This window comes from Sitophilus oryzae, unplaced genomic scaffold, assembly GCF_002938485.1.
Source record: "Sitophilus oryzae breed Bouriz unplaced genomic scaffold, Soryzae_2.0 scaffold_111_pilon_pilon, whole genome shotgun sequence".
NCBI classification, from domain to species: Eukaryota; Metazoa; Arthropoda; class Insecta; order Coleoptera; family Curculionidae; genus Sitophilus; species Sitophilus oryzae.
Window position 1 is genome coordinate 4,107,652 of NW_022145749.1, and position 72,089 is coordinate 4,179,740.

The following is a 72,089-nucleotide window of genomic DNA, read 5'->3' on the forward strand; positions in this document are numbered from 1 at the left end:
ACAGAAATCTATATCCAAAAAATATTTTTTTCTGATAATTTGAACTATACCAGTTCTAATTAATAAAAAATCTATATTAGGTAAATCCTGTAAATCGTAATTAATACAGAATGAGTCTTTAAAAGTAACGAAGAGAAAGTCCCAGTCCCAGGCATTTTGATAAGTATACATAGAGTTAACAAAAATTGGATTATTCTACTGTTAAAATGTATGGATTATCCTTTTGTAATTGTCTAATACAGACTAGGCCCTTCAGATTTACTAATACTGTAGCTGTAAACCAATATGTGTGTTCAATTACTAGTAATAACCCGTTAATTCATGGAAGAAGTATCGTGTTTATCAACAAAGTTAATTGTAGGCCTTTAAATTTTGCTTAATATGGTCATATTTTGTAATATTCAACTCATAATTGTTGATACTTCTGGTGGATGATGTTCAATTTTATACATGTATAAAATAGAAACACACTAAATTGAAGTAGTACTAGAAACGGTAAGGTGATATATTTTTAAGAATCTGTATTATTACTTATACATTACTTTTTTACTTATAGAATATCTACCCCTGTGTATAACCTCTAAGAAACAAATTAAATGAACAAAACGATGTCAAAGAAATAGTCTATTGTATAGAGGATTTAAAGAAAACCAAATAGGTGATGCTGTAATCAAAGCTTTTCGATATTGACTTACCGAAATGTATAGTCATACGTTATGTTTGTACAATTTGTTTTTGAATTCCTTCTAGGTTTCTGCATCTTCAGTCAGTAAAAGTAGTTCATCATCAGCAGTTTTCTCAGTCCATAAGATTCAACATTTAAAAATACAGGGATACTTAATCATTAATTAATCTAATTTTTTTTTTGAGATATAGGCACTATAAGCAGCAAAATATTAGCCTTATAATCCCGGAAGATGTGGGCAATAAATTAAATGATAAAGAATTGCAAATTGTTTATACATATATGTATAAATCACTAGTTTTAAAATAAAAAAAATTGGCATTTTAAATTTTATATTGTATTTATTTATTAAATGATAAAATTAAAATACTTATATACTACATGATCTAACACTGTAAGTCTTAATAGATTCTATTCTTATGATTGACATATGCATATTAATTGTTTTCTTAAGTTATGTTACAATGAAACTCACTTTATAAACAGTATAATATAGGTCTGTATTTTCTTTCGAATGGTATTACAAAATATTTTTTACTGTGGACCCTACTAATCAATATACTATGCCTGGTTCAAGAGTCTAAATCTGTACATATTACATTTAATTTAATAACAAACCTAAATTATTTGTCTAAGTTCTGCGACTTACTAAAAAAACAATTATGATTTTCGAAAGTGATTAACACACACTTTTTCCAAAATTATATATTACTTCTTGATGTATGTATTATATTAATTCATTTATTTACTTCAATTGTTCCAAAGTGTATATTATTTCCTACAATCTACCAGTAGTTACATTAAAAGTTAGGTATGTACATAAATGACTTACCAGCCTAAAATTATTGAGATTAAATAATGTAATATATAAGTAAATAAAATTGACAATACACCAATAACATATTTTAGCAATAACCATTGATTCCTGCATGGAACTTTGTGATTACAGCATCACCAATTTTGTTTTCATTAAATCCTCTATGCAATAGATTATTTCTTGGACACAGTTTTGTTCATTTAATTAATATGCTTCTTGGAAAACAGAAACTTGGGCATACACAGGAACAGATACTCTATAAGTAAAGAAGTAATAATACAGGGATTTCGTAAAAATTACTATCTCACCTTATTGTCTCTCACCTTATTGTTTCAATTTGGTTTGTTTATAATTTATATATGTATAAATTGAACATCGTCCACCAGAAGTATCAACAATTATGAGTTGAATATTGTAAAATATGACCATATTAAGCAAAATTTAAAAGCCTACAATTAATTTTGTCGATAAACACGATACTTCTTTCATCAACTAACGGATTATTTACTGGTATTAAACACACATTTTTATTTACGGCTACAATCAATGCAATATTAGTAAATCTGAACGGTCTAGTGTGTATGAAACAATAATAAAAGGCTAATCCGTACATTTTAACAGCACAATAATCAAAAATTTTGACGAAACGTCTCTGTTGGAGGGGTCGAGTTTGTCGGACGACGAGATTTAGTTAGTTATCTTACTGGCCTCATTTCTCTTTATTTTGAAAAAGCATTGCATTAAGAATGATTTAATATCGATTTTTTATTGAGTAGAACTGGCAGATCAAAACATTTGAAAAACAATTTTTGGGAATAGATATGTGTATCTGGAAACTTTCTATTCTTTTCTGGTTTTTCTATATAAGGTATTAATTTTTGACAAATTTTATGTCAATTCTCAGTAACCGACGTCTAGAGTTCTATCTCGTCAAAAATAGCATCGATAGTCATTCCTAAGCCGCCTTTGACGCCGTTTTTTCTCGATCATACGGTATATGTCGCTTAATAAAAAATCGTATTTTAAATTTCAATCTAGAGTACCATGGTTATGTTAAAACACTAATTTTGGTTAAAGAGGCCTTGGAAAAACAGATTTGATCGTCTAATGTTTTTAGTGTCTTGTTCTGACCAGTTAAAAGATACCCAAATCGTATTTTTAATCATATCTCAATTTTTTCAAATGGAACGAACAATGGAACGAATTTTTTCAAATGAAACGGAATATTTAGAAAAAGCATTTTTCACAAATAATTTGATAACACATACTTGGTATTTCGAGTCAAATTTTCGTTATGAACCGCAATGTTATTTTCTGTCGAATAAAGCAAAAAATACCGAGGGTGCCATTTAAAAACCAAAAGTTGTAGTAATTTCCGGTGAAACAGGAAGTGGCAGAAAACAATTGAATACGTCAATCAAACCTAATTTAAGTCATATACTAACATACCAAATCTTGTTTTTTAACAGAAAAAAAAATAAAAAGTTATAGAAGTGAGCCACTTTTGAGACGCACCCGGTATAGGATGTGCTATTTAAAAAATCCCAGATTTTTTAATCTGAAATAGTCAAAATTCATAAATTTATTTTGAAATATTAACGTAGTAGACGACGCCCCGGAAGTTTTCGTGATAGAAGTAGAAAAGGTTCTTCAAGATATGAAAAATGGAAAAGCAGCAGCGAATGACAGAATACCAGCTGAAATACTTAAGTATGCCAGTAGGAGAACTTGGAAAATCCTAGCAAATATATACACTAGCCGACACAATCCTAATTTAAAGAAAGGCAGCAAAGAAGACATAATCTTTCTTCTTCTTCTTCTTTTAGAAGGCGTATCGCCTGTTTAGTTCCGGTTTCCTCCTCGTCTAAGCAACTCTTGCGAGGTTGACTGCCAACTGTCTTGCCAACGTTTAGGTGGTCGTCCAGTAGGTCTTCTGCCATGGGGTACGTTGTTGCGAATTATTATGGCCATTCTGTCGGGGCCCATTCTATTGACATGCTGGTTCCATTCTCTTCTTTTCTGCCTTATCCATCTGACAACGTCGTTTGTTTGGCACTTTTCTCTTATGTCTACATTTCTCTGTCTGTCCCTCAATGTGTATCCAGTTATCATTCTTAAGGTCTTCATTGCAGTAGTTCGTAGGATTCTTTTTATTACTGATGTTTCAGCTCTGGTTTCCGCACCATATGTCATCACTGATCGTATGCAGGTTTTGTATATTCTTGACTTACATTCTGTACTCAAATGTTTGTTTTTCCAATCTAGATGGAATTTAAGATGTCCTGATATTGCGGCAGCTTTATTGGCTTGTTTCCTTACTTCTTCTTCCAGGAATCCTGAGCTTGTAATTTTGCATCCGAGGTATTCGAATTACATTATCTGATCAATAGTTTTGTTTTTTATTACCAATTTGCACCGTAGAATAGGCTCCTTTGTAATGGTCATGCATTTGGTCTTATTTGTGGAAATTTGCATGTTAAGTTTTTCTGCCTGTCTGTTAAAAGCTTGTAGCATTCTTTGGAGGTCGTCCTCTGACTCTGCAATAAGTACTGCGTCATCGGCATAGCATAATATGTTAACTTTATGCATTCCAATTCGATATCCTAGTCCAGTATTCTTGACGGTTTTTATTACTTGATCCATGATTGTGTTGAATAACAGAGGGCTGAGGCAAATTTTTGAACTCTCGCCTTGGCGAATACCAGTTGTATTTCGAAGATGCTGCGTTAAGGTAAAGTTTGTTCTTATTTGGGTTGTTGTGTTTGTGTTTAAGTCCTTGATAAGTTCTGTGAGTTTTTTTCGAGACATTACTGCTTTCCAAGATGGTGATGATGTCTTTTAGTTGGACTCTATCAAAGGCCTTTGTTAAATCTATAAAACATAGATAGGCTGGAGAGTTATATTCTAAGGATTTTTCAACTAGTTGCTGAGTATGAATAATGCATCGGTAGTTGATCTGTTTCTTCGGAATCCTTGTTGTTCCTCGCTTATTGGCACTATTGAGGAGATTTTGTCCGCAATGATCTTAGAAGTTTTAGCGAGGTGCTCGGTAATGTTATTCCTCTATAGTTTGTTAAGTTCCTCTAAGTTGGGTCTGTTTTATCTCCTTTTTTAAAAATGGGTATTGTTATACTTTGTTTCCATTCTTCTGGTATTTTCTTATGTTGTAATATAATGTTAAACAGTTTTGTGTATTCCTCTATGATAGGCCGTGCCTGCGTTTTTTATTAGCTCGTTTGGTATTTTATCTTGATCAGGAGATTTTCTATTTTTAAGTTTCCTTATTGTCTCTTCTACTTTGCGCAAGATCTTCTGTATTTTCTCTTTGGCTTGTCTCTTTGCTTCCATTGGTTCATCTGTTTCTGCGTATAAGTCTCTGAAATATTTTTCCCACGTATCTTCTGCAATTGATCTTAGTTGTATTGTTTCATTTGTTTCTCGTTTCAAACCCCTCAACATCTTCCAAATACGTTTATGTGCTCCGTACATATCCGCCTCCATTTCGCTACTAAATCGCTGCCAATATTCTTCTTTAATTTCTCGTACTCTATTATTAGTCCTGTTCCTTATTTCGGTATAGATATTTCGGTTCTCCGGTGTTGGAGATTTCTTGTAAGTATTTTTCCCTCTGTAATTTTCTTGACTTCTAATGTAAACCAAGGTTTAATGTTCGGTCTTCTATTGTGTGATACAGTACGTGTCCCTAAAGCTTCTTTAGCACCTTTGCAGATGTTATCTTTCAGTTTGTTCCAAGCTGTGTTAGGAGTATCAAACTGTGCAATGGGGTTAAGAGCTACATATGTGTTTGGCATCTGTTTGAATAAAGTTGTTTAGTGCTTTCGTGGTTGAGGGATTCTATATTGAATTTTTCAGTTTTTATCGATGGTCTTTTTTGGATAGCGGCGCACCTATTCGTATCTTTCCTAGCACAAGTTTGTGATCTGTTCCAATATTGGCTGAGGATAAGACTCTTGTCTATTATTTGTTGAGGTAAGAAACTTCGATTGGTGATGATATAATCGACTATTGATTTATTGCTTCTATTGTCATAGAAGGTGTATTTGTGTTGTTCTTTATGGGGAAAATATGTGTTGTTTATTCTCAGTTCGTTCTGTCCACAGAAATCGGTCAAAATTTCGCCATTTCTATTAGTTATATTCTCGTTATATTTTTGTTTTATTCCATCCACTACCTCGTTTCCAATTCTTGCGTTTAAATCCCCTAACAGAATTATCTTTTCATGTCTTGGTATTTTGTTTATCGCTGACTGTAGATTTTCATAGAAGTCCATTGACATTTCTTCAGGTTTATTAATGTCGGGTGCGTACACTGATATAATGTGAATGGGTTGGTCAAACATAATCTTTACTCTCAGGATTCTGTCGGACACGTATTCTATGCTTTCCATATTCTGTTCATATTTATCATTTATAGCTACTCCAACGCCTGATGTTGCTCTTTGGTCTTTTGGTACGCCTGAGTATATTAAAATGTAATTATTTAGTTTTGTTGTCCCTTTGCCTTTCTTTTTTGTTTCGGAAAGTGCACATATGTCTATTTTATGTTCGTTGAGAAACACGTTCGTTCACAAAAATAATAAACAACAAAATTGCAGTCTTTAGAAGGGCAGTCGCACAACTCTGAATGGAATGAATACACCATAATTGGGAATGATTGAATAAGCTGAAAATGATGACAATAATGGTGATGATTTGTGACTCTATCTTTGACTAATATTGTTAATAATTCATTCATATTTTTAATATAGACAATTCCCTTTAATATACCTTCAATTTATGAACCAAAAAGTATTGCTTTTTAGTATAATTCCATTATATTACTTACATTTATGTGTGGTGCTGTAGCCAATGCGTAAATAACTGCTTCGGCCACATCTGAACCATTAAGGGAAGGTATTTCTCCTACACCTGCTGCACTTTGTAATTCTGTTTTCACATAGCCAGGACTGATACTCTGAAATTATGAATATTCCATCAAAAACATTAAATGGAAATAACCAAAAAATCGCCAAAAACAACTACCCATGCCCATTGCCTGAAAACTTATATGGTGAAATTTTGATAAAATATATACTTTACCTTTAATAAATATATTACTTTTAGGTACAATTTGGGCCCAATACATTTCAAAATGTAGAATATTATTTTATATTAAATGGGGTATTGTACCAACAATCAATTTATATTAATACTGGAGATTAAAAAATAACAGAATAAATGTGTAAAAGTTCCCCTTTTTTTATACTACAAAAATAAACTATAGAAAACAACAGTATTTAAAAAATTAAATAAAAAAGTTATGTCCCGGCCGAGATTCGAAATCCGGTCTATCGCTTCCTAGCCTGACTCTTTACGCACTGCTCGACAGTAACTTGCTTAGCGACAGTTCAATGACAGTATATAAACAAAAAAACAGCTTCATTACAATATCTTGATGATTTGAATTGGCGCGCGGAGCGTGCTGACCAATAGCGCTTTTTATCACCTGTGACGTAGCGACCAACCTGCGCAATATCATACCTTGTTTTCTTTGTACCATGGTATAATCCCATGGTACAAAGAATACAAGGTATGATCGATAGCGGCTCCAATTTCGTTCAGTTCGCGCATACCACCTGTGACGTCACTAGGAAAATAATGAATAAATAAAAAATAAAGAAAGTTGACAGGATGTTGAAAGGAGATCTGCATTTTTGGGGTTATGGTTAAGAATTGTTTATTTTTAAGACTTTTTAGTTCGTTTAATTTAATAATTACTAAAACCAGCAGTTCCAAAAATATATTTAAAAATAATAATTATCTATTAACATGGATTTGGACGATAATAGGTAAAAATACTAAATTTATTTCTATATTCGCTATAAAATTGTTTATTAGGTTTTTAGTTTGCGATGTTTATGGTAAATAATTTTCATTTTTATTGCCTCTGAATTCACATGAGGACAGAGATGAGGATATCTATGGAAAAGTAACCATAAGAGGAATTGTTACATCATCTAAAAAATGTTGGGAAGTTTATTGTTTCCCATCGAAAAGTAGAAAATGCCAAAGCAGATGAACGTATTGTAATTGTGATAGAAGTAATTCCAAGGGTGAAGTTTATTATAATTAGTGGAAGTAATACCAAGGGTGAAGTTTATTATAATTAGTGACCTGTGCTTCTTTTTATATGTAGATGTTTCTGATTTTGAGAATAAATCGGTTGAACGACACCCAAAATTTAAAGGAAGTCTTTGCATACCCAGAATATACCCATCAAGGATTATATAGCTCAAATTTCCTTTAATGGTAGAAAATTATTCAATGCCAATTAACTTTTTAAGTGACTGAAATATTAAATAGTTTACAATATGGTATATCACTAAAAATATATTACTTTTAGGTACAATTAGGGCCCGATACATTTCAAAAAGTAGAATATTATTTTATATTAAATGAGGTATTGTACTAACAATCAATTTATATTAATAACGGAGATTAAGAAATAACAGAATAAATAGTTCTTTTTTTATACTACAAAAATAAACTATAGAATACAACAGTATTTAAAAAAATAAATAAAAAGTGATGTTCCGGCCGAGATTCGAACTCCGGTCTCTCACTTCCTAGCCCAACTCCTTATGCACTGCTCCACAGTAACTTGCTTAGCGATAATTCAATGACGGCATATAAACAAACAAAACAGGTTTATAACAATATCTTGACGATTTGAATTGGCGCGCGGAGCGTGCTGACCAATAGCGCATGTTATCACCTGTGACGTAGCGACCAACCTGCGCAATATCATACCTTGTATTCTTTGTACCATGGTATAATCCCTTATCTTTACTTTCCTTCTTCGTTTGTGTAAAAATACCTAGACAGTTTTACATAAAACGTTAAATGCCGAACGCTTATTTTGCTACTTACTAGTAAAATGAACTCTTTAAGACAAGCTTAAATCAGGCGAGACGGGACACAAGTTAGACGACCTTGGCTTGCTTCGGACTGTTTTTGCCATGTGTAGTGGGTGTTTTACGATTTCTTATAAAACATAAAATTGTTAGCTAGAGGAAGCTAGTGAGACTGGATCATTAAAAATCCAACCCTTCTAAAAAGTACTGTTGTACTTACCGTGACCTTAATGTTCAAGTTTTCTCTCTTTAAGTCCAATCTTAGCGTCTCTGCCAATGCTGTAATAGCATGCTGAGTGGCAGGATAGACGTTCAGATTAGGAAGGTCCGATACAGCATGTCCCAGGATGCTGTTGATATGTACAATGTGTCCTTCTGTGTTGTTTTCCTTCATGTTTTGCACTACCTCCCTTGTAGCGATCAAGTTTCCCAACATATTTGTTTCTATCGAGTTAAGAATAAATAGATTAGTTCATTATGATGATTAGTATTGTTAATAAATTTACATTTTGAGAAATACAATAAATTTAGTTTTTGTGTCATTTTGGCAATAATGAATTGAAAAATCGCGCCATCAATAATATAGGTAGGATATGGGTAATTCATTATTCTTACCAATAGTTGTTTTCCATTTTTCTGTATCTCCATTAATCAAATCTGTAGCCTGGAACACACCGGCGTTGTTGACAAGAATATGAATATTTCCCAATTTCTTAATGACTTCTCGAATTGTTGACTTGATTTCAACTTCTTTTTTCATATCGCATTTGAATACGTGTAATTGACCTTTTTCCTTACTCAGTGCGAGAGCAACTTCTGGCAAACGCTCTGGTCTGATATCCAAACCAGCTACCTTTAAATAAAACTAATACTGTAGTTAATTAGTAATACAACAATAAAAAATGTTGTTAACATATAACAATATTACCATAACAGACAAAAACAAAATGATAATTCTTTCAAAAATTTTATATAAATATAAAGATAGTATGAACAGAGACAACGGTCCAATTCCTTCAAGTTCTTTGTTCCTACTACTCTAGTGGCGGAAATCTAACTGTTACGCTCAGTGGGTTCTGACTCGGTTGGCTTGATTTTGCCACGCCTACTCGGTGCCCACTGGGCGAGTATATAAACGCTCAACTTGTAGATTGTACTTTAGTTTATAATCATCTGCTGATGATGCTAACATGGTTAGCGAAACGCGCGTCCAGTGTAAAAGTAAAAGTGTTTTGGTGTATTGTGGTGATTTAATGTTTTTATTTTGCTACAAAGAAAGTATCTAAATATGGGAGGGAGACTACACCATAATTGGAAACGGCTGAATAAGCTGAAAATGATGATGATTAGTATCATCAGTGTATAAAATACCTGAATTCTACTTACGATAATCCCTTTCTTGACCAATTCTTCCACTATGGCCTTGCCTATTCCGGCAGCTGCTCCAGTAACTACCGCGACTTCGCCTTGAAATCTTTCTAGTGAAAGGACCATGATGGGACCAGTGATTTGTATAATAACCCAATAGGGTAAAAGAAAAAAGTCAAAATAATGACTATGGCATCTGTCAGTTACAAAAATATAAGTTACGTTAATTAAATAACAAATACATATTATATTACCTCATGATACAAAGAATACAAGGTATGATATTGCGCAGGTTGGTCACTACATCACAGGTGATAAACGGCACCATTGGTCGGCAAGCTCTGCGCGCCAATATCAAATTGTCAAACAGATTGTGTCATCTGTGAAATTTGATTGTGTCAAAATGTGAAAATAATTTTTCAAATGTCAAGCTCGATGTCAAAACATAACTTTTGGGGTTATGTCCTAATTCTTCCCTATTTTAGGTCTTTTTCTATTAGTGGCAATTGAACAATATGGATATTTGTTTGTATGGCGTATTTTGTACGTCACAGGTGGTATACGCAAACTTAACGAAATTGGAGTCGCTATCGATCATACCTTGTTTACCTCTTTACCAATACAGACAAGTCTGGATAGCAAAGAAACAGCAATTTGTGCCTTCTTGGATATTGCGGGGGCGTTTGACAATATACCACATAAGGTGGTCAGGCGATCTCTAGAAACAAGAGGGGTGAACAGAACTATTATTCGCTGGTTTTGGGAAATGCTGTAACACGAACAGCAGAGGCTCAGATGGGCACCAAAACTGTAGCTGTTAAAACAACGCAAGGAACTCCACAAGGTGGAGTAACCTCCCCTTTGCTGTGGAGCTTGGTAGTGGATGAACTACTAGACGAATTAACTCTAGCGGGAATACACTGCATTGGGTATGCAGATGACATAGTCATCATCGCTCGGGGGAAAAGGCACCCTGTGTAATATTATCCAAAGACGACTCCGTATCACTGAGAGATGGTGTAGGACTGTCGTGCTGAGTATCAACTCAGACAAAACCGCGATAGTGCCATTCACCAGAAAGCGAAGTCTGAAAAACTTGAAAAGAATTCAACTAGATGGAAAGGTAATACTGCCAACACAGGAAGTTAAATATCTGGGAATAACCCTGGACAGTAAACTCCTGTGGAACAGGCATATTAAGAACACTACCAGCAAAGCCATAAAGGCTCTCATGATATGCAGAAGACTGGCCGGAAATAGATGGGGCTGCTCCCCTAACACTTTGCGCTGGATGTATACCATGATAGTAAGACCCATGATTACTTATGGAGCAGTTGCCTGGTTCACAAAACTAGAGCAACGGACGGCAAGGCTAAACTTGTGCAAAGTCCAGAGACTAGCATGCGTTTGTATCACAGGAGCCATGAAAACCTGTCCAACAGCAGCAATGGAGGTCATTCTAGATCTAACACCACTGCACATTGTCATTGGTAGAGATGCCCATGCGACAATGATTAGAATGGTCACTAACGGAATTAGAACTGGGAGAATTGTCAGATCAGGGGCTTGGAACACCCTCAAAAAGGAAATACCACTCCTGAAACTCCCAGTGGACGATATGCCAAGAACGTACAACTTTGAGAAAATCTCAATGTAGTATTGAACAATAAAAATGATTGAAGAGCGAAACGCTTGCCCAGCAGTTAAAAGACCATACCATAACTTGGTATACTGATGCTTCCAAAACCAATACGGGAACAGGGATCGGAGTGTTTGGACCGAGAGCTAAATACTCCGAACCAATGGGCACTTACCCTAGTATCCTACAGGCAGAAATCTACGCTATCGAAAGATGCGTACAACTTATCTTAGATAGCAACTATCGGAAACAAGAAACAGCCATCTTGTCTGATAGTCAAGCAGCGTTAAAAGCGATCAACTCAGTATCGATCAATTCGAAATTGGTCAAAGAATGCATAGAGAAGCTGAATAAATTAGGCAAAGAAAACAAAGTCCTCCTACTCTGGGTGCCTGCTCACCAAGGGATAGAAGGCAATGAAAAAGCAAATAATCTAGCTAGGAAAGGAGCAAACACTCCACTAACTGGACCAGAACCGTTCTGCTTTCCAAGTGGTAACCAACTCAAGGCGGAACTCAAGAACTTGGAAGATTCCATCCGCAACCTGGAATGGAAATCTTGCAATGGTCTAAGATACTCGAAGAAGTTTCTGAGGGCTTATGATCAAGAAAAATCACAGATCTTCCTGGGTCTGAGTAAGAACAATCTTCGGATTGTCACGGGGTTTTTAACAGGACACTGTCTCCTCAATGAACACCTCAGTAGATTGAAACTAAAAAGAAACGGCGAATGCAGATTCTGTGGGGAAGATGGGGAAACACCAGTACACCTCATCTCTGAGTGCGCCGAGACGACAACCATTCGTGCCATGAATTTTGGTACGACTGATATTGGAGATGGAGAACTACCCTCTATAAAACCGTCCCAGATACAGATATTTACCACCTTGTATCTGAAAAGTTAAGATGTTTAGGAAATATATTCATATAAAGTTTTTTTCTTATAATAGGTTCAAGAATCGCCTTCTCAAATGTTAGCATGTCATTAAGGAACACCCTGTATAAATTTTGAATAAGAATATAATCTTAATGTACTGATAATAATAATAAAATTGACAGATGAATTATTTTATTTACAACATACAAAAAATAAGTATTTTTTATTAAAATAGTTATACAAAATGAAAAATGATGAAAATCTTGCCCACATATTTTAGAAATCACATCCCTGGACCATCATAGTCAATTCTTTGATCTGAAAGGAAAGAATAAGATAAATTTCGATGATAACAAATCAAAAAAACATAGGTAATATAAAGTTTTCTTACATTAACATGCTCTGGAGTTGATAGAACGTAAACAATGGTACCAGCTACGTCTTCGACCTCTAGTCCTCCTCTGGTTTCGAAGTACGTCGTAGGTTCGTCGGAAGAAAACCTGCTTATTATCTCCGTTTTGACATATCCCGGACTGATACTCTAATTAGAAGAAATTATAAGTTATTAATTGAAAAGCAAACTCAATAAGGTAAGTTTTTATGGGTACTTTAGCCATTTTTTAATATTCTTATGAAAACGCAGAGTCACAGCTTAAGTAAAAACCAGCTCGGACAGTGTAGCCTGCCGCTTTGATCTTTTTACGCTCGGATTTGCGATTCGAAAGAGGGGGAACACTAGAGCGGCGAGCTCTCTCCCCAAAACCAATAGCCGCGTAAGCGCCAGTCAGCCCAGAGATGTATTCAAAAAAATTTTACACGTGACGTAAAAAATTATTCGACTGTGCTAGAACATAATTTAGATACACGTTTTTTAAATTGTTGACTTTAAATAAATATGCATTCTCAAAGAAAAACATTTAAAAAACAAATTAATTAATTTATTTCTAGAAATAACAGCAAAATGAAATAAGTACATTGATTACTTATAGTTATTTACGAATGTTTCTAAATTAGGAGCTTTCGGTTTTTGTTTGCTACATTTAAGTTCTTAGTAATATTCTTTAAGGTATAATAATTTCTAACTTTTGCGTATAAATTTAACAAAAAATACATTATAGGAAAATTTTGATTGATGGTTGAATTTAATTGTCTGAAATAATTTAACGAATTTACATAATATATTTTCATTTAAGAAAAGTTCTTCAAAATTGTTCTGAAAAATTTTATAAAAAAACTTTTTTAAAAACAAGTTTTTATTTAAATACACTAAAAAGAATAAAATAAACTTTTTCTTTAGAACTTTTATTATGAACTTATAACGTCATTACACAATTTTAATATTATATAAAAGCTTGTCGCGAGATTTGAGTGTACATTTGCACTCATAAAAATCTGGTACGACAACTTTATCTTGTAATTCCTGGTCTAGTGGTCTATCATAACAGAAACTTTGAGAATGAGACAGGGTAGACACAGGTTTTAGTTAATTTACTTGTTTATCGATGTAGAGAAATCTCGCGACAAGCTTTTATATATCTAATATTAAAATTGTGTAATGACGTTCTAAGTTTATAATAAAAGTTTTAAAGAAAAAGAGTTTATTTTATTCTTTTTAGTGTATTTAAATAAAAGCTTGTTTTTAAAAAAGGTTTTTTTATAAAATTTATCATCTACTTTTTAGTTATGCTTGTTTCTCAGTGCCACACACTTAAACTCAATTTTTTTTTCTTAAATAACTTTCTATGGGTATCCTAATAATATGTATATTGATTTTCATTAAAAAAGGAGAACTTAAAAAAAACGACAGCTGTCAAATTTGACAGTTCAAATGTGAGACAAATAAAATGAAAACCGACTATGGGGTAGGGGGCATCCAATATATCGATTTTTATCAAAATCGGACAAATTTGAAATTATTTAACAGCTGTCAAATTTGACAGCTCAACATTTTTTTTTCATTTTCGCCCATGGCCGTCCTATATATCAACTTTTACCAAAATCGGACAACTTTGAAATTTTTTTGACATCTGTCAAATTTGACAGCTCAAATTTTTTTTCTTTCATTTTAGCCCATGGCCATCCTATATATCAATTTTTATGAAAATCGGTTGACTTTAAAATTATGACATGTCATTAAACTGTCATTTTTTCAAGATGGCCGTCCATATATTTTTTTTCATATGTATATACCGACAATATACCTATACAGGTTGTTGCATACGTTCTCAATAGGCAGTGTTGCCATTCTGTTTCCCTATAAGTAACTGTCGAGTTAACAACCTGTATATATATATAATTTCAGCCCGATCCATTCATAAATATAATTTTAAAAAATCAAAAACTTCAAAAATGCCGCCATTTTGACAGCTGTCAAAAATTCGGGTCATGCCTTGCAAAAAAATGTATTGTCATCGGGACTGAACCTACATGCCAAATTTCAATTTCCTACAATAAAAGGAAGTGGTTTTAATTTAGCTTACAAGATTTGCCCCGGAGAAACATACATACATACATAGATAGTTACATACAAAGCAAGTTAAATAAAAGCTTATAAAAATAACCTCCAATGAGGAAACTAAATAAAAAAATGGTCACTTGGTATTAGCAAGCCTCCAAATAAGTAGTCTTCATCGTTTTGAAAAGCTCTAAAGTATGAATATACTTTTAAATTGAACATTAATTTTGAATTGAAAATTAAACAGACTATATTTTGAATTATTTCCATAATTATTTGTGTAACCAGCAGCCGCACATCCCGGAAAACCTTTTCCCATTCCATCAATAAAAATAAAATTGAAATAAAAGCACAAATACCTATGGTTAAATATAAGAAAAAAAATCGAATTAAAATCTTCCGTAATACGGCCCTACGTGCCACCGGTGGAGGCTATGCATCGACTGAATGAGGCTGACTGTCGGTCGCTTAATTCAGTTAGCGCATCGTCGGAGTGGGGCGTTTTAAATTCGAGCGTGGGAAAAATTGGCGAGTGTCAAAGCTATGTTATTCTGTAAGCTGTGGCAGAGTCAACTGTATAATATCCAAGTTGTGTGTGCATACGTACTGTTTTATTTGTGTCTTTTTTATTGAAAAAGTGTGTCTTACTGTTATTTTTATAGGAAGCCCGTTCCTGTTAACCTCTTTTCTCAAAGTTTCGGTTAGGGCAGTAACTGCGTGTTTCGATGCAGGATAGAGGGATAGTCCTGCAAAATCCATAGGCACGTGTCCTGCAACGCTGTTTATCTGAACGATGTGTCCTTTGATGTTGTTGGCTTTCATGCTGATTATTGCTTCCCTTGTGGCTATTGATAGTCCCAAAACATTTGTGTCTAAAAGAATTAAAAAAAAATAATTATCGTATTTCTCGAAATTGTGTTAGGTATTTAGCTATACCACAGACTAACCTAAACAGATGCGACAAACAATGCAAATGTGAAAATTACATTTTGGCGAATGCGCCAGGCAAATTTTTCCGTTAGATTTGTCATATAGGCGAATTTTACAGCGGACCAGCAAAGTAACCTCCATTCGTTTACTAAGAAGCCACGCCTCCTTTGTGTAGAAAATAGAGAGGGAATTTTGTAGTTCGGAATCAAATAGATGATTTTAATTTCATTAGTTTTTTTCAATTTTTGATACATCACAATCTATACCTACTAATATATAAAATTCTTAAGTGACTGACTCACTGATTAATCACGATCCTGCTCAAACCACTCAACGTAAGAAGCTCAATTTTGGCATACAGGTTGATTCTAGGGTTCGAAAGAAGAAATTTTTCGAAATTCCAGTTCCAAGAGGGTGAAACCATCCCTCAAATATTACAATATTTTTTATTTAAAAAACGGTCAAGTTTCCGAAAAACGCTTAAACACGTATATGTTATTTTGTTTGTTTACATAATTTAAGATTTTTTAAAAATGTATACAGGGTGTTTCGAAAAATCTGGTCATTGATTAATCACGATCCTGCTTAAAGCGCTTGACGTAAAAAGCTGATTTTTGGAAAACGGATTGACTTTAGGGTGTAGAGGTTCGATAAGAAGGGATTTTTCGAAACTCGAATTCTAAGGGGGTGAAACCACCCCTCAAATATTAGAATATTTTTTATTTAAAAACCGATGAGTTTTTCGGAAAAGCTCTTAAAAACGTATATTTTATTTTGTTGTTTTACATATTTTAAGATTTTTTAAAAAATTATACAGGGTGTTTCATAAAATATGACCATTGAGTAATCACGATTCTGCTTAAACTGCTTGACGTTTAAAGCTGATGATTTTTGACAAACGGATTGACTGTGGGGTGTAGAGATTCCATAAGGAGGGGTTTCTCGATTCCAAGAGGGTGAAAATGCCCCTCAAATATTACAATATTTGTTATTTAAAAAACGGTTAGTCTTTCGGGAAAACGGTTGGACACGCATAATTTATTTTGTTTTTTTACATATTTTGATTTTTTTTTAAAAATCATACTGGGTGTTCCAAAAAGTTGGGTAATTGATTAACTACGATTCTGCTTAACTGCTTGACGTAAAAAAAATTATTTTTGACAAACAGATTTTTCGAAAGTCAAATTCCAATGAGATGAAACTACCCGTCAAATATTACCAAGTTATATAATAATATCGCCATATTGTTTTTTCTCAGGCTCAAGACATAAATGTGAGAACATTTTATCCAGTTTGTATGTTAATGGAAATTTTTGAAAATTCCTCATCTCGGGGATGATATAGGGGTGAAAGTTGGTATGAAAATTTATTACTACCTGGCATAGAAGTATAATATTTTTACAAAGTTTATGTAGTTAATAAGTCGATTATTTGATCGAACTGTATGTCTATTCGCTTTTTTCGTATTAGAAAATCTAGGTATTTTCGGAAAAAAACACCCACAGTTTTTGATATAATTTAGTCCTAGAAAATCTAAAAAATGTATCTTCTTGTATTTTTTTAAAAGCATTTTAAATAAAATCAAAACAAGAAACTTAAACTGAATAGCTGAATTAACTAAAACAATACTAAGAACACCGTGAACTAACTAAATGTAAACCAACAAAACCCAACAGAAAATTAAAATCGGAAACAGCTAATAATAATGATGTATGTAATATCCATGTGAAACAACTGAAGAAACTGACTTAAAAATCCTCTGAAAACCTTCAATATTCCCATCTTAGATTCCCATATCCTTTTTCTAGGACACTGTTGCCAATTCTACTTACCAATTTGTATAAACTATATCGGTATCACGGCACATGCAAACAATATGCCGTGTCTGTATCATAAAAGTACCTATTTGCTATATAAAAGATCAGCTGCTAAATTTTAAATCAATTTAAAATATCAAATAAAATTATAGTAGTGCATAAAACTATTAACAAGCAGGATATAAAAATAATTAAAGATAATTTAAGCTGGCTAATAGTAGATAGACTTTAGATTAATATTTGAAATTAACAGCTGGAAGTACAGCTAAATACAAACGGCAAGCTGACAACAAAGATCCTATTCTTTAAGAATTGTATATTTCTGATATTTTATATAATTTTTAATTTTAAAGAAATCGTCATTTTCTTTATACATATGTATTGATCTTAACCGATTGTTAAAATTTGTAAATTTCTCATACTTTACAAATAAATATTAGCTGATATTTCCTAACATCATGTAATTATAGTTATTTATTATTATCCAGGAGAAAGCGCTAATACAAGTACATATAATATTTAATTCTCACATAAAAAAAATTCAAGCTGGCAATCTCGCTTTAACTTTATAATCGTACATCGGCTGCGACGGGCAGACGAGGCGGCGCGGTGTATCAAAGGCAAGGTTAAATGCGAGAAAGAACGAAAGAAATGGAAGCTTAGAGAAGGGGGTGTGCGGGAACGATTTGAAGTCACCACGGCTGTTTGTTTGGCCGAATATTTTGCCTTCATCGACAGTATCGCCGCTCTGTCGTCGCACTTCCGAACATAGGTCTTTTTGAACACAAAATTTCCCATAAAGTGTCGCATCTGTTTAAGTTAGTTTGTGGCTATACCTAATCTGTCCAATGGGTGGTTTCCTGATAGTGTACAATTTTACTTAATGACAAATGACAACGAATGAAGAAGGAAATTAAAGATAAAGGATCATACTATATCCGTATTGTAGCACATTTTTAGACAAATTAATTTTTAGGATTTTGATGGTCAAACTTCAACAAAATATTCCTTATGTCTGGACCAAATTTTCTCGAAAATAAAGACATCATTCAAAATTCGGTTACAATACGGAAATAGACTGAAGTTTTCTGATTACAGTGGTATATAATTTATAGGGTTTTGTAACAAATTGATCGCTATTTTATGACAAACGCTGAAGCTCTGCAAAATAAAAAGAGACTGGCAAATTAAATGGCAGAGAGAGGGACAACGTTCCCGTAGCGCAACTCAGAACGCGAAATTTCGTTCTATTTCTGTTGATCTGCGCATTGCGTCTATTGGGCCCACTATCTCATTCTAATATAACAAGAGAGAAAGAATAAGCAACCATATAAAACGTAATATCTAAATAGAAATTAGAACAATCGCCCCTTTCGTTTTCGTTATCATGACAACCAAGATGACAACATCATGACAATTCCTCATGTTTGTTAATTTTTCTTTTGGTGATTTACCTTTTTTTCTAAATTCTCTATTTTATTGACTTATGGATATGGATAGGAAACAAATTCCTTTGTTCCATATAGGTATTTATATTTTATTACTTATAATTTTCGGTTATACTATTTGTAATTTTATTTGCTGCAGGACCCAGTATCATCTATTTTTTATATGTATTGGTGCCCCCTTTCTCTGATAGATATGTTAAAGACACCCGGTAAAATAAAAGTAAGTAGTTATATTTATCATCTTATTAAGAAAAAAGTAGAAGTAGTAGTGTCAAAAATATTTCGAACCACTCTTAACATAACAAATTAATACAATTAATTTTTTTTATTTTTTGGGTAGGTAATTTATAGCTGGTTTATAGTAACCAGAAACTTTATTAATATACCTATTTTAGTTTTGTTTTAGGATTAAAACTGGACTTGAAAATGGTTCAGGATCATGATTCTCGTTAAGTCTTATTTGCTTGGATATTCACTTTGTTATTGCAATTAGGCAGTTTTTTCGAAAATGAGATTTTTTATGCCTTTTAAAAAAATTGGCCGATCGTTTCCTGCAACAGTCAGTTCTTCTGCAGTTAAAATTGGTAGGTGGGTGGAATAAACACTGTTGTTTTTTGTTATTATATTATAAAAAGTTTATTTATTTTTATTTATAAAACAGTATATAATAGTAGTATTCTTTCGTTCTGAAAGAAACTACAAATTTTCACTTAAACTGATTTATTCCCTACACCACGTTCCCTTTACGTGGTATAGGGAATAAATCAGTTTAAGTGAATATTTTCAGTTTCAGAATGAAAGAATACTACTAATAATGGCTAATTTAACTTTTCCGCCAGCCAGAATATGCGATAATGTCTTACGGTACGTTTTATACCTATCTCTTTCTTTTTCATATAAAGCATACGGGAACCCGGTCCCACTCATTACCATGAGATTTGTCAGTCTCTTTTTATTTGTTTGTCTATGACTATAACTCAACGTTCTCTTTGGATGGACTATACTTTAAAAGCTTACCAAGTATTTGTCTCCACTTCTTAATATCACCATCGATGAGATCTGTACTGGGTACCACGCCGGCATTATTGATTAGGACATGAATGGGTCCTAAGATGTCTGTAATTTTCTTAAAGGTAGCAATGACTTGGTCTTCGTCAGATATATCACATTTGAAGGGATAAAATTTGCCTTTTTCATTTTTTAATTGTTGTTTTATTTGTTCTAAACGGTCTAATCTTCTAGCTAATCCGGCAACCTATTAAAAAATTATTTAAATTTGAATTCTCTTCTGTGATTTTGACTATTATTTACTATTTATTTACATACATTGACAGGATTGACGCTTAAAACGCCCCATAAGCCATTCCACTTGAGTTTATGATTGTAACGCTCGCAAGCAAGTGGAACGGGAAAAATCGCGATCTTGAGCGTGAACGTTATGAGTGCTTAGTGGAACGTACTCTAAGAGTGCGTTCCACTAAGCGCTCATAATGCTCAAAATATGCCTTCGGTCGTTCCACATGACGATCGCGGACGTTGTGGTCGCGGCGAAAACGTCACTAATTACGTCATTATTTTCGCTCACGCCGAGCTCACAACGACCCATCTGAATATTAGGATCGAAGTGGACGTTGTGGAATTTTGGCGCAATTTTTAAAACTTAGACAAAAGACTTAACATAAAAATTTTCATAGATTCTCATAGCCAATAATACGTGGCCTAAGTTTTCGCTTTTTACGATCGCGATTTTGTAAAATTGCATTCCACTATTTGTCTGAACTAGATGAAGAAGTTTCAGACACATTCCGATGCACCAAATATCCAACTGTCGCCAAAGACATTTTGATTTCTTTTTTTTGAGACAGATTTTTTGAATTTTCTTCTGTGATTTTGACTATTATTGACTATTTACATCTTATTTACATACATTGACAGGATTGACGCTTAAAAGGCCCCATAACCCATTCCACTTGAGTTTATGATTGTAACGCTCGCAAGCAAGTGGAACGGAAAAAATCGCGATCTTGAGCGTGAACGTTATGAGTGCTCAGTGGAACATACTCTAAAAGGAGTCGTTCACACTGAGTCGTTCAATTGAACGATGACGCTCCAACAAACGGCTGCCGTGCCGTGCAGTCGTAGACGGATTAAATAAAAGATGTACGTGTATGTTTAGTTTAATATAAAAATAATAACACATGACGTACCGTATGATCAAAATAAATGGCGTCCACTTGGCTTGGAAATGACGATCGATGACATTTCCAACATAATTTTACATATAAAATGACAGCGATCTTCATTTCGTAGCCATCGTTGACGCCGTTTTTATTCGATCATATGGTATTTTTAAGTCATATAGTTAATTTCAAGATAATTAATTAACGCAAAAATGTTACACAAATGGCTGCCGTGACGTCATCACTTACGCGGTCCATTTAAAAAGAACACCTGCATCAAAATGAGACGGCGGACCGGACGGCTCGGCTCCTCGGCTCTCGGCTCCCTGTTTACATGCTGCTTGGTACCGATTTTGTCTCTGACACTGACCGATAGAGGTGGGTTGTGAAATCGCAGTCCGCTACTTTGTCACAGCTCCACCAACGTCGCAGTATGTGACTGCTCCAGTTCCAAGAAAATCGCAGTGACATTTCGGAGCAGTTTACAAGTTTAGGACATCTGCGCCATATCTGCGCTCGTGAGTAGCAATAGGAGCAATAGCAGGCAATAGTGTAAATTCTGAAAATGCTCCTAGCCCCGTCGCCCGGTCAGACTGTTCCAGTCACAGTCGTCGCAGGTCGCAGTCGACTGGAGCATAGTATATTGAGTATATTCTGTGTACTGGAGCTGTTGGGAGTTTGGGAACGGGAAACGTAGCAGCGTTCGCTTTTTCTTTCATGAATCTAAATAAGATATTTATGTATTATATATTAATCACAAACAGATGTTTTTGACAAAGGTAATTTTTAACTTGTTAGTATGTTTATTTGTTAGTTAATTTTGTATCTGTGTTTTGTTGTATATCCTAAATCTTTTATTTGATCTTATACATTCATATAAGTTTTATTATTTATATCTATTTTTAAGGTCTGATGATGGCTAAATAGCCGAAACCGGTCACTAATAAAGATTTTTTTGACAGTTTCGACTTTGAATTGAATATAACATTAAGTTTTTACCATGGGCCACCACTCTGTGAAAATGAACAGACTCTTTAAGATATTTATAGCAAAGTGCTTGGTACTTAGAAACACTCAAATTCTTCTGAATAGACTAAAAAAATATAGCAACATCTATCAAACTAAGACATCAGTATAGTACCGTACAGCCGCGATTTTAAGAGCTCTAGGGGCCCGTAGTTCGGAAAAGTTCGAATCTTGTTCGCAAGGGCCCGGGAGGCTTGGGGCCCGTCGGTGACTTACCCCGATTGCACAGACGTTAAAATCGCCACTACTGATCGAAATAAAAAACGGCGTCCAGTTGGCTTGGAAATGACAATCGATAACATTCCCCATAAATTTTACATATAAAATGCCAGCAATCTTCATTTCATAGCTATCGCTGACGCCGTTTTTTTCGATCATACGATATAAATAAATAAAAAACTAGACGATGATGTTGCCTATCATAATCACACCTATAGTCCTGTACTTTTTTAGTAAATGCAACGAACGGTGCCGAACATTGAGGTGCGATTTTGGAGCAATTAACCTATAAAACTACATTTTTAATTTATAGGTTAATTGCTCCGAAAAATCGCTGCTACTTGTCACAGTGCTTTTATTGGAGCAGTCGCAGAGCGTAGCAGCTCCACAAAAATCGCAGACTGGCCCACCTCTTCTACTGACCGAACGCCGCGCCGCCATGTAAATGCATTCGGAACCCGGCTGCGGCGACACGCGTCTGTGTCAGTTTCAGCTCGCTCTTTTGTTTGTTATCTGTAGCTCGCTCTGCGGCGATTGAACGATGAACGAGCCAGGCCTTCTATTAAAAGATCAGCCTACGGGCGAGATATATGACGTCACGCTAGTTAGATATAACGGATTAATAAATATGTTGTAGAATAGATGGAAAACATAATTATTCCTCAGATTTTTGGTTTGTATTTTAAAAATGATATAGTTTACATGAAATATACATAATATACAGTTAATAACTACAACATATATACCTATTTATAGTAATAAATACTTTGGCAAATAAACTATGAACCATACAAATGCAGCAAATGTTTTACGATGTACAAATAGTGTATAGGTACATAACATAATGGGTAAAATGTAAATATATTTTAAATTTTGGGGTTTGAAAATCGATCTAATTTAACAAAAAACATTCAATATCTAATAATAGTGATGTATTATTATTTGCATTCACAAAATTTATATGTATATCTTGCAAGTATCAATCTTCGAAAAATTATATTTACAAATAATACAATATTATCTAAAAAAGGCGTCAGCGATGGCTATGAAATGAAGATCGCTGGCATTTTATATGTAAAATTATTCTAAAATTTTTGATTTTCTTGGGATTTTTAGGTTCGGGAAAAACGCTGATTTAAGTTTTCATTTGGGTTTTCATTATTTTTATTTGGTTTAAAAAAACGTTTCGGCTAACTATAGCCTTCATCAGTGTTGTGTCATATGAGAAAAATAGTGTCGAATATAATCCAAAAAATTACATATACAATATAATTCACACCTCATAATATTTACTGCAATTAATAAACTAATATAAACTAATCAAAACATGACCACATATTTTTTAAAATTATTATTCTTAACACTAAAATTATCTACATTGACTATGGAGTACGCAGTACGCAGTAAACATTATGTGCGTGGTATGAATATTTTATATGTAATTTTTTGGATTATATTCGACACTATTTTTTTCATATGACACAACACTGATGAAGGCTATAATGTTAGCCGAACCGTTTTTTTTTTAAACCAAATAAAAATAATGAAAAACCAAATGAAAACTTAATCAGCGTTTTTCCCGAACCTAAATCCCAAGAAAATCAAAAAATTTAGTATATTTAGAAACAAGATTCAAGAATATCAAATTTTCCAAGATTGTAAAATTCTAGTTAATTATTTTATGTGTACAGTTATTTAGGGAATGTCATCGATGTTCATTTCCAAGCCAACTAGACGCCGATTTTTTTCGATGATACGGTATAATTCTTACGTAAAATGTAAATAACATTAGACCAATTAAAACAAAGAAATATGAATTTCTTAGTATTTTTAGTAACACGGTAACACCTTTATTCTTAAAACTTAATTTTGTATTATGCAAATATACCAATTTTATTGTTATTTTATTCAGCCATCACTTACATATTTGATATTAATTTGGTATTATAAATAATCAACACTATTCATTAAAAATTACTGAACAAATATATCATGGTACAAAGAATACAAGGTATGATATTGCGCAGGTTGGTCGCTACGTCACAGGTGATAACGGGCGCTATTGGTCAGCACGCTCCGCGCGCCAGTTCAAATCGTCAAGATATTGTTATAAACCTGTTTTTTTTGTTTATATACCGTCATTGAATTATCGCTAAGCAAGTTACTGTGGAGCAGTGCATAAGGAGTCGGGCTAGGAAGCGAGAGACCGGAGTTCGAATCTCGGCCGGGACATAACTTTTTATTTATTTTTTTAAATACTGTTGTATTCTATAGGTTATATTTTTGTAGTATAAAAAAAAAGAACTATTTATTCTGTTATTTTTTAATCTCCGGTATTAATATAAATTGATTGTTGGTACAATACCTCATTTAATATAAAATAATATTCTACTTTTTGAAATGTATCGGGCCCTAATTGTACCTAAAAGTAATATATTTTTAGTGATATACCATATTGTAAACTATTTAATATTTCAGTCACTTAAAAAGTTAATTTGCATTGAATAATTGCCTACCATTAAAGGAAATTTGAGCTATATAATCCTTGATGGGCATATTCTGGGTATGCAAATACTTCCTTTAAATTTTGGGTGTCGTTCAACCGATTTATTCTCAAAACCAGAAACTTCTACATATAAAAAGAAGCAGAGGTCACTAATTATAATAAACTTCACCCTTGGTATTACTTCCACTAATTATAATAAACTTCACCCTTAGAATTACTTCTATCACAATTACAATACGTTCATCTGCATTGGCATTTTCTACTTTTCGATGGGAAACAATAAACTTCCCAATATTTTTTAAATGATGTAACAATTCCTCTTGTGGTTACTTTTCCATAGATATCCTCAACTCTGTCCTCATGTGAATTCAGAGGCAATGAAAATGAAAATTATTTACCATAAACATCGCAAACTAAAAACCTAATAAACAATTTTATACCGAATATAGAAATAAATTCAGTATTCTTACCTATCGTCCAAATCCATGTTAATAGATAATTATTATTTTTAAATATATTTTTGGAACTGCTGGTTTTAGTAATTATTAAATTAAACGAACTAAAATGTCTTAAAAATAAACAATTCTTAACCATAACCCCAAAAATGCAGATCTCCTGTCAACTTTCTTTATTTTTTATTTATTCATTATTTTCCTAGTGACGTCACAGGTGGTATGCGCGAACTGAACAAAATTGGAGCCGCTATCGATCATACCTTTTATTCTTTGTACCATGCAAATATATGTTAAGCTTGACAACTTGACATATATTATATTATATTATCAAACAAAAACACATTCTTCTTTTAAAATATATCAGTCTTGTCTTTACAAAAATCTTTTTTAAAATTTGAACTCAAAATAATAATCTTTTTCATGATCTTTAATACACATATTCTTTATTTTTCCCTAGATCATAATACCTAGGTACTTACGTGTTTGAATCTATCGAAGCTGGACCAACAACACTTGGAGTGGAGATTCCACAATATGAATAAAATAAACATAATTGTCCAGTTTTCATTAATACCATCATGGGAGAATATTATTTTTAAATTTATTAAAGATATTTTCAATAGAATTCTCTTGATTTATAACTCGTACCCACTTTTCTTGCTCTTCCGGACACTTTAGGCTGCTTAGTATAACTATCCTTTCCACCAGGAACACAACAAAGATGAGGCATAGCACCAAAAACACACTCCACTTAAGCTTTATTGATGAATTGTTAAAGTCTTAAAAAACACATCGTTGTATCACGATGAGTAAAAAATGTATGGGCACTTTTAGGTTAAATCACTTACACAACGTGTACTTTTTCAATTTTTCCATTTTTTTATGCGTAACCGAGAGTGACCATAAATCTGGTAGTAGTTTATGTCACTTAAACACCAAAATAATTAGTTTTTTGCACTACAATAATAAATAATACCAAAAATCATAGAGTTAAAACCAAAAATCAACCGACAAAATATGAAACGGAATCTAACCCAATATCTAAGTATGTACAGCTGATGAAGTAAACAAAAGTCCGCCCCCCAGGCTGATCTTTTAAAAGACACGGAATATTGCCTGGAATATTGTAAATACATGTTATACATGTTTTTCTTAACTTTTACGCTTACAAAGAGGTTTTCTTGATTTTTTGTGCTTAAACTAGGTCAATCCACATCTATATAATGTAGTAAAGTGCTAATATTTGTTGTTTCTACCTAATCTGTATGGAAAATTTAACGTTTTTAGTGTCCGTAATATCGATTGGAACCCAAAGTAGCCCCGTCGATAGCCCTGGTGCGTTAACTTTTGACTCTGCTTAGTGCTTTTGACTTTTTTATTTTACGGATTTTACTTCTTGTGTATGTGTTTTGTGGATTTTACTTTACTAAAATGTCGTCTGATTTAATTTCCTGGTAATATGTGGTTCTTTCAGATAAAATTAATGATCAACTATTTATATTTTATTTTAGGAAAACTTTAAATGTTAATACTAAAATTAAAACGTCTTTTTCGGAGGCGGTACAAGAACATCCCCTTAAAAATATTGTGGTAAATATTAAATAGTTCAAAATTTATCGAGCTCTCACTGAAAATTAACTTTTCTAGGTCACTGAAAGAATTCCAAGACGGATTCTAGGTTCAACACCAAGTACTGGAAGGACTACACCTGTCTCGACTCCTTCCAACATATCAGAGCCTCTTGCTAATGCTTTAAAACAATTGGATCCTTTAACTGAATTTGCTATGCATGAAGAAATGGATCCATTGTCAAAAATAGCTGCAGAAATGGTAAAAACCATTTTTTCAAAAGTAAAATATTTTGATTTTATGAAATGTTTATTTTTTATTTAAAGGATTTGACAGATAGTTGCATCAGAACTGTTAATGAAGGGAATAAAAAGAAAGATGAAAAACTTTTTAACAAAACTGATTTGTGGTCTTATAGAAGGGCTGCTATATTACAAAAATACACAACTTCTGAAAAATTGACAATGGTCATAAGCTACTTGATAGAAGGGGAAAAAGGTAAATATTAATGCTATTGAAAATATTATATTTTATGCTATAGTTTGCTTATAGTTGTTGTAAAAGCCCAAAGTACAGCAGTGGACAAGGTACAACATCGCTTAGAACAGTTAGATAGCTTCGAAGAAGGTTCCCAAAGAAAATTAAATTTGTCTCAGACAGAATATATATCTCAAATTGAGGAACTAAATAAGTAAGGGTTGATATTTGGTTCAAAATTAAAACAAATAGGTATATAATATGTGCTGTAGGGAGCTTATAATGGTGTGGAATAATGAACAGAGAGTCAAGGCATTAAAAATAGCTATACAGTGTGCCAAAATGCTGACAGATACAGATGTATTAATATTCTATCCGAGCAAATTTGTTCTTGTGACAGACATACTAGATTGCTTTGGGAAATTAGTTTATGACAGGCTCAGGATCAAGGCTGAATATTACAAGTAAAGAATTACTATTTATTAAAACATTAAAAACATCTTAAAATATTTTCTACATATAGACCTGGTTCTAAAGTTCCTACAGCACTTCCAGAGGACTTCACACCTGATATGGTACCCAGTACTGCAAAAGAGACTTGTTTGAACTGGTTCTATAAAATAGCCTCCATCAGAGAGCTAGTTCCCCGATTGTACATTGAAATGGCCTTGTTGAGGTCCTATTATTTTATATCTTCCAGGTAGGAGGTCAAATTTATTTTTGTTATTAGTAGATTAGAAATGTTAATTATATTTTAGCGATTGCACTGAGGCACTATTTAGACTTACTAAAATGATTCAAGGAATAGGCAACCCTGTTGTGGCTGTTTATGCCAGATGCTACTTGTGTAGAGTTGGTCTAAATGTGACGATAAAAGATTCTAATTTGACATATTTGAGAGAAAATTTTGATAGTTTTTTAGAATCATATCAACATGTAACTATTTAATTAGAAATGGTCTATTGCTAACAAACTGTCATAGATTTTCAGGAGTGTTAAAGGTCAATTACATAAAGAAAAAATGTCTCTTTCTACATATATGACTTTATATGCACCAGCTTTGGATTTTATCATGGAAACAGTTACTTTACACTCTCCAGAGAGTACATTGAATGAAATTTTAGCAAATTGTAAACGGTATAGCAACAGTTCTTTGATTCTAAACACCATAATGTCTGGATTTAAGCCTGCTTACGTATCAGAAAGATGTTTGCAGTTTCTTAGTATGATTGGACAGTGTACAGATGATGGTAACTACTATTTTTTTTTGTTATTTTCTACAATTGTTTTATACTTTCCATAGGAATACCATTATCTGCTTTATTAAGAACTTTGGGTTTATGTGTAAGCGTTTCTCCTCCACTGAAGGAACATAGAGCCCAAATTTTAAATTCAGTATATCTCAATATGAATTTATTAAAAAACCCATCTGAGTATATTACTTGTTTCGAAGTTTGGATTCAATTTGTTGCCAAGTATTTTTCAGTAAGTACAAGAAAATAAATAAATCTCATTGAAATATTTGTTTGATTATGCAATTTACCAGACTAAAGAAGTTGACAGTCTGTTGGGCGACTTTTTATATCGTATGATTAAGAATGAGGAACAAATAACTTATTCTGTTGAGTTACAAAACATCATGGATAAAATAATAACAAATATATCTGATATTGAAAGTTTTCTGGTTATGGTGAGGTATTTTTGTAGTAATTTCTTGTAATTGTTTTAATACATATATGCATATGCAATTTTAGGATCATTTTTTTGCTGTTATGGATTTATTTGAGGATAAGTCTAGATTGATTGAAGTGAGCAAGGTTATTCTGTGTAAATATAACGCTACCGTCCATCAAACTGACGATCCCGTTGTAACAAATGTTTTGATGTATTTGGCGAGCAATTTACACGATTCAATTAATATGTTGACGCCAGAAGACGAAAAACGGTAATATATATATTTTGTACTTTTGGGTACGTAATGAGTTATTATTATTATTATTATTTACACAATAGAAATCGGTATAAAAATACCGATGAGTCTACTGTCTTTTTATGTTGCGCGTAATTTTTTCGAGTTTACTGGCCATAACGCAAATGTACAGTACTCAACATATTCATTTCTTGATCAATTTTGTTTTTAAATGAGTTGAGAGTTGGTACTGAAACACTTTCTTCTGACAGAGAGTTCCACGGGTACACTATGCGGTTAGTCAAAAAATTTTTTCGCTGGAGTTTGGACGATCTTTCCTTTTCTAGGTGTCTGCTGTGGCCTCTAAGTTGTGGAGTTTGGCAAGGATGGTATATATTTAATGGGCAAGTATAGAAACAATTTAGAATTTTGTAAGTCTCTATCAAGTCCCCCCGCAAACGCCTCTGTTTTAATGTGGTGAGATTTAACATCGCAGGACGATCTTCATACTCCAGATCCTTAAGTTCATGGGGCATTTTTGTCACCTTGCGTTGAATTTTCTCAATGAGATCAATATCCTTCTGAAAATAGGTACTCCATATTATTTGACCATATTCTATTTTGGGTCTAATGTAGGACTTGTATATCTTTAAAATAAGATCAATAGAGTGGTCTTGAAATGCTCTTTGAATGAAATAAAGAAGAGAATTTGCTTTTAGTAATCTTTGATATATGCACATACCATTTTAGATTTCCAGTAACTATATTCCCTAGATCTTCCTGTTGTTCTACATGTCTTAGACTTAGTTCATTTAGGGTGTAGGTTTTGTGCGTACAATTCATTCCAATGCTAAGAATAGTGCATTTGTCCTCATTCAGCTTCATTCTCCATTGTTTGGCCCCGGATGTCACCAACTTTAGATCATGCTGAAGATTGACGTAGCTCGTTTCGGGATTTGCACATAACTTTGTATCATCCGCAAAAAATATGATATTCGTTTTTATGCCTCTTGCCAGATTGCTGATATACAGGAGGAACAACAGTGGGCCCAACACAGAGCCTTGAGGAACACCGCTGGTCACTTTGTGTTTAGTTGAAAGAGATCCGTTTATTCTGACTTGGAAGTAGCGTCTGGTTAGGAAGTTTGAATAAATTCCCTCTTATGCCGTAGTGGTTTAGTTTATAAAGAAGCATCTTGTGGGGTACTTTATCAAATGCTTTTTCAAAGTCAAGATAGATGACGTCTGTTTGTTGGTTTCTATCAAAGGCTGCTGTCCAATCGCTAAGACAAGATGTCATGTTTGTTATTGTGGATCGACCAGGAAGAAATCCATGCTGTGTGCTGGGTAAGACATCTTTTTCCATTAGGTATGGAGTAAGTGTGCGGATGATTACCTTTTCCATGCATTTACAGACGCAGCTAGTTCTAATTGGTCGGTAATTACCAGCTAACCGTCTGTCTCCCTTTTTGTGAAGCAGTGTAACGAAAGAAAGAGACCAAGTATCTGGAAATTTGCCAGATAATAGTAAATCATTAAATAAACACGCTAAAGGTTGTGCGAGGGTATGACAACATTTCTGAAGAAAAACAGTCGGTACACTATCTGGACCCGGGCTGCTGTCAGTTTTTAATGATTTTATGACTTCGCTAACGTTGAGCTCTGTAAATTCTATGTTAGTAATCTCTTGCAGGAGCCTAGAACTCTGTGGAAGCGTTGGAATGTAAGAGTCATTGGTTGTCGTAAAAGCTGATGCAAACTGGTGTGCAAATTCCTCAGCAATGTCACAGTCGTCCATGATAGGTAATCCATTGTTGGGGTTTTTAAGAGTGAAACTGGATACTTTTGTATACAGAGTCCTATTAATATATTTAAAAAATTGTTTTGGTGAGCTGGAAGAGGCGATAGATTTCGTAGTTTTGTCTAGCACTTGCGATTATGTTTTTTAGAGTGTTGTTTTCCGTCCTGTATGCAGTATAGTTTTCGGGTGTTGGCGATTTAATATATTTATCCCATAATTTACGTTTGTTAGTAATTTTTTTTAAATATTCTGATTTATCCATGGTTTTTTAGAATTGATTATTTTTGTTGTAAATGGGACAAATTTTGTAATAGCTTCGTCAATAATTTTGGTGATTTTTTCATATCTGTTTTCTTCCAAATGTGAAGGGTCAAAATTCAAGTTTTCTGCAAGAAATACATTTATTTGTTCATAGTTGGCTTTCCAAAAGTTTTGTTTTAGCATTTTATTGGTAGATCTAGTTGGATATTCGAGTTGCGTTTTTCCAGTAATAACCAAATGGTTACTGCGGCCCAATGGTGGATCACTTTCTATGTTGTAAATCAGTTTCTTATTATTTACTAGAAACAAATCCAGAAGCGCATTCTGATCACCCGAACTCACTGAAACGTGTGGAAAAATCTATTATTTGATAAATATTCGTTTCATTAAAGCTGTCCAAAAACAGTTGATTTAGTTTCTCAGTTCTATATAATGTTTTATTGTTCCAATTGATTTCAGTATAATTGAAGTCTCCAGTGACATAGACTGGTACGTCCTCTGCACACACCTCAGCTAATACATTTATCATATTCCTGTCTGATTCTTCGTTCGAGTGTGGTGGCCTATATATACATGCCACAATATACCTTAAACCAGCAATTTTGATGTTCAGCCATACTGATTCAATAGGACTTATGGTTCTATATTTTTTGGATACACTAGAGTATATTTTCTGTCCATTCACTTGTTCCTTTACAAAAACACACACTCCACCGCCTCTTTGTTGATTGCGGTCTTCCCTAAAAATATAACCATTGATATCTATCAGACTGTTTCTAATGTCAGCATTCAACCAGGTTTCAGTTATTAATATGCATAGAGGATCGTGTTTTTTAATTGAGATAAAGAATTCGTCGACCTTATTTACTATGGAACATACATTGCTATACCAGAACGACGCCTCTAGAATTTGTTTATTTAGTTTTTTGAGTTGTACTCTGATTAACTTTTACAAGCTTTGGTGTAAAATCAAAACCTTGATATCTAATTTTATAATTGTTTCTTCCTTCCTTGGTATGTTGTTCCAATTCCTGCAGGAGTTTTTTGAGATGGTTTCTTTGCATTGGTGTTTGGTCTCTCTTTATATATATTCCATCATTGTTCTGAAGTTTGCTTTTTTGCTTCAAAATCGCCAAAACCGTCTACTTGTCTTCAAACTGGACTTTTATTGGTCTTTTTTTATTGTGATCAATTTTTCCCAAACGATACATTTTAATGTTTTCTTTCGAAATATTTAGCTTAATGGGCTTAAGTATTTCAACTACTGCTTCCGCGTCTGGATTCTGATTTTCAGTATCGGTCTCAGGTTCAGAAATACCAAATATAACAAGATTGTTTAGACGCTTTTCTCTCTCGTGTATTTCCTCTATAGTGGGTGCGATATTATCTTCCCTTCCAAGATTTATCTCACCTTTAGTGATATTTTCCAGTTTTTCCTCCAGTTTCTGGAAATTTCCATGAAGAGCGTTTGATTCATTTTTTATTTTTACTATGTCGGCAAACGACTGCTTGGATTGAATTGATTTTTCCTTTAGTTCATTTATTTCCGCTTGCAAGTCAGCAACCTTAGCTTTTATCGAAGGTAACTCTCGAACTACAGTTATGCAACCTGTACAGAAATAAGGGAGCACTCTGGATATCATTGACAGCGCCCGTATCTCAGTTGAAGAAAATCCTGCACAATTTCTGCACAATATTTGCACATATCGCATGGATAGTCAAAAAGATCACTTTTAGTTTCTTTAAAAATACAAGCGGCACTACATTTCGAACAAGATCCAGTCATACTTCTTTATATTTTTTGTCCTCTGTTGTAAAAATAACCCGAACGCGGCATTTTATGAGTTGTTTGGAATTCCGTTTTATTGCAAGTTTTTTTATTATTTGGTTGATTTTTTGTTTAGATTTATTTGCAATTTAATATAATATAAATGCACTTTTCCACAAGTAGGCACCGTTATTAAGAACTAAACTTTATTCCAATCAGTTCAAAAAGTAACACAATCTATTTGACGCGAAAATCGCGAAAAAATACGCACGGAAAATGTCCAATAACAGTCCAAATACCGGGAGTAAACTTGACACGCAGCTATCTCGTTCGATGTCGTATATTTGATAGTCTATAAGTAGTTCTAGTTCTTATAAGTTGTTAATTATTTTAAAAAATATTGCCATAGAAAAAGAAAATAAAACATACATAGTATAATATTAAGGCCTTACAGTCATGCCTACACCAAAAATATACAATTATACAAGCTTACACAGGTAAGCAAGAATACCAGTTTGCCTATTGAAACTTAAAATATTTTTATTAAAAATCAATTTAATTGTCTGCTGATCATGCTAACGTAGTGAAACGCATGTCCAATTTTCCACTGACTTTCTTTTGATATCAAAATTTTGTAGGGCGTTTAATGCCAATTAAAAGTTCTTCCTCTTACAGTGCCATACTCTATATAGAGCGTCGGCTACCTCTCGCATGTACTTGTGATGTGTGTCATCAGTGTTTCACAAGTACACGGAACCAACAGTTTATTGCCGAATCCGAACGGCACTATTTGAGAGGCTGTACAAGGCAAATATACTCAAGGTGATTTGCCATTGTCTTCCTTGAGGTGGCGGCTCGTTGGTCGCTCTATTTAGATAAATAAATATTTTTATTTAAATAAATAAAGCGACCGTACTGGCTGGGAACCGAACCCAGTACCTTCCGCTCCGCAGATCGACACACACGCTGGAGCTACGGCCGGCCACAATTAAAAGTTATCCCTTGATATTTTGTCGAATTCGGCCTCCTTGATGAGATAAACACAATTTTATTAATCAAAATTAACCCTCAACTGGCATGGTGGGGTCTAGCGGACCCCAATCACTATTTAAACCTCTGTAAAATGTTTACATTTAAGAATTAGGCCTCGCCGCGCCATTTACCTTTATGTTAGGGTACCAATATGCAACTGTTAAAGGCGCACTTGATTTTATCAAGTATTCTTACGAGCGGGGGTTAAAGTTTCATTGGGGTCTGTGTGGCACCACCACGCCAAGAGTGTTTCATTATTAGGATGGTGAGTAGTCTAAAAAGTGTGCTTCACTGGGACGCTAATTTTGAGGAAGCATTAATTGAGTGGTTTGATAAATTTAAAGAGGCTTAAGTGATATGAAGATCATCGAGACTTTTTTCTCCGAAGAGTAACCTTAACTCCGATTCTGAATCTCTTACTTATAGAAGAGAGAAAATTGAATAATCAATGCCAGAAAAGAATGAGATGTAGTATATGTCAACCATATGTCAACGAAGAAATGATAAAAAATGCAGATCAAAACAGCAAATGCAGATCCCATATTAGCATGAACTGTATTTGAAAAAGTTATGTACATTCAAGGTTTGCAGTTTTGTTGAAAATAATTTATGTTTATTACTTTAGCTTCACATTTCAGTAGTTTGTACAGCTGGTTCCAAAAAAAATGAATACGACTCTTTACACATTTTTTTCGAATATTTGGGCAGTGTATATTTATGTGTCAAGTATTTTGACATGTTAAGGTTATTGTGACATTGTATAAAACAACTTTTCTTTTGACAAAGTGGCAAATAAATTTTTCAGAACGTCAGCATGACATGAGTAGGAAATGGGGGACGTATCATAGAATATACTGCCCGAAATAATAAAAATATGTTTTAAATTGTATTCAATTTTATTGGAACCAGCTGTACTTTTAATAATACGGTAAAATCATAATAACATATACATGTTTTTAATTTCAATGGGTTTCTTAACCAAGTTATATTTCAGCAAAAAAGCTATAAAATATTAAATTTGATTTTTTTATTTACTCGTAACAATATTATTGACAATGCCGCATGAAAGTTATTTCATAGCTTACTACAGTTATCACACTTATTACTTATTAGAGCACATCTGTATGTGCTTTGGCACTAAATTAAAATAAATTACATTTGAATTAAATTAAACAACATTGCGCCTAATAGATACATGGTAACTGTACTCCTTATATGCCCACTAACAAATGTACAGTACCATCAACTCATATTGTTTATAAAGGGGATATTAGTAATTCAATACAAATTTTCAACCCCTGTCGATAGTTACCGCATAAGTTACCGTACTCATCTGTAACGGCTTGACCGATTTTGATGAAGTTTTATATGTACAGTGAAAACACTGTATAAAAATATATAGAATTATACAGGGTGTCCCCAAAAAAATTACACATCAGAGTTGTGTTTTTTCTAACGGAACACCCTATATATTAATTGATTTTCGGATTCTAGGATAAAAATAAATGTGAGTTTTATTAAAGAAGCATATACCTAAAATTTAAGGATTTTGACATATTTCACATTCTGTGAAAATGAAAAGTAAATTTTAAATTTCGATAACAGCTACCTAAATTTTAGTTGACCTTGTATAGCCTGATATTTAATTACAGTAACCATTGTATGTTAAACCAAATTGAATTTGGCCCGAAAAGTTATACAGGGTGAGACAAAATTAATATGGAACATTAGTTACTTTTAAAAGCAAGTTACTCCTTTATTTTAAATGGCAAACAAAACACCTAGTATATTATTCCGGTGTTCAATAGGGAATTTATATACTTTCAAAATACTATTAAGGTTGCCTACCACTCAGACAAAGATCTTTATTATTTGAAAAAATCGAGGGTGGCTGTGATATACCTTTTGTTAATTTAACAAAAAATAAAGATTGTACGGTAAAATACTGAACGGTAATTAAAAGATATACGTTTAAAACATATTTTAATTATTACAGAATTTTCCCATTTAAAAGATTTGATGAGATCTTTGGTCCGATTAGCCACATGTGGAGGGCATTGTCATGCAGCAAAACAATACCCATACTCAACTTGCCACGTCTTTTGTTTTGGATTGCACGGCGCAGATTGTTCAATGTCTCACAATAAGATGCTGCATTGATTGTCTCATTACGAGGCAGAAACTCCACTAGCAATACTCCTTTTCTGTCCCAAAAAACTGTGCACATGATTTTCCGGGCAGAAATTGTTTGCTTAAACTTCACTGTTTTGGGTGATGATGAATGTCGCCATTCCATGGACTGTTGTTTCGATTCTGGTGTGAGTAGGCCACCCATGTTTCGTCACCAGTAACAATTTTGTCTAAAAAATCTTCACCTTCATTGTGGTACTGCTCAAGGAAAGTCAATGCATTGCCTAAACGTTGGGTTTTGTGCAAATCCGTCAACATTTTCGGAACCCAACGTGAACACAATTTCCGGTAATTCAAGTTCACGGTCACAATGCGATACAAAACACTACGAGAACATTGAGGAAAGTAGTCGCACAATGATGAAATTGTAAAGCGTCTGTTTTCTTTCACCTTTTCGTCCACTTTCTGCACCAAATCTTTATTAACGACCGAAGGACGCCCACTCCGTTTTTCATCATGCACATTTGTGCGGCCATCTTTAAATGCTCTCACCCATTTCCTTACCATTCCATCACTCATAGTGTTTTGTCCGTAAACTTCACAGATCTCACGATGAATATCGATCGGTTTTACGCCTTTAGCACTAAGAAATCGTATGACAGCCCGTACTTCACAATCGGCGGGGCTCACGATTGTCGGAGGCATCTTAAATACTCAATAAACAACGTATACAATGAAGAATCAGACTGTACTGGCGTCTGTGCATAGACAAGAGATGTAGGTAACCAGCGCGCATGCGCGGAACGCCGACCGTAGCGCTGCGGCGGCGGAATCGCAAAACGGTACTTACTTAAAAAACATGCCTCGTATATGTGGAGTTCTACCTCGAAAAGCAGCTACAATAATTTCTCTCATGTTGTCGACAATAGTTGGTCAAGTTTTGTAAACTTCTGTCTTTAACATATCCCCATAAAAACCCGACTAGATAAAATCTGGAGCATTTAAGTATTCGATTAATTGGTAAATGCACACTGCATTCACCAACTCATAGAATCATATCAATTCTTTCTGATGTAGGATAAGTTTGCATTTTCGGCAAATTTCTGAGAAATTTTTTTGTGTGTTTTAACTGACACAAAATGATAACTAGTCGTTAAAGTTGGGCTAATTAGACAGCTATGTTGAAGTAACGTCAGACATATCACAGCCACCTAGATTTTATCAAATAATAAAGATCTACTCAGATCAAATCATGTAAATGAAAATATCTAGGAAAATCTTTGTTTGAGGGGTAGGCAACCTTAATAGTATTTTGAAGAGACATGGATTCTCCATTAAATATCGGAATAATATACTGGGTGTTCCATTTAAAATAAAAGAGTAACATACTTTTGAAGGTGACCAATGTTCAATATTAATTTTGTCTCACCCTGTATAACCTTTTGGATCAAGTTTTAATTTGATTTAAAGTACAATTAGGTTATACCGGGTAAATTCCAATTTAGGTAGCTTTTATTGTAATTTAAAAATTGTTCTTTATTTCTAGAAAATTTTAGTCATATACTTCTCTTAAAAAACTCACTTTTATTTTTCTCCCAGAATCCGAAAATCAATTCATATATAGGGTGTTCCATTACAAAAAACAACTTTGATTTGTAACTTTTTTGAAAGACACCCTGTAGAACTCTCTATATTTTTGAAAAGTGCTCTGAATTAACCTACATATGCTCACAAAATTTCATTTCAATACAAACTGTCGTTCTCTTTGGAGCCTCCGCGGCGTATGAAAGGCGCCACTAGGGGCGTATATTCAGATAGTATATATACATATATAGGTAGATAGTAGGTCTGATAATTGGCTGTTTTTTATACCCCTAAGTTTATTTTTTGGACAAAATTTTTTATTTTTTTTTATGATGTGGCATTAAAAAATACATACAACCCTAAATTCTCACCTTTCTATCATCAACCCCTATTTCTTAATAGCGATATTAGTAAATCAATAATTTTCAACCCCGGTCGATAACTGATCAATTATCACTTGATCAGTTATCCCCGCCAGGCGTCTACCGGTATCACTTCTGACCCAGTCAACAGCACGGAGTAGGGATGAGATTAATCCTAGGAATCTATTTAGTTTTTAAATTTATATAGCAAAACAACGTTTGCCCGGTCAGCTATAATTCAAGCGCGAAATTCAAGTTCTTCGTCTACTGTCGCCTATGTATTATCAACTCATTACTATTATCTACTCATCTTCATACTCCATACTAATAACAATATTATTTCTAGACAAATATCACAGATTTTATGCAAAACCATCAGAATCGTAAACTATGGACTTGATTTCGATTTACAGTTAGATCTGTATGTAGAAGCCAGACATGCATTTTGCATCTTGGACACTGTTATTGCTGAACTAGTGAAGGTGGGCCTATTTTTGTCTTATTTTATTTTATTTATTAACAGGAGACCTATTTTAGTGTGTGAACAATTTGGCAGTGAGTGTCAGACAAGTGGTTAAAGGGTACCACACACGTAAAACGGCGGATTTCGTGCGTGCTTGTGCGGCATACTGTTTTATAACCATCCCGTCTATCAACTGCACTCGCACCAGGTTGAAATTATATTTGTTTTCGGGTCAGATTGCTTTGTATAATTCGTGTCTAGGACAAGGTAAGTTTTGTTCCTCAAAATTAATCAAAAAGCTTACGAAATTGTTCAAGATAAATACATTATAGCTGACAACGTCTTTAAGCGACGATTTCGACAGACAACATCCAAAAACTTACAGCAAAGACAATCTACTTTTTAACTAAATCGACAGACAACTATCATTTTATTATATTTTACTGACAAATATTGTTTGTTTTATTTCCAGCTGATGCATGTTTTAAGGCTATCCTATCAACTATATCTGAACTGCCATGTAGTACAGATACAGACCTATTTCTACCAGCATTTGTCAGACAGTTTTTGTCACTTTTAATGGTAGTTCCTGACAATCCAGAGCGTGGAGTACTGAGTCTGATTAAAAGTCTTCTAAACACCATAAGAAATTTTAAATGGCAGACTTCGAGCAGTGTCTTAGGATTTTTTTACGTTCACGTGATCGATTTATTGTCAGTAATGGCTCAAGAAGTATATCCATATCATGTAGACAAAGGTACGTCAACAAAGAGTAGTCAATAAATTAAAAATAGAAAATAATCTTTATCTTTGTTTCAGTTGAATCAAATGATTCATTGTGGGGATCCGATCCAAAATTTATTGATGAGATCAACAACATGATAGCAGTTGTCATAGGAGAGATTTTGTTCTTGCTTCAAGACTTGGGTCCCTGCCAGAAACAATATCAGATAGCTATGGAACTGTTTGTAAGGTTTGCAGTAAGAGCAGGTATTATTTTTTCAATAAAACTTATTTTAACGGATTTTTGAAAAGGATGAGCGAGTAAAAAACTAGTTTTACGTATTTTTACGTTTAAGAATACTATGTATGTATATATACAGTGTGTCAATTTTTAAACTTCCCACCCTTAATATCTTTCTTGCAGTTAAAAATATGAAAAATCGGAAAAACACGTCAATTTTATTAGTAAGGGGGGACACTTTAAATGAATATTTTTGGCCTTTTTCTTTCAACCCCTTAGGAGGGGTAGATGTCACACTTGCAATATTAAATGGGAATGGGGTCAAGTGGCACATCGTTTTAAAGGGCATTTAATTCTCTTTTCAGTGGTATCCTACTTTGTTGCTTTTTATCCAGATATTTCCGAATAATCGCGTTTCAAAGTTGCAGAAACAATTAAACATGCCTGCATTGAGATTTTGGTTTTCAGGCTAGTGTTTACACAAAAATTATTGCTGTAGATCTCCTTGTAGTACAAATGACTAGAAGATTAGGTGGCAACAAGGACGTAGCAGCCATTACATTTTTCTAGGAGGTCGAAATTCGAAATACTAATAAACAGAAAACATCATAAACATTAACGTTTCCTTTCTCAAATCCGAATGAGTGGCAACCTCTAATCAGTTTTACAGGAGGATTTGTTAACACTCCAGAGGGGCGGTGCTATAGCTCATTATTTTTTTGCGGTCCGACAGTGGTTAAACGAGAGATTTCCGGGTACATGGATTTGGCAGAAGGAGACCTATTGAATGGTTTTCAAGATCACTTAGACTTTTGTATTTTTGGGCGGGCATCTTAAATCCATTGTTTATAAAACACAACCTACTGATATCGATGATCTTAAATTACAGCAGAATGTCAGTCAATTCCCAGTGAAGTTTTCCGAAATGTTAGGGAGATATTTGAAAACAGACTTTATTACTGTTTACAGGAAAATGGACAACATTTTGAACAACTTATAAGATAGGGCGTAAGTGGTGTAACCTAATCTTCTAATCATTTGTACTACAGGAGATCCATTGCAATAACTTTTGTGTAAACACTAACCTGAAAACTAAAATCTCAATGCAGGCACGTTTAATTGTTTCTGCAACTTTGAAACGCGATTATTCGGAAACCTCTGGATAAAAAGCAATAAAGTAGGATACCACTGAAAAGAGAATTAAACGCCCTTTAAAACTATGTGCCACTCGACCCCCATTCCGATTTAAGATTGTAAAGGTGACATCTACCCCTCCTAGGGGGTTGAAAGAAAAAGGCTAAAAATATTAATTTAAAGCGTCTCCCGTACAAATAAAATTGAGGTGTCTTTCCAATTTTTCATATTTTTAACTGCAAGAAAGATATTAAGGGTGGGAAATTTTAAAATTGACACACTGTATATTAGGGTGCACCAAAAAAAATCTTTTTATTACCGTGAAAACATTGTTCGCGATGATAAAAAAAATTCTGGTAAAGTTTGAGTAGTTTTCGCAAAAAAAATTTTGAAAATGCGGAATTTTTAGGATTTTTTTTTTACTTTTTAGTTAAGATCCAGTGTTTCCAAGTTAAAAAGATCCAGTGGTTCTCAAAATTTTAGCAAAAAATCATTTTTTTTCACATTTCAAAGTAAAATAACTCGGTTATTTTGGACTTAATTGAAAAACGGTAAAGAGAAAATGTTTCTTTTATCGAGATCTATCAGCCCTGAAAATATTCGCACTTATTTAAGACTCACCCTGCATATATATTTTGCACGTAAAAAAATAAGTAAAACTAGTTTGAAAAACCAGTATAAAAGCTAATTAGAACTTCATCAGTTTATAAATATTTCAAGTTTCTTTGTAATATATAATATTGTTACGTTTTTCGTCGGTTCCGTGTGGATAGAAAGTCACAATTTATTTAAACACTATTTATTTAACACTAATTAACAAAAACAATAACGATAAAAGACTTATAGAACTATTTACAAACGATTTATAACTAAGAATTTATTTTGAACTTTAGCGCGTCAACTGTACTGTTTATTTATAACTGCTCCCTGTAGGCCACAGCCGCTGGCTTTTATACCGACAGGTAAAGCACTCTAGAATAGTCCATAGATCGTTAGGTGCGTAGAGAAGGTTTTCGAATGTTCTCGTATGTACTAGTCCATTCCAGTGGGACTCGATTCTTCTCGAACGAATGAATCATTCCGGTGTCTATTCTTTAATGCGATGTTAAGGTCATCTGAGGGCGGGACATATAGTTAGGTTAGGTCGAGTTCACACGGGTCCGCAACACTGCCCCCTTCTTAGGCACATGCTCGTCCCGAGATGTACACGGTGAATGAAGGTATTTGCAAAGCTGGCCCCTGGTACATTGCGAAGTCTGGTAGAAATAGCAGTCTACAGTTTTCTCTCCCGATCTCAGCTTTGGGTTGTAGCAGCAAACGAGGATCTCGATTCCCGTAAATCTGAACAAGACTTCAATCATGTTCCGGATTGTACGCCAACTCAAACCATCGAGTCCACACGCCAGCTTCGGAATGGCTAATCGTGCAATGTTGTTGTTTAGCAGGGCTTCTCTCAGTTCAATCAGGGTCTTCCATAGATTGAGATAAGTCGGCTTACTCGGGGACCATTCCTTGGTGACCAGGTAGAAGATGTGCCTTGCTTGACCATGTGCATTGTCGGTTAGCCTCAAGACGCTTCCAACCTCTGGATCCTGTCGGCGTAGTTCTCCGACACGCCCAAACTTCTCATTGAACGTCGCAGCGATTCCTCTGGACATCCGCAAATCTCGAGCCACACAATGAGCGAGCGAATAATCAGGAGGCACGGAAAAGAGGTCTCGTTGATCTTCTTTGGTTACACCATAGCGAGCCTTCTCACTGCTGTTGTATCGGGCCATGAAATCGTCAAAGGACATCTCCGAATCAGGGGGATCAAAGCTGCAGGTTCTCACGGTCCCAGCACGATCTTCTATTTCGCCTTGGTAGGGGCTCAAACGGTTGAAATGGACTACCCTCGGTTTTCCTTTTGGCAATTTTCTGATACGGTATACGACGTCATTAATTCTATCCATGACTTCGTATGGCCCTTCCCACGAGGATTGTAGCTTCGGAGATAACCCACGACGTCTCTGCGGGTTATATAGCCACACCAACTTCCCTGGTTGGTATCCTCCATGCTCAGCTTGAATGTCGTAGTGTTCCTTCATTCGGTCACTAGCACTTTGAATATTTAGGCGGACTCTCTGATGAATGTCGTCCATCCTTTGACGTAGTGTGTGGACATAATCTTCTCCGGCGACTTCTTCTCCCGGTCGGCAACCAAATTTCAGATCACAGGGTAGGCGCACTTCCCGTCCCATAACGATGCTGGCTGGAGTTTGCCCTGTAGATTCTTGGACGGATGAACGGTAGGCCAACAGGAACAGGTGAAGAAATTTGTCCCAGTCTCTTTGGTGGTCAGAGACTACTTTGGCCAGATAACGGTTGATAGTTCTGTTCATGCGTTCAACCATCCCATCGGATTGTGGATGTAGAGCAGTCGTCCTGGTCTTGCGGATGTTCAGGACTTCACAGACGCCTTGGAACAGATTGGACTCAAAGTTTCTTCCCTGATCTGAATGAAGCTCCATGGGAACACCAAACCTGCAGATCCATTCTTTAACAAGGGCATCAGCAATCGTGGACGCTTCTTGATTTGGCAACGCGTAGGCCTCGACCCATTTGCTGAAGTAATCCATTACTACCACAATGTATTTGTTGCCATCGTTCGTCTCCGGGAAAGGACCAGCCACGTCGATCGCTATTCGTTCGAAGGGACTACCAACATTGTACTGGCGCATAGGGGCTTTACCACGCTTTTGTGGCCCATTAATGGCTGCGCAAATGTCACATTTCTTACACCAGGCCCTCACATCTTCTTTGCAGTTCACCCAGTAGAACCGTTCACGCAGCTTGCCAAGTGTCTTGGTAACACCAAGATGTCCTCCGCTGGTTCCATTGTGAACTTCCTCCAAGACTTCTGGGACCCTCTTCTTTGGAATGACGATCTGCCTTCTCTCTTCTTGTCCCTCCGGTCTCTCGATCACACGGCGAAGTAGTCCGTTATCTATTACCAAGGAATTCCACTGGGCCCAGTACGACTTTACGTTCGGCGAATATCTGCAAACTTCTTCCCACGTTGGTCTTTGGCGTGTGTTTTTCCAGTTAATTACTAAACCTAATTCTGGGTCACTGGTTTGGTCATTTGCAAGATCTTCGGGTTGCCAACTATCATTAACCACAGTTGTTCTTAGGAGTTTCACTTCTTTCTCTTCTGCTCGGGCACAATGCTTACAGTCCTTAGCGCAAGGTCTTCTGGAAAGTGCGTCGGCATTCCGATGGATTGCCCCAGTTCGATGTTCTGTGTCGAAGTCAAATTCTTGTAATCGTTCAATCCATCTAGCTACCTGCCCTTCAGGATTCTTAAACTGCAACAGCCATTTCAAAGCAGCATGGTCTGTTCTTAACAAGAACTTTCTTCCATAGAGATACTTGTAGAAGTGTTCCACTGCTTTAACTACTGCTAGTAATTCTCGTCTGGTTACACAGTAGTTCCTTTCCGGTTTTGAGAAGGTCTTACTAAGATAACCAATGACTTTTTCTTGATCATCCTGGATCTGAGACAGAACAGCGCCTAACGCAACATTGCTAAGTATGGGCGCACTAGTCCGGGCCTTCTTCAATTTTCGGAATGCCTCGTCAGAATCTGAGTCCCAAGAGAAACGCCTCTCGCCTTCGTTAAGTCTGGTCAATGGTTTTGCGATGGTGGCGAAACCCTGTACATAGCGGCGATAGTATGTGCCAAAAGATTCGTAGTTCATGTTTATCTTTAGGTATTGGCCACTCTTCCACTGTCTTGGTCTTCTGTGGATCTACCGCCACTCCTTGGGAGGAGACTACATGTCCCAAGTAGTGTACCTTTTCTTGACACAGATGACATTTCTTGGGGCTAAGTTTCAAACAAGAGCTCCCTAGTCGCTTGAAAACTTCTTCCAAATTCTTCAGATGATCGTCAAAGGATTTCCCAACCACTATGATGTCATCCAGGTACACTAAACAGGTAGTCCAGGATAGTCCCTTTAACACAGACTCTATTAGTCTCTCAAAGGTAGCTGGCGCGTTGCACAATCCAAAAGGCATGACGGTAAATTGCCACAGTCCGGAGCCCACCGAGAACGCTGTCTTCTCTCTGTCTTTCGGCGCCATGTCGACTTGCCAATATCCACTCTTCAGATCTAACGTAGAGAATATCGTTGACCCTGCCAGCGTGTCTAGAGTATCGTCTATCCTCGGCAGGGGATAACTATCCTTCTTGGTAACATTATTGAGCTGCCGATAATCAACACAGAACCTGGTGGTACCGTCTTTCTTCTTTACTAGTACTACCGGCGATGTCCACGGGCTGTTAGATGGTTCGATGACACCCTCTTCTTTCATTTCTCGAAGGATTTTATCAGCTTCTTCACGTTTGGCGAGCGGAAGTCTTCTCGGATTTTGTTTGATTGGTCGTGCATCTCCAGTATCAATTTTGTGTTGTACTAAATTGGTACGACCTCTCTGTCCTGCTTCTCCTTTATCAAACACATCTTGATACTTGATTATCAGGTTTCTCAATTTCTATTTTCGGGAGATAATCCTTTAACGTTTACTAACTCCTTCACCATTTTGTCCGGAATTTTTGAAGTCGAAACTTTGGTGGCTTCCACGCTTCGAATGACTGAGGAGACCGAACAACAGTACCCTAAAAGTACCCATAAGTACCCCTTCTTCAAGGATACAGAATAATAATTCGTGTTCATTACTCTCACCGGTACAGTTTTCTTCGCTCGCAGCAGGGCTATTTCGCTGTCATGGTTCCTTGGCTCCAACAGAATAATACTCCCATTATTCATTTTACCTTCCAGGCAACCATCCAAAAATATCTCACAGCGCTCAGGGATCGAAACATCTTCTGCTACCACCACGCGAAGCGTCTCCTCACATTTTCGATGTAGAACCACTTCTTCTTCATTTATTTTCAAAATTCCCTGTTTGAAGTTTAGTTCAAAACCTTTAGTGGTCATAATGTCCATTCCGAGAATAAGTTCATCTTCGATACCTGCTACTAATACTGGATGTTCAAAACTGGTGCTCCCAATAACAAAATTAAGGTTTACTTCTCCATGGGCAGCAGCGGAGCCCCCCGTAGCAGTACGTAGTCGCCATTGTGTTGTTTTAACCTTCTTCGATGTTTTAAGAATGTCCGGTCTGATGATAGTTCTCGTCGCACCTGTATCCAACAGCATGGTCCGGAACTCTCCATCAACAAAACCATCCACAAAAATGCTGTTGAATTTGTGTTGTAGCGAGGCGACTTGAGCAGTTTTCGTTGGGGCATGTTGGGTACAGGTCGACGTGTGCCCCTTCATTTCGACCCTTCGACAATCGGTCCCTTCTTGCCCATGTACTGGTCCATTATCTTCCGAATAATCCCTTCCACGGATTCGTCAGAACATTCGTCGATGGCCCGTACTCTTCCTAAAGACCGAGAACTTTGTTTCGCGGCCTCAAATTCTAGGGCACGTGCTAAAGCATCCACCAAGTGCGTTGGGTGGGCTAGGAGAAGTGCTTGTCTTGTCTCGTTGTCACGTAAGTCGTCGGAGAATGCCTGTACTGCCAACCGCTCCATAACATTCTCTGGCGTAGCAGGGTACGCAAGGCGAACGAGGCGGGCTACGTCGGCTTCAAACTCCTGCAGAGACTCATTTGACTTTTGAATGCGATTTTTTAGCTGGGAATGACATGTTCCAAATGAGCTTGGCCGTACCTCATTTCTAAATGTCGTACCAATTGCTGATAATCTCCCTGTTCCGATGGTGACAATGTCTGCAGAATATCAGTCGCATCTCCTCGCAGTGCGACAGTCAAAGCGGTAGCCTTTTCAGCGATTGTCCATCCGTTCGCTCTCGCAACGGCCTCAAACTGGCAAAAATAATTGGCCCAAGCGGTCTTTCCGTCAAACTGTGGAGGCTTAATAACTGACTTTGAGATATACTTATTTTCGACTAGTTTCGGTGCCTCCGATGTTTCTTGACATTTTGGTGAATTTGCCTTTGCTATTTCTTGTTTTAAAATTTCGATTTTTTTATTTACATCGTCCTCAATTTGTGTTATTTTGTCTTGTAGCTCCGTAGAATTCTCTATAATCTTTTCTTCTAATTCCCTGGAATTTTCTGTTATCTTTTCTTCTAAATTAAGTATTTTATTATTAAAGCTGGCCTGTATGTCTTTAGAATTTTCTGCGATCTTATCTTCTAAAATATTAATTAAATCCTGGGAATTTTTCATCATTTTATCTTCTAAATTATTAAAATTGCCATTTAAATTGTCTTGCAATTCCCGGGAATTTTCTGTAATTTTGTCATTCAAACTGTCTTCTAATTTTTGAGAGTTTTCCGTCATTTTATCTTCTAATTTTTGTAGGCACGAGTCAAGGTCACCTTCGAATTCAAAGCAAAATGTGTCCGGATCCTCGCCTTCCTCCCTCAAAACGTCTCTCAGTCTGGTTTGCAAAATGCTTTTCTTTCCATCTGTCTCGGACTCTCTCTCTCTTCCAATATAGATTTCAGTTCGGACACTTTCAAGGCTTTCAACAATTTCTTCGGAGCCATTGTTAGTCTTTTTATTTTTCTAATCACACACCCCACACCTGACACCAATTGTTACGTTTTCGTCGGTTCCGTGTGGATAGAAAGTCACAATTTATTTAAACACTATTTATTTAACACTAATTAACAAAAACAATAACGATAAAAGACTTATAGAACTATTTACAAACGATTTATAACTAAGAATTTATTTTGAACTTTAGCGCGTCAACTGTACTGTTTATTTATAACTGCTCCCTGTAGGCCACAGCCGCTGGCTTTTATACCGACAGGTAAAGAACTCTAGAATAGTCCATAGATCGTTAGGTGCGTAGAGAAGGTTTTCGAATGTTCTCGTATGTACTAGTCCATTCCAGTGGGAATCGATTCTTCTCGAACGAATGAATCATTACGGTGTCTATTCTTTAATGCGATGTTAAGGTCATCTGAGGGCGGGACATATAGTTAGGTTAGGTCGAGTTCACACGGGTCCGCAACAATATATATAGTTATAAGCTAATATTATATAATATAAGCTTATAATAATATATTTTATTATATACTATAATTACTATTTTAATATTTTCTTAAATAATAACTATAAAAATCTCAAAATACACAACGTCTTGATAGGAAACGTTGCATAGGATGGCATCGAATTCAAATACAGATACCCTCTGATTTGAACCAATTAATATCGATAATTTAGTTACCAACCGTATGGAAATAAAAAAAACTTATAGTTATAACCAATAATATAGACGAAATGATAGAAAAAAAAACTGTCAGCGGTGGCTATGAAATGACGATCGCTGTCTTTTGTATGTAGTATTATATGGGGAATGTCATCAAGTCATCGATTGTTATTTCCAAGCTAACTGGACGCCGTTTTTTTTGTGCATACTGTAGAGGTGGGAATTCTCCAGAGCAATAGTTCCTTGAACTAGGTCTGTAGTTCAAAATAGTTCCCGACGTTAGCTGTCAATGTTAATTGACATCCCCCTTGCTTGCTAATGCGTTTCGTTGTCAGTCATTACTATTCACAGTATGATCTGTATAATTTTTATAATGTACGGAGATATAACGAGACGTGTAATTGTGTATGCTAAAAACATATACGTAGGTAAGTCTTATTGCAGATAATAAAATAAAAAAGAAACTCAAATCAGAGTTTAAAAAACTATATCACAAATCAATTGAAGCAAATATTACAAAAAATTTAAGAAAAATTGCATTTTTCCTCACTTCAAGCTTTTTGTTTTTGTCTAAAAAATCAGAATAGCTACTTCGCGTTTTATAAGATATTTCTTAACTTGAGGGACCTAAAGTGAAACATTCCCATAAAATATTTAAAAAACAAACTAAAAATCAAAAACAGTATCCACGACAATTTTCTGTGGTAATTACGCCGGCCGTGGTAATAGACAAGGCCGAATCCATCGTCGTCGCCTTGTATTATATCTCGAATCTGCCGACTGAATAGATTCCCGTGAACTAGTCTTTTAATTAGTTCCTCTATGTCCGGATCCGATAACATACGGTATCCCCACGCCTGCCTAGCATCAATCGCGCTGGCTGATCCATACGTAAACTAGTCTTTTATTTAGTTCCTCTAGTTCCGGATCCGATAACATACGGCTGGCACTCCCCACTCCTGCCTAGCATCGATCGCGCTGGCCCGATCCGTACGTACGTAAACTAGTCTTTTATTTAGTTCCTCTAGGTCCGGATCCCATAACGTACAACTGGCACTCCCCACTCCTGCCTACCATCGGGCTACGCGCGCTTGCCGATCCGTCGCCATCCCATATTATTATATATCGGTCACAGTCTCGATCACGGAATAGGTCTTGAGGAACTAGTTATTTGAGAAACCAGGAACTAGTTCCTTTCATTCCGGGGTCGGAATAGTTCATTGGAACTAGTTCGTTCACGAACTACACACCTTTAACATACTGTACCTTTGAACTATATTATACTGTACTTAACTATACACCCATATTTTTTTTAGATTTACGTGTTAAAGAACTAAATGGACTGGCGTTAAAATTGTGGAATTTGTGTATTAAAAGCAACTACCCCGATATTAAATATATGGTAATTATTTATATATCTTTAAACTGATTTTACTAAAAAAATTTGTGTATTGTTTAGGCCACAACAAAGACATATTTAAAAAATAAAAGTCTTACTTGTGATAATGAAGAACTGCAGAGGTTAGCTGAAAAAATGTCATTACTTCAAAAGTAATTTAAGAAAGAAATATTTGTTATTGTTAGCATTGGTATTTTTTATATTTGTATATGGTAAAATAAATAAATAAACGCATAGACATTGATGGAACATTTATTAAAAATCGTATATAACATTGTATTGTATAAAAAAATCGGGTCATGAATAGTATAAAAAAAAGTTTGAGCAAAACAATTTTATACAAACGAACAAAATACTATTATATATATTTGCCCGTACATTTACTACCTTATATAACATTTTTAATTATTATTTTGGCACACAACCACAAAAATACTTTTTTTCAGACATCTTATTAAATATAGAAAATACATCTAGATATATGAATATACGGCGTGTATATATTTCATAAGAAATAATATATTTGTTTATGTACATCGGACGTATTCAGTTACTTGTCACAATTCAATATACAGTGTAAATGAATAGCGCAATAAAATCAGATGATTTTTTTGCACGCATACAATTACACGTTGTATTTAATAAAATTATTTTCTCTTCTCTAGAAAAAATGTGGACATACATAGTATACAGTTGCCATTCGAATCACAAATGTGTTACAAATTGTTGTGTCTCTAAATCAATATCAGTTGCACGAAAAAAAATACACTACAAACTAAAAGCACAAAATAAAAGTTACAAAATCAGTAAAACTTTAAGAAGAAATACTGAGTTAGCCAAAAAATACCTATATTCGATACCAATTAAACTTTTACTTACGTAATCGAGGAAGCGATTTTTAAATTCATCACCGAGCTGACTAAATCCCCGGTCTCAGAACTTCGTACTGTCGCCAGCGACACTGATTGGCACTTTATAGGACTAATGAGAGTTGTACTAAATTTAAAGTTGATAGCTGTTTGAATTTTGTACAAATCTCATGGGTTCATTTGACGTGTCTTTGGGGACAATATGAAGTTCTGAGAACAGAGCTCTGCTGTAAAAAATATCAAGTTGCCACATTGATTTATCTTACTTCCTGAAATTGTCATTCGTTTTGACACTTTAGTTTTGTATTACGAGTTTTTGGCTTAAATGAATTGTGTGGTGATACTTCAAGCTTAAACATTCTTACTAACAGACCTTGCAAGCGAACATTGTTTTTATGTTTAATTTATAATTTTAATTTATTTTTGTTTCCTAAAATATTTTGATTAAAAGAAAATATGTAAAAGTGGGCAACGCTGTGCCGATCAAACTTAATCACGCGACTAAACGTTTATTTGATATGAACTATACAGGGTGATCCGAACTGTATTCCGGAAACTTCGGCGCCATATTCTGTAGATAAAAATAAGTAAAAAAGTTCGTATAAATGTATGTCCTAAAATGCTTAGTTTCGGAGATACAGGGTGTAGAAATTTAATTTTAATTTGGATTTTTTCCAAATAATTTAAGAAGTAACGTCAATATTTGGTTGAAAATTGGTGTCTGGTTTTTGGACATGAGAAATTTGATTTTCATGTCAATATGACTCCTACTTGTAGAGGGCGCTACCTACATATGCTTTAACTGGTTTGAAGAGTAATAACTTTTCATCCATACCTGTATAAAACTACTGAGTAAGAAAATATACATTTACAACTTTTTTTACATAAAAAAGCTCTCTTGGTAACAATCGCTACGAGTAATGGTTCTCGAGATATTTGAAATTGAAATTATCAATACCTGTCATCATTGACAAATTAAACATGTTGACCAAATAGTTATTAGACTGAAATCTTAATTTGAAATCTTTTTGTGCCAAAAGTTCAACAGAAACTGTTTAATCATCATTTTTTCCCAGAAAAATTATGATTAATTTAAAAAAAATAAAAATTTATTTTTTCAGCCAAATAACTCTATTCAAACGTGTGCTTATTTTTTGTCAATAATGACATGTATTGACTATTTGCATTTTAAATATCTTGAGAACGGTTGCTCGTATCGATTTTGACCTAGAGACATTTTTTACGTAAAAAGTTATGGAAATGTATATTTTTTAGTCAGTAATTTTATACAGGTACGGACGAAAAGTTATTACTCCTCAAAACAGTTAATATACATGTAGGTGGCGCCCCCTACAAATAGGAGCCATATTGACATCAAAATCAAATTTCTCGTGTCACAAAACTGCCGGACACCAATTTTCATCCAAATATTGACGTTACTTCAGAAATTATTTGGAAAAAATCGAAATAAAAATGAAATTTCGACACCCTGTATCTCCGAAACTAAGCATTTTATGACATACATTTATACGAACTTTTTTACTTATTTTTATCTGCAGAATATGCTGCCGAACTTTCCGGAACACAATTCGGCCAACCTGTATATATGTATAGATAAATATACGGAAAAAATCAAATGTGTCCCATGGTTACTGAATAAAAAAATAAATACTGAAATTGAATATAATCGAGAAATCTTAGTTGTAACATCATTTTGTGCAAAAAAGCTACCTACCTCTTTGGCCATGCCTTAAAATTACTTATTTTCTACTTGTTTATTACACATAAAAGAATCTAACGTTATTTTTGTTTAATATCGTAAATAATATCAATGGCACTTTTTTAACAGCTCATTTGCTGTACAAAGGAATGAAAGTAGGTTTATGTAAGTTTTCAGAGAAATGAGTAAACCTAGAGTTCTAGTTAGAACGCCTCTATGTTTACTTATTTTTCTAAATTTAACTCGATTATCTCTATCATATGCGTAAAAGAGATTCTAGTTCCTTAAAAGCAGTCTTATACAAGATTAAAAAATATATATATTTTGAATTACTGTAAGTGTGGTGTTACGGCTATGTGCCGCTACGCGGTTTTGCGGTTGCTGTAAAGACGCATGCGTTTTAACCGCCACCGGCATAAACTATATACACTATCCCGTCGTACGGTGTTACGTTATGCGTTTTCGCGGCTGCAGTAAAAACTACCATAAGAATGTACAAACATGGCCAAAATTATTGGATATGTCCTTTAAAAATATACGGAAAGGAATTTAAAGAATCTTTTTTTTATACATAGCTTTGATAATCTGTAATAAACATTTTTTGGTTAAAATGGATATGGTAAACAATGTTTATCGTTCAGACCCAATATTGTTACAAATTCTTGCACATTTCAATTTGTGGTCTCTAGGGTTTCAGAAGAAATTTGACTGTGAAATTATTTCACAGTTTAATAGAGTCAGAATAGTAACACAGTCTCAACAGGGCTACCGGCAAGTTGCAATAGCTGAAATTGTAGGAAGGTAATTATGAATGTGATCGAGCATGCTTGGGACATGCTAAAACGCCATATTGCCAAAAGGAATGATCCCCCCTAAATAAAGTCGTGTGTTGTCACCATCCCTTTTTTTAATGCAGCCGCAAAAACACATAGTGCAACACCGAAATTCTAAGAAATACGAAGTATCGATAGGCACCAAAAACACTGCTTTGGCAAAAAATACAAAAATAGAGTAAAAAATAAATGTACAATAAATTATCTAGAGTTCTTCTGTGGGCGGAGGAGGTGTCTCATCAGTTGTATGATCTAGAAGTACTGCTTTCTCTTCTCTACCGCTAGTGGTACCGTTGTACACCGAATCGTAAACGGGGTTTACGAAATTACCAGACTGAAAATAAAGTTTTGAGTAGTGAAACGGTTAAAAAATGACGTGCGATTGGAAAAACACTCTGTAAAAATTTAGAGGTACGCATTTTGCAGATTAATAACCATACCATCGAAAGAAAAAAAAACGGCGTCAGATTTGCCGACATACATGTTGACAGTGACGTGCATATAGGCAAAAAGGGAGTTGCCGGCCACAGACAAATTTATAACATCTCCATATTATACAGGGTGCTACAAATTCGAGGTACGAGCATTCGTATTTCGGTAACCGTAATGGATACGAACACGGTTAAATTGGGACAAAGTTGCGCTGTGGGCTGTTCACCAAAATGCCACCAAAAAAGTTTTAAAAATTTCAATGATTGCGGAGTTGGAAAAAAACGAAAATCAATTTTATTTTTTCCTGTCTCCTGTCTTTTTATTTTTACTTTTTAGAAAATCAAAAAACTAATTGCTCATTCTCACAGCCACTTTATGTGGGCTATCTGATATCTTATTTAAAATAATTTCAAGTCCGGAATTTCCAGGGTTTTGCCCCCAATTTAGAGTAAAAAATTATCATGACTATTTCATCAATCAATATCTATTATTATGCCACTGTATGTAGAATATATGTGTGGTCAAAACCTTAATTGTTAAATTAGAATTTTATATCATTAATATTCTTCTACATTTTACGTTCAAATTGGATATTTGTTTTGTCAATTTAGATACCAACTGACACATTACACAAATATCCTTCAGACTGTGCCAATTATTAAAAATGTATTTTAATTAGTTTTAATTCGAAAATTTAAAATTATTGTGACATATTATTGTAAAGAAAATTAGAAAGTTGATTTTAAATATACCATAAAATATACAGGGTGTCCATGTAACTTAACTTACCTTATCCGCATCTAGCGTAAAGGGTTCAGCATCTCTATCTTGATAAATGGGATTGCTAAAATCATTTTCTTGCAACCTCTCGTGTGAAAACACTGTTCTTCCTCTGAATACATATTGAAATCCTATAGCTCCTAATGCAAGAACTATCAGGATTACAGCCAGAGCGTACCCTATCGGCACCCATATGGTTCTGCCTTCGCTTCCTTTAGATGCGTTTTCGTATTTCTCGATGATTTCCGGATTTTTCAGTACAGTACAGTATTCACCTTCGTAGTCAGTATGGCAGAGGCAGAATGATTTACCGTTAGCCACAGTACAAGTTCCACCGTTTTTACAGGAGAAGGTACATTTTTGTCGCGTACAGGTAGGTCCAAACCACTGGCTGGTACAACTGAAATGAAAGCATTGTTACGACAGTCAAGAGATAGCGCTCTGTGACATCGTAAATTCTCCATAAAATAGAAAGTAACTTCCAGAACAAACCATAAGTGACATCTGCGGATATACAGGGTGAGTCTTAAATAAGTGCATATATTTTCAGGGCCGGTAGATCTCGATAAATGAAACATATTTTCTCTTTACCGATTTTCAAATAAGTCCAAAATAACCTATATATAGCTTTGAAAATTTCCAAAAAATTATTTTTTGCTAAAATTTTGAAAACCGCTGGATCTTTTCTGGGTTTGCTTTCTTGTAAATTAATCTACTACCTATGTTGCCATATTATGAATATATTATGTTTAACTAAAAATTAAAAAAAAATCAAAATTCTTTTTAAAAAATTCCAAATTTTCAATTTTTTTTGCGAAAAAAATCTCGGGTGTATTTCTGGGGACAAAATATACTATCCTAAAAAATATTTGCATTTACATAAGATTCACCCTGTATAAGAAGCGGTTAAGGCGGGACGTGTTCGTGTTTGATTAAATGAAGTCGCGAGAAATTGATCGGAAAAAGAAGCGATGAAAATTAATAGTCGTTATTGTAAGTTTTTTTAGTTGTTTACTAAATGACTTAAAGTGTGTTATTGTGAATCTATAACAATATATTTTTTAAAGCAGATTAATTTTTTTAAGACACTTACCGACATCTAGGAGTGTTGTTGGGCCAACTAATCTCGCAAACTCCATGGTTTTTGCAGTATCCGTTACAAGGATTAGAATTGCCCATATACTGGGTACAATCATCCCCACCCCAGCGTTCAGTACAGTTGCATACTTGCTTCCCATCCAAACTAACGCACTGCCCTCCATTTTTGCATCCTGTATGACCACAACAATTTTCAGGAGGATTAAGGCCAGAACATTGACTTATTTCACAGCGACTACCTATAGTTATTGAGAATTTTAAGGTTAGAAATATAGACAAAAGAATCTAAGACACAAATCTTAAATTTTACCTGAGAAATTTGGAGGACAAACGCATTCCAATGTAGATGGCTTGCATGTGCCTCCATTGAGACATAGGCTTTCGCATCTGTTGGTATCACATAATTCGCCAGTGTAGCCAGCATGACAATCACATTTGATGCCGCGTGATAAGGCTCTTACTTGACCGTGAGCTCCACAGACTGATATTTCACAATGAGTACCGTTATAACCTAAATAGAATAAAAATATTTCAGTAAGTTATAACGAAATGTATCTAAGTATCTCGTTAGTGTACTAAACGATATTTTCTAAGGGAAGTTAGTCGTTATTGTGAGATTTTTGGGGAGTGTTATTAAGTAGCTTTTTAGTGGTTAATAATTAGTTAAGTGTGTTTAATACCATATGATAAAAAAGAAATAGCGTCAGAACAGGCTTGTAAATGAATACCGCTGTCATTTTGTATGTAAAATTATATAGGAAATGTCATCGATATAGTCATTTACAAACCTTTTGTACGCATTTTTTTATCATACGGTATAATGGTTCACGGGATCCGTTACAATATTATAGAAAATTAATAATTGTGGATTTACTGTAGTGGTGGCCCACGGACATTTTTAGATGAGATACTTTAAATGCATATAGAAAGATTGTAGAACATACCTTGAGAACACTTGCACGATCTAGCCCCGTTGATGACCGAACAACTGCCTCCGTTACCACAATCGAAATTAGTACAATGCTGACATCTGAACCCCATAAACCCATGAGTGCAGGTACAATGAGGTAGACCCATGAATACTGCACAACTTCCTCCATTTCTACAGAAGTCCGTGCACAAAGGCAGCCGTTTCTCGCATCGTTTACCATACCATTGCGGAGGACAGTAACATTTTAAAGGTACTTTACCTTGGTCATCGGTAGACAAAGCAGTTCCGTTCCTGGAGTCGCCTAGAACGCACATACCTCTATTTTTGCAATACTGAGAACATCTGTAATGCTGACATCTGTCGCCAGTGTACAGAGGGGGACAGACGCAATATGGAGCCTTTCCTGGTTCAATCTGTAATATTTCGGTTTTTAACGCTAGGAAACACGTTATAGATAAGGTTTTATCGGCATTTACCTTACAGTTTCCTACATTGCAGCTGAAAGGACACTGAGCTGTGGCGACAGCTTTACATGTGAGGTTATCACTGACGTAGCCGTCTGCGCAGAGGCATCGCGCACCATTAGGTGTCAGTAGACAGAACTCGTTGTTATTGCAGAAGTCGCTACAGGAGTTGTTAATGCTGGGACGTCTGTGTTCCTGCGATATTAGGATGTCGGAAATCCTGAAAATATAATACAGATTTTTCATTATTCATTAATATTAACAAATTTGAATATTCAGAAGAAACAATTTCAGTTAGACGTCTTCTCTGGATGGGGGATTCCTTTGTCTATTTTTTATATAGTAAAGTATTTTAAGTTAATGTCTCCGTTTTGCTAGCAGGGCCAATCTACCGCCCTCGGCCATATAATACCTTAGCGAGTGTCTAAATCTACTTCTACTTCATCTCGTCTGTCCTCTAACAGGTGTGAATAGAACTCCTGCCACATAACAACACTACGACAGAGTTTCCAGAGTGTTGGAAAGATTGCTGTCTTTTTAAAAGTTTATAAAACCAAGGTTTAGGCCATTATATGGCGTGGAGCGCTGTTCGGATTCCTTGTAAACCAAGTAGACCCAGTCCAGATTAACCCTCGCAGCAAAAAAGAGACGTTATCTTAACATTAAACGTATGAATTGATACTAACCTACCCAACCTGTGAGCTAAGAAAACGAATTCATCCGTGCCGAATTTATCCATCTTCAAAACATCGTGATTCTGGTATGTGGAAACGTACAATTTGTCTTCAAACACCTCGAGTTTATGAGGCCTGAAACTTTTGGAGAAACGCTTAATCAAATGCCTGTTTGTCCCGTCGTATGACACGCTTTCTACACTCAACAACTTGGGATCGCACCAGTACAAACGTTTCGTGTGATAATCGATCGTCAGACCTGTTGGCCACAGTAAATTATCCATCAAAATTCTTCTGTTGTATCCATCCATATCTGCTCGCTCTATTTTGGGTTCCTGTCCAAGGTCAGCCCAGAACATTAGACCATCAGCTGGAGATACGACAATGTCTCTTGGTTGTTGCAGATTGCCTCTGATCAAGGTATAATTATATTTTCCTTCTAAATCTGTGGCTATTATACGTGAACCGTCCGTTATATATAGACGTTCGGCCACCCAATCCAAAGCTATGCCCCGAGGATCGATAAGGTTGATTAAAACAGTCCTGGCAACGTCAGAGTCTCTGTTACTTCTTCTGTCCTCGGTTACCTTGATTATACGAGCCTGGACCCGCTTGTTGTGGTAGTCTGTCCAGAAAGCTTCAGCTTCACGGCTGCCGTACAGAATATCTACGCCATCGATCTGAAAATGGTAATGCTTAAGAACAGTAAAGGGACTATTCAAATACAAATAATCGAAGTATTCAATTCTTTTGAGCATTCGATTCTTAACGAAGTATTCGAATACTAAAAATAAAATCGAATTTGAAACAGCGATTTCGAATTTTGTCGTCAAGCGAGAGACAAGAAACATATTCCCACTATGTTTAAGACAGGGACGGATCATAAAACATAAACATTACGGCGTTCTTCAGAAGGCTAGTTTAAAAATAGGTCATGAACTGATACATCATTTTAAAAACCGAAACGCAGAACATTAAAAAAATAAACGACGCACACTGGCCGAATTTGATCAAATCATGGCATAAATAGAAATACTTACTTTTAATACTTGGTTACAAAAATGTCAGTGCTGATACTCTACTATTCCAGCAGACTAGTTACACATGATTTTGACACGATAAATGATTGATTTATTGTTTCAATTTAGGGTAAAAGTTGATTAAAACCGTTGGCAAGTTTTAAGCGTGCAGTTAAATAGATATACATATTATGATATGTTCAAATGTATTAAAAAGCTTTATTTAAAAAAAATAAAACTGCAGTTATGGAATGGGGCTACTGAGATATGGACTTATTTAATACCAAAAAATGATAGTATAAGTCTGTATTTTAAAAATCATATGAGATAATTAGCTAGGTAATATTATGTTCTTAAGTGAATTATTAAAAAATCAAAATACAAAAAGCATTTTGTTTGTATTCTCAAGTTACATGTGGCCATTTCCGCCACACCTGCAACCGCACAGAAGATCTTCCCGTGAGACCTGCTGATCATGCTTTTATTGATAAGTTTTCCTTTTAAGTTAATGTTCATTATAAATTCATTCTTTTGTCTGATTTCGTACGTACAACATTCACGCTGTATACTTTTAAATAAATAATTGTTTTTTAAAAAGACTTTCCTTCCGTCGAACAACATAATTGGCGCAGTCGGTAGGATACGTGCGACGGCATTTCTGTGTTTTTCGAGCATCTTTTCGGGTCAGTTGTGTCGTTTCGTGGTTTCAACCTACTAATAATTCTTTACCATATATTGAAACAATAAACCCTTCTTTAAAATTACTAATCGATACAGGCAGCATTAAATCAATTATTAAACCTTCAATAATAGAACAATATTTTCCAAACTTTATCTATCAAAGATCTAACATAATTAAAATTGCCATAGGTAGTAAACTAACTAAATATCAAGCTACAGTACCTATTCTTTTAGATTTTGGCATTAAAAATAACATAGATTTTATTCTCTTCGACTTTCATGACTTTTTCGATGGAGTCATAGGTCTTACTGATCTTATTCAGATGAATTTTAATAATAATTTAGTACAACAAAAGTTGACAGGAAATAACATCGAAATTCCTTTTAAATATCGATAACCTAAAGACATAAATTTCTCTGATTATGTTAACCCCAATGAAAAAATAACTAAAAATATGCCTGTTAATGTTTATGAAGATGACATTGTATCTAAACCAGGAATGATTAACGATTTAGATACCCTAGAAACCGCATTCTTAGTTAACAACACAGGAGATACTAACGATATGATAGAAGAGTTTCGTGAAACTATAGACGAACTCCCGTCGCTGGACAATGCGACAGTACCCGAAGTCTTAGGGCTAGACGTCCTGAAAGTTAAAAAAGAACCCCCTGATAGAATAAGACCCCCGATAATATGGGAACCCCTATCGTAATCTCTGACGACTCTACTGATTTTGAAATAGTTCACACGTCACTAGAAGACCCTATATTTAAGTTACCTATTATTGAAAAAGCTTTAAATACTTATAAAAATAAAATTATTCTAACGGTAGATCAAGAATCAATAAATTGTAGATATGACAAAATTCACGAAATCAATAAAAATAAAAAGGAATCAATAATAAATAAACTTAATGATGATCGACAAGACCCACCAAAATTCCTTAACACAGAAACCGCTTACATAAAGACAAAAAATCGTTCTAAAGACTTGCCGAAATTTCAGAAAACTACCATTATAAAAGAGTCAGATATTAAACTAGAAACAAATAAGGGTGGTACATATCACAAGAGTTGCACTAGGAAACTAAAAACTAAACCTAATCTCTCATTTCAGGGAAAGGATGAAGATAACACTAGTGTTGACAACCCCGCTTCTCATGAAATGTAGTGCCGATGATATCCAAATAACCCCTTTAAATAATTTTATTTTACCCTTAAACTTAGGCAATTCCAAACTAGTGTATACTAAGCATACTTTTATACATTATTTAGATTTAAGCACTATAATAATTAATCAATTTAGAAATATAGAAGATCAATTTTTAATACTAAAAACAATTATACGCGATAAAAATAGTACGAATCCGATATCCTATCAAGCACTTTCACAAAATATACTTTCTAGAACAGAAATTTTAACAGACACCACCTTAAATAAAATTAAAAATTTATATCCTCATATACGTAATAAACGAGGACTAGTAAATGTTGTAGGAAAAGTCAATAAATGGCTATTCGGAACATTAGACGCAGACGATGGAAATAGATACGATTCAATAATTAATCAATTAAATAACGATCAAAAGAAACTAATCAATGAAGTCAATTTACAAATATCTCTTTCAAAAGGGTTGATTGATAACTATAACAAAACAATAACTACTCTAAGCAAAAACCAAGAAAATCTTCAAAACGGATTAAAACTCTTCCAGCACTCTGTAAATAAAGAAATCGGTAATCTTCAAGAATACATTAGTGTACAAGGAATACTTTCTCAAATTAATTTAGACTGTCAGAACATCATTACATTTCTAGATAATATAGAAGATGCGATTATGTTTGCTAAATTAAATACACTACATAATTCTATACTTCCTAGCTCAGAGCTCCAAAAAATGATAAACTATTTAGGTACTCTATACGATAAAAATCAAATACCTATATTTAAAAACATTTTATCTTACTATCAGTTCTTAGGAACACAAATAACTTTTTCGAATACGAAACTAATTTTCGCTATCCATATTCCTATCCAAATACCCTTATATGGCACGAGCAGACTCCAAAATACAGTTTCAAGAAACCATCTGCCCATTTTTAGAAGAAACTTTCTATTGCCACGTAGAATTTCACCCTGATGACCAGTGCACGCTACAGCTGATCGAAAACCAATCTACTGATGACTGTAAAATAATCGACATCCACGTTCAAGAGCCTATCATCGAACAAATAACGCCAAGAGAAATACTTTTACTATCTTCAAGACCACAAAGAATATTTTCAAAATGTAAAACTGATCGATATTTGGAAATTCAAGAGCCCAGCCTAATCAAAATTTCTAAGGGCTGTGAGGTTCACATAAATGATCAAATATATTCCAATGATGTCTCAATACAAGACAGCAAGCCTTTAATACTACCACCAATCAGTTTTGATCAAGTAAAAAGAAGTAAATCCTTCGAGGCCTTCAACATCACGAAATTAAATTTTGACAAAATGTTCGAGCTAAGACAAATGGTTAACCAACTGCATCCCTTAACACCATCAACGAGAAGTTTCATGGACAATTCCACTGACATCATATTCATGGTTTTGTTGATCCTCATCACTCTGAGCCTTCATCACAAGAATGAAGTTACTCAACCCTATGCTGAGCTACATAAGGAAGAAGATATGCCCCTCCAAAAGAGATGCCCGAAGACCCACCACGAAAAGAAAACTCCGTTATCTAAAGTGGATTTACATAAACAAATTAGCATTTAACAGCCGTTATCATAAGGACCTCCTTTTGAAATGAGACACAGTTACGTGTTTCTTAAGATTTAGAATAAAACTTACATTTCCATTAGAATATCTTTAGCCAAAATAGAGAAAAATAGGAGACGTTTTTTATATATATATATATATATATATATATATATATATATATATATATATATATATATATATATATATATATATATATATGTCGGATAATTTATAATTTAATGATTAAATGTTAGACGTGGCAACATCTTTTATATTATCAGTATTTACTAAATTAAGTTTCTTGTGTGTATTTTCGAAACAAAGGTGACGCAATCGAAATGTAGATTGCAAATGTGGTCCCGAGTCGGCTTCTAGTAGTCTTTATGATCTATGATTGAGCAGCGAAGAGAGAGGGAAAGCCCAGTCACGGTGATGAGGGGTCGGCGTGGTGTGCCGGTCGGTGCGCGGTGTCTTGCACGTGGTCTCGGAAAGAAAAAGAAAGAGCCGGCTTGGGAATGCACTGTCGCCATCTTGTTGTCGGTTCGAAGGGATTTAGTTGAAAATCCGGATAATTATTAATTTTAAAACCCGTTCTACGACATCAGAAGTGGGATAAAGAATGTACACCCACAATAAGCTTTTGAGTGGCATGGTGAAACTTGGAGGATGCATTTGAATAAGATAAGTACACAGTTTCTAATTAGGTTTACAAATCGAAAGTATTGATTGCTTTTTTGTGGCTTTGGAAGAGTACGAAAAGTTAATAGTTTAGTAATAATAAAGTAAATTATCAAAGAAAATGAGTCATGGCGTCCTGCCGCAACAGTCAGGAGCAAATGCTGCATTTAGACGGAGCATTGCTGCGTTTAGATTGAGCATTGCTGTGTTTAGATTGAGCATTGCTGTGTTTAGATTGAGCATTGCAGCATTTATATTAAGCATTTGGAACATTTAGTAGTTTAGAGCCCATACAGATACTGTATAATGTTACGGAGGGAAATATTACAATGATTATTATTAAAACAACTATTTGCGGCATTATTTCATACCGATTTAAGTTTGATTACTTTTTTATGGTCTGAAATTGTCTGAATAAGTTTTGATGATCTGTTTATTACTGGTAAATACATGGTACTATGGAGCAGAATGGTGGTTTAGAATATTATCCACACCGTTTAAATTTTAATTCTGAATAAGTTTTCTGATTGCATAACAAATAGCAATACAGCAAAGTTTTTGTCGAAGAAAATATTGATCGGTATGATTTGTTTATTTATTCAGGCGAAGTGATAAACACTGTCGCTTGTGATAAGGCTGCTGTTGTTTTTCTAGTTGTTTCTTGCAGGTAAAATAGTTTGTTTATTGTTTATAATTTGAATAGATTTTTTAACGATATGTTTTGTCTATTATAGTCGAGAGCTAGTGTTTGATTACGTCTTGGAAAATAGATCATTTTAAAAGTATTTTCATAACATATTTAATGAAGGTCACAGCCTGTTTATGAGCAGCCTGTCGAGTTGCGATGGTTTGTACGGGACTTGTTGTGGTCCTGTTCTGTAAGGCCAACTTATTGATGGTCTTTTCGGGTGTGAAATTAATGTACACTGTTGTTTTTAATAACTTAACTTTAATTATGATGAAATAATTACAATAGTGACCCTGAGGGAAATTGTCTAAAATAAGTACGTGCCAAAGAGTAAAAAGGTAAAGAAGCACAGCAAAGAGTGAAGTGTAACGTGACTAAAAGTGTAAAGTGACAAAGAAGTTCAGAGTCTTTCATTTCTTTAAACAGTATCTAGGCTGCAAAATACCAGAGGCGTACAGTACATCTTTTATATTTTTAAACCTAATATTCAGAGCACTATTCAGTGACTGTCCTAGACTTTAATAGATTGTTTAGATAGACAGATGTGTGTCTGCGATAGCTGTATGATTTTGTGATCGAGGTTCTCAATGGTAATAGTTAAAGTTATAATTTATAATTTTGTGCAAATATTTTGGGGTCGTTTAGGAGCTTAAGGGTGTGATGCCTTTAAGGGTTTTTATTGGAGGACATTCCTAAACTAATATTACAAATTTAAGTGAAATGAGGATTATAATAGACTTTGTGTCCCTGTCTGTATGTTTTCTTTTCTTATGTGATTTAACTGGTTGGTTCTGAGCTCCGTTGAGGCTCTGTTTACCAGCGAATCTTCTGCTCTGTCTGCCGACTTATATGCGGGGGTGAGCGATGCTATAGAGGCGAGGATGCTCGGAAACGTGTTGAAATGTCTGACTTCCCGGTCAGTTGTGATAAATATGAGTTTTTATAAATATGGTAGTGATTTTTGAGACAGTATTTTCATTAATAATAATATTTTTAAATTGTTTATTGTTAGTTGAGATTTTAATGGTCAATAATAGTAATAAAAATTATTGATTCGATATTTGGGATATAAACAAGGGTTCTAACGAGGGCGAAATGTTCTGACTATTGATGTTGTTGACAATTTGGTGTTGATTATTCTGAGATTGTTATAAGTTAGAGAATTCTAAGAGATTTTCAAGCAATAACGAGGGCAATGATTTAGAGAATTTGCAATATCTTAAATTATTTTGAAAGTCATTTATTTGTGAATGGTGTTAAGGCTTGGAGTATTTCATAAACTACGAATGTTTGAATTCTGTATACTTTGTTTATTATTTACAGATGTTAACTGAAGTTAAAATAAATATTCGTCCATTAAAAAAAATTGTTTGTGATTGAGCTGTGATTTCTTTGTTGTTGATCCGGTGAATGGTGGGGATAACAATTGCAATTTGAATTTTATTTTAAGATGAACTTTTTGTAAAACATTCTGAGATCGATTGTGAATCGGGTAATGACGGGACGAGTGGCATCTTTCTGGAAGGAACGGCGATTTGGAGTGACAGTTTGGTTGTGTAAATACATGTTCTGTGAGTTTACTGGGTTGCCTGACGATTGGCATTGATTTGAAAATGAATTCCCAACAAAGATTATGTTTCATGCTGTTCCATACGATTATTTAAAGCAAGATATAAATGTTTGGTCGTGTAATTGTTAGACAAGGTTTTGGGTATAAACATTACATTAAAAATTTTGATTATTTTTAAAATCAAGTTTATCAATATTTCTGAATAGGTCAAAGAGAAATATTTTGTAAAGTTGAATAATAACAGTAGTGACATTGTTATTCATAATAAAACACTGGGCAAAGTTTATGATTATTATTGTTTTGAAGAAATGTCAATGGTGATAAATTTGCTGCCAATAATGGTACTACTTGTAAACTATGTAAATATCAGTCTAGCACTATAATCATATTGTTTATGTCAAGCATAATTTGTAACTAAAGAAGGTTCTTTGCAAGTTAAGATTTTCGTGAGTTTTGTGTTACAAGATATAAATTCGCACTTAATAGCCACAAGGTTATGTTGAGTTAAAAGTGTCTTGAGTACTCCAAAATAACATGTTAATTGTCGTCGAATCTAGTTGACTATTTCGGTAAAATGTAATAGGGCAAGTTTAGTTATTACGACTATTCTGTTAAAGCAACGGCCCAGCTGCGTCGAAACACCGGTTCCCATAAGATCACCGAAGTTAAGCGACGTAAGGCGATACTGGTTGGTGGACGGGTGACCGTCTGGAAACTCTGTGTCGTGCTGTTGTTTTATGGAAATAGTTTAATCATTAATAGGTACGCTAATACGGGTATTTTGGTTAGTATCCATTGATAGTAAAGACTAAGTCAATTTAAATATACAGAGTGTTCGGGATATCTTAATATGAAAGTTGTAGCAGAGTAATAAGTTGAGATTTAATAGTAATAAAGGTATGATAGTTATTACAAAAAGTAAAAGATCATGTTGCTTAAAAATTAAAGAGGCATTAAATAAAGTTACCTAGATCTTAAGTTTGAAGTTTCATTCGAAATAACGGAAGTACTTGAGAGTGACAGATATACTTTGAAATCGTTGAGAGACAATTATTATTGAACTAAAATTATTTTTATTAGAACCTGAGGGTTAAGTCTGAAAATCGAATTGCGATTAGGAGAGACTTGGATTATGAGAATAATTAGTATTTGTGATTAGCTATGATGATGAAAATGAGAAACAGTAGCGATAAATTATTGAGAGATGCATTAACTTGGTTCAGGGCCGCACCAAATATTCAAGATATAGTCACAAGTGCACATTTAAACGTGTGTTCATGGCGTGATGAGCAGCTTGAATTTTGGCGGGGGCCAGAGGTGCTTATGTCACTAGGAGAGTGAGCATAATGTAGCTGTTGGGTACAGCAAGAGCCATGAGAGTTGTATAGGCCGCACCAAATGTGAGATTTGGCGGGGGCTGGAGGTTTCAATACCATTAAGTGCACAAGCCGCACCAAATGTGAGATTTGGCGGGGGCTGGAGGTTTCAATACAATTAAGTGCATAGGCCGCACCAAATGTGAGACTTGGCGGGGGCTGGAGGTTTCAATACCATTATGTGAATAGGCCGCACCAAATGTGAGATTTGGCGGGGGCTGGAGCTTTCAATACCATTATGCGAATAGGCCGCACCAAATGTGAGATTTGACGGGGGCTGGAGATTATAATACCTGAGTAGGCCGCACCAAATACTGCAAGTTGTTGTCACAAGTGCACACTTGAACGTGTGGTCATGGCGTGATGGACCAGCTTGAGTTTTGGCGGGGGCTGGAGTTTTTATTGTCATGGAGTGACTGGACCGCACCAAACACTGCAAGTTGAAGTCGCAGGTTCGCCTAGTGTGATATCACCTAGCGTGACACCTAGGTTTGAACATGGCGCGACGAGCAGCTACAGTTTTGGCGGGGGTCAGAGATTTGGATGCCACTAGGTTAGTGGGCATGATATGGCTGTAGGATGCAGCATGAGATTTGGATGCCACTAGGTCAGTGGGCATGATATGGCTATATAGTGCAACAGGCAAGAACCATAGTAGTTAATGTAGTAGTGCTATCTCATTTTTCTCATGTTTGCTTAGAAGTTTTGTTTTGCATATTGTATTTTGTATGATGACTTATGACTCTCAATGCTTTGTTATTCGAATGAATTTTTAAATGATTTTGTTAAGAATGTACTATGAGCATGACTAAAGGTCTTGATGAGATCTCTTTATTTTGGGATCACACGAGGACGTGTGTAGGTCAGGATGGCCGTGTCGGATAATTTATAATTTAATGATTAAATGTTAGACGTGGCAACATCTTTTATATTATCAGTATTTACTAAATTAAGTTTCTTGTGTGTATCTTCGAAACAAAGGTGACGCAATCGAAATATCGATTGCAAATGTGGTCCCGAGTCGGCTTCTAGTAGTCTTTATGCTCTATGGTTGAGCAGCGGAGAGAGAGGGAAAGCCCACTCACGGGTGATGAGGAGTCGGCGTGGTGTGCCGGTCGGTGCGCGGTGTCTTGCACGTGGTCTCGAAAAGAAAAAGAAAGAGCCGGCTTGGGAATGCATTGTCGCCATCTTGTTGTCGGTTCGAAGGGATTTAGTTGAAAATCCGGATAATTATTAATTTTAAAACCCGTTCTACGACATATACTTTGATAGTTATGGAAATTTAAAACCACCTCTTGAACTTTCAAAAAATTCAAATGGTGAAGTGAAAGTATTTCACACATATGAAAATAAACAAAAAAATAATTCATACAACTGCGGACAACTTTCTCTAAAATTCTTAAAAAATAATATATAAGCTAACAACATGTAATAAAATAGCATTTACACAATATCTACAACAATAGCAATATCAGGAACCAGTTCAGTTTTATCAGCTGATTTCAATCCACCTATACAGGGTGTCCCAGAAATAAGTGCCACTTGTTTATTCACCTGCGATTTCCCTACGGTGTATCTAAACCTTGCAGTGTTGCAACCTCCTGTTATCCACATTCTACATAGTTCCGCAGAACATTTATAAAATTCATAGACAAATTTCTACCCAAAAAATTAGGAATGTTAAATTTAATCTTTTATCAGTGCTCATTATTAATAATTATAGAAAAAAAAACATATTAATTATTTTTAGTACTTACCCTTTCAATGAAAACTTAACAAAAACCACTGAAAATTAACTAACACATTACGTTTATGACGTTTACGAAAATCTCTGTTATGCTGCAAAATAACTTTATTTTGGAATAAATTTAATAATTGATTCATATTATTCACAATCAGGTCACACAAAAGAAATTCCTAAAATTTTTATAGTAATTTAGAATTCAATTCAAGAAATTTAGAAAACAGCTCAACGAATAATCGATTCATTTTTGTTTTGTTTGTTTTCTTTCATGTCTCTCTGTTTTATTTGAACCACTGTTTTACAAAACACTTTGAAAAGCGCACATTACTTTCAAACCAAATCAATACCTTTCTGAATGAATAAATGTTAAGAATTATTGTCTCTTATCGCCACTTTACGAACTTCTTTCAATCTAAGAAAATACATGTTTCACTCAACAATTTTAAATACGTATTTTGTTTTTTCGCTATTTTTTCGGTGTATTTCGACAATTCCATCGAGAGCCTAACCGTCACCCAAGAGTGTCGCGTGTGAACTGGTCCTTTGAGTCGCCGGTCACCGCGCCGTCGTGGCGGGCTTGCGTCAGACGACGATGTTAAGCAACGTTGCCGTAGTTACAACAAATTCAAATTCAAGACATTCGAAGCTATCAAATTCGTATTAAATTTTAAAAATAAATAGAGAAACATGAACGGGAACAAACAAAACAAAAATGAATTGATTATTTGTCGGTCTGTTTTCGATATATTGAATTCTGAATTACGATAAATATTTGAGAAATTTCTTTTTTGTGACATTATCAATAATCAATTAATTTGTGTTTTGTTTGTTTCCTTTCATGATTCTGTTTATTTTTAAAATTTAATAAGAATTTGATTGTGCTTCGAGTGTCTTGAATTTGAAATTGTTGAAACTACGGCAACCTCGCATGACGCAAGCTCGACACGGCGGCGCGACAAAGGAGTAGTTAGGACGTTGGCCGTTGGCAGTGATGCGCAGCTCTCTTGGCCGATGGTTGTGTTGTCGATGGATTTGTAGAAATACATCGAAAAATAGCGAAAAAACAAAATACGTATTTAAAATTGTTGAGTGAAAGATGTATGTATTTTCTTAGATTGAAAGTAGTTCGTAAAGTGGCGGTAAGAGACAATAATTCTCAACCTTTATTCATTCAGAAAGGTATTCAAAGTAATGTGTGCTTTTCAAAGTGTTTTGTAAATCAGTGGTTCAAATTGTGATGAAGCCTATATGAAAATAATGTGTTAAAAATGGGGACTGTTATTTTAGCAGTTATTATAATAGCATTTACAAGTAAAGCAGCACAGTAAAGTGTATTTTAGTTAAGTGTGTATCGAAAAAGAGAACTGTCACAGTTACATCGATCTGTCATAAGTATCTTTTTTAATGTTGGGTAAGTTTTTTAATTTAACTTTTTTAACTTTTAAACATTTAACTTTTAATTTATTTTATGTAATAATATCACAATCTTAAAAATTTAATGCATCTCAGCAAACTTCTCAGGTGTTGTGATTTTATGACTTACTTTTAAATATATACTTTCTTGTCCATATGGCAACACAGTGCGTCGAATTAACTGAAATCCGGGCTTGATCCGGGTAATTGGATGTAGTTGGCGATATCTGCCGGCGGTTCTCAAACTGTTGCGATTATTTTTTAAAATTTCAAAGTTAAATAACTCGGTTATTTTCAATTTATTTTAAAAATGGTAAAGAGAAAATATAATTATTTTGACCAGATCTACCACTCCTTAAATATTTGCACTCATTTCTGGGACACCCTGTATATTTGGATGATGAAAAACAATATTACTTAGGTTTAGCAGATTTTAAAATTTTTATGACTATACCCAATATAGAAAAGGGTCACAATAAACTTTATATAGGTGATAAAGTGATTGTTATTCCAGATTTAAGTAACTGTAAGTTTTTGATAAGTTTTATTTAGGTGTTTATGGAATTCTTGATGAATACATATAACAGCACTAATAAAATCAATATTCTCATTAGACATATTTTACTTTAAAACAAAATATAATCTTTTAAATGTTTTGGAAAATTGTGGTACCGATGAATTCTATTTTTTTTCGATGTTATCTTCTTAGCTTCTCTCGGTTGTGGTAATTTAGTTTTAAATCTTCTTACTAATTGGTCTCTAGCTTCGGTCAAGTGGAACCTGTCTTGCGCTTTTATAATTTCTATTATAACTTCGGAATCCTTTTTTATCCTCAAAAATGGAACAATGTAACTTAGTTCACATGCAAAATATGTTTTTCCCAATGCACGCACAAACTCCAAAAGATTAAGCTCAAAATCAGCACAAAACTCAATTATCCTATAACAATCTTGAATGAGTGGGAACAATAAATCAGGGTTTTGATTACTTGATATCACTTTGTGGGAAATTACTTGACGAAAATCAATATATTTCTTAAATAACTTTTTAATGACATTAGCTATTTTTTTAGTGTTGCACATTACTCTTCATGGGAAGAATAAATTTACTTTTGCGAACGTTTATGAATTTTACAAAATTCTAAAGAACTACACTGACAATATAATAAAGAATAATAAAAAATGTGATGGGGACAAATCGTGTGGGGATATAAGCGAAAAAATATGTATTGGGAGTGGGAGGAGTGAATGGCCCTTTATGCGATCTGAGGTATATGTATGTGAGGATATATATGTTAAAAATGTGTATTGGGAGTGGGAGGAGTGAATGGCCCCTTATGCGAATTGTGAAAGATGAGGAAGAGGAGGAGGAGGATACCCCTTATACTAACTACTGACCAGCCGCCGTACTGCGCAAGGTAAGCACCAGCTGAGGTGATCGGGGGTAGGTCGTGTTCTTTTTGGGGGTCTGGTAGACTTTAGGTACGTCAAAATGTTAAAATTCTCTATACAGAATTGAGAAGAGGAACAATAATGACATTTTCTAACGAAAAAAGTGCGGGTCGTCCATAAATAACACCAAAAAATAAAACCCCCAAAAAAATTATGCTGTAACCCATGCAATCAAAACTCATTACGGCGGACGTATTTACCATTGTGATCCTCTTCTCAACCTTTAACACAGATCAAAATATAATATCTATTCTTATCAGCTTAATATCGCTACCGCTATTTTTCAAAATTAATAGGAAAGTATAAATAAAACAAAATCTCGATTTTCAATATTTCACTGTTACCGCCAGCGATATACGCAGACGCGAGCAAAAGACAAATAAACATAAATCTGCGTCTTCCTTGTCATTCTTATTAAACTTAATAAAGAAAGCTATATTCTAAAGCTATATTCTAACCTCAAAATATAAATAATTTTATTGCAGAAATCTCAAACATTTAGCCGAGTATCCGTACTTAAAACGTTAAAACATTAATTATAGAACATATTAATATCAAATTCACATCGATAACTTCAAGATTGACGACGTACCTAAAGTGGACCATCACCCTTTTTGGTATTACTGGCGTTTGCTCTACTACCTGAGCGCATTATAGGGATGAGGGAAAGCGAAGGTTGCTGACCAGGCAAAAGAGGGAATACGGTGTGCTGGGGCAGGCGCCGGAAATCATGTCTCTTAAGGGTAGTCTGACATCTGCTCCGGTATAACGTACCTCTCAGGAAAAGCTAGTTAAGGGCTAATAATTAATTTATTTTATTAACAGAGTTGCCATCCAGGCGAGGGAGGGAATACGGTGTGTTAGGGCAGGTGCCGGAAATGATGTCTCTTAAGGGTAGTCTGACATCTGCTCCGGTATAGCATGCCTCTCGGGAAAAGCTAGTTCAGGGCTAAAAATTAATTAAATATTATTAAGGGACATCTGAAGTGGTTCGGGTCGCGAATATTTGGGGCGCTAGACAGGATCTCGCCAAAATCCCGAGGTTGGTTTTGTCGCGCCCGTATTTCTCTAGGTGTGCCGTCCGGACGGTACCCTGTAAGGGTACGAACATAGTGGAGGCAGGTTTCTGCTTTCCGGCAACCAGCGCCGTCTCTGGGGACCTATTCTTGACCACTCGCATCTTCAAATATCGCTCACATCTCGCATCTCCGAAAAAGCCATGGCTTTTTCGGAGATGCGAGCAAAGTTCGGAACTACTTAATTAAGAGGAAATTTACCTGATTAACTAACCTAACCTCACCTAACCATATTCATAGGTTACACATATAGGGGTATTTGATCTATAAACCTGGCCAAAAGTGAAATATTTTTATTTTCATTTTTTATCTTAACTGAATACAAATTTATAAATACTAAATATAAGCGCATTTATTAGCTTTTTTTAAGTCGTAAGTTGACTATCAAATAAATAATATATTTCAATTATA

General features: G+C 34.8%; 4 protein-coding genes across 6 annotated transcripts in view; 1 reads left to right on the forward strand and 3 right to left on the reverse strand.

The window, feature by feature from the left end:
- Positions 1-9,980, reverse strand: part of LOC115884369 (farnesol dehydrogenase-like) — a 10,526-nt gene extending 546 nt beyond the window's left edge. Inside the window, exons 1-4 of the mRNA XM_030902931.1 lie at positions 9,802-9,980; positions 9,031-9,268; positions 8,636-8,859; positions 6,348-6,476 (exon numbers count right to left, since the gene is read on the reverse strand). Of these exons, the coding sequence (XP_030758791.1) occupies positions 6,348-6,476; positions 8,636-8,859; positions 9,031-9,268; positions 9,802-9,909 (699 nt within the window). The 5' untranslated portion in view covers positions 9,910-9,980. The remainder of the gene's footprint in view (positions 1-6,347; positions 6,477-8,635; positions 8,860-9,030; positions 9,269-9,801) is intronic.
- Positions 9,981-12,474: 2,494 nt separating this feature from the next.
- Positions 12,475-20,752, reverse strand: LOC115883158 (farnesol dehydrogenase-like). Its single transcript, XM_030901470.1, has 5 exons — positions 20,663-20,752; positions 19,966-20,203; positions 15,402-15,625; positions 12,690-12,839; positions 12,475-12,616 (listed from the first exon to the last, which is right to left on the reverse strand). The coding sequence occupies exons 1-5, from the start codon at positions 20,750-20,752 to the stop codon at positions 12,575-12,577; spliced, it is 744 nt and encodes a 247-aa protein (XP_030757330.1). The 3' UTR covers positions 12,475-12,574.
- A 5,684-nt stretch (positions 20,753-26,436) lies between these two features.
- On the forward strand, positions 26,437-49,667 carry LOC115884374 (VPS35 endosomal protein sorting factor-like). 3 transcript variants are annotated; one of them, XM_030902935.1, is made up of 19 exons: positions 26,437-26,559; positions 26,622-26,788; positions 26,846-26,924; positions 26,982-27,164; positions 27,230-27,401; positions 27,456-27,594; positions 27,653-27,844; positions 27,904-28,080; positions 28,139-28,316; positions 28,363-28,630; positions 28,684-28,865; positions 28,927-29,070; positions 29,135-29,325; positions 38,574-38,709; positions 38,765-38,957; positions 39,163-39,447; positions 39,510-39,680; positions 49,345-49,430; positions 49,488-49,667. In XM_030902935.1, the coding sequence occupies exons 2-19, from the start codon at positions 26,766-26,768 to the stop codon at positions 49,581-49,583; spliced, it is 2,895 nt and encodes a 964-aa protein (XP_030758795.1). In that variant the 5' UTR covers positions 26,437-26,559; positions 26,622-26,765; the 3' UTR covers positions 49,584-49,667. The 3 variants fall into 3 exon arrangements, with proteins under 3 accessions (XP_030758795.1, XP_030758807.1, XP_030758801.1); XM_030902947.1 differs by having other exon boundaries at positions 26,438-26,486; positions 26,695-26,788; XM_030902941.1 differs by having other exon boundaries at positions 26,443-26,788.
- A 3,094-nt stretch (positions 49,668-52,761) lies between these two features.
- On the reverse strand, positions 52,762-58,025 carry LOC115884394 (prolow-density lipoprotein receptor-related protein 1-like). Its single transcript, XM_030902955.1, has 7 exons — positions 57,241-58,025; positions 56,567-56,774; positions 56,104-56,503; positions 55,470-55,670; positions 55,155-55,398; positions 54,071-54,461; positions 52,762-53,183 (listed from the first exon to the last, which is right to left on the reverse strand). Exons 1-7 carry the CDS (start codon positions 57,984-57,986, stop codon positions 53,055-53,057), a joined length of 2,319 nt encoding a protein of 772 aa, XP_030758815.1. The 5' UTR covers positions 57,987-58,025; the 3' UTR covers positions 52,762-53,054.
- Between the last annotated feature and the right edge of the window lie 14,064 nt (positions 58,026-72,089).

What these genes read in the sequence shown, in the direction of transcription:
- LOC115883158 (XM_030901470.1), bottom strand. Translation starts at nt 20,752, where the DNA reads ATGTGTCTGAAACTTCTTCATCTAGTTCAGACAAATAGTGGAATGCAA. An exon ending in GAAGTGGAGACAAATACTTG is followed by an intron (nt 15,626 to 19,965) that starts GTAAGCTTTTAA and finishes TAATTCTTTTAG; the next exon opens with ACACAAATGTTTTGGGACTA. An exon ending in CAACTCCAGAGCATGTTAAT is followed by an intron (nt 12,617 to 12,689) that starts GTAAGAAAACTT and finishes CTTTCCTTTCAG; the next exon opens with ATCAAAGAATTGACTATGAT.
- LOC115884394 (XM_030902955.1), bottom strand. Translation starts at nt 57,986, where the DNA reads ATGCTCAAAAGAATTGAATACTTCGATTATTTGTATTTGAATAGTCCC. An exon ending in GCAATGTAGGAAACTGTAAG is followed by an intron (nt 56,504 to 56,566) that starts GTAAATGCCGAT and finishes GAAATATTACAG; the next exon opens with ATTGAACCAGGAAAGGCTCC. An exon ending in TTACGCTAGATGCGGATAAG is followed by an intron (nt 53,184 to 54,070) that starts GTAAGTTAAGTT and finishes CTTTATTTTCAG; the next exon opens with TCTGGTAATTTCGTAAACCC.
- LOC115884374 (XM_030902935.1), top strand. Translation starts at nt 26,766, where the DNA reads ATGTCGTCTGATTTAATTTCCTG. An exon ending in ATCAAGGCTGAATATTACAA is followed by an intron (nt 27,845 to 27,903) that starts GTAAAGAATTAC and finishes TTCTACATATAG; the next exon opens with ACCTGGTTCTAAAGTTCCTA. An exon ending in ACCCCGATATTAAATATATG is followed by an intron (nt 49,431 to 49,487) that starts GTAATTATTTAT and finishes TGTATTGTTTAG; the next exon opens with GCCACAACAAAGACATATTT.